At 36.2% G+C, this 72,089-nt stretch overlaps 6 protein-coding genes across 8 annotated transcripts; all 6 read right to left on the minus strand.

Annotated features, from left to right (window-relative positions):
• Nucleotides 1-1,862: 1,862 nt before the first annotated feature.
• Nucleotides 1,863-18,487, minus strand: LOC128236064 (tetraspanin-18-like). 3 transcript variants are annotated; one of them, XM_052950881.1, is made up of 10 exons: nt 18,119-18,487; nt 17,330-17,391; nt 12,812-12,967; nt 12,075-12,185; nt 10,394-10,468; nt 8,177-8,269; nt 5,108-5,302; nt 4,513-4,596; nt 3,637-3,711; nt 1,863-3,169 (listed from the first exon to the last, which is right to left on the minus strand). In XM_052950881.1, the coding sequence occupies exons 2-9, from the start codon at nt 17,387-17,389 to the stop codon at nt 3,649-3,651; spliced, it is 837 nt and encodes a 278-aa protein (XP_052806841.1). In that variant the 5' UTR covers nt 17,390-17,391; nt 18,119-18,487; the 3' UTR covers nt 1,863-3,169; nt 3,637-3,648. The 3 variants fall into 3 exon arrangements, with proteins under 3 accessions (XP_052806841.1, XP_052806842.1, XP_052806844.1); XM_052950882.1 differs by lacking the exon at nt 18,119-18,487 and adding an exon at nt 17,961-18,078; XM_052950884.1 differs by lacking the exon at nt 18,119-18,487 and adding an exon at nt 17,776-17,895.
• Nucleotides 18,488-20,272: 1,785 nt separating this feature from the next.
• On the minus strand, nt 20,273-35,797 carry LOC128234857 (tetraspanin-18-like). The gene is made up of 10 exons (XM_052949405.1): nt 35,461-35,797; nt 28,646-28,708; nt 28,267-28,425; nt 27,177-27,287; nt 26,809-26,883; nt 26,470-26,562; nt 25,755-25,940; nt 24,967-25,050; nt 22,282-22,374; nt 20,273-21,248 (listed from the first exon to the last, which is right to left on the minus strand). The coding sequence occupies exons 2-9, from the start codon at nt 28,706-28,708 to the stop codon at nt 22,312-22,314; spliced, it is 834 nt and encodes a 277-aa protein (XP_052805365.1). The 5' UTR covers nt 35,461-35,797; the 3' UTR covers nt 20,273-21,248; nt 22,282-22,311.
• A 3,299-nt stretch (nt 35,798-39,096) lies between these two features.
• On the minus strand, nt 39,097-45,429 carry LOC128235600 (tetraspanin-9-like). The gene is made up of 8 exons (XM_052950409.1): nt 45,370-45,429; nt 44,479-44,634; nt 43,754-43,864; nt 42,947-43,021; nt 42,367-42,459; nt 41,208-41,390; nt 40,483-40,566; nt 39,097-39,168 (listed from the first exon to the last, which is right to left on the minus strand). The coding sequence occupies exons 1-8, from the start codon at nt 45,427-45,429 to the stop codon at nt 39,097-39,099; spliced, it is 834 nt and encodes a 277-aa protein (XP_052806369.1).
• Nucleotides 45,430-48,204: 2,775 nt separating this feature from the next.
• On the minus strand, nt 48,205-53,017 carry LOC128235139 (GTPase IMAP family member 7-like). Its single transcript, XM_052949882.1, has 3 exons — nt 52,066-53,017; nt 51,102-51,185; nt 48,205-50,172 (listed from the first exon to the last, which is right to left on the minus strand). The coding sequence occupies exons 1-3, from the start codon at nt 52,127-52,129 to the stop codon at nt 49,034-49,036; spliced, it is 1,287 nt and encodes a 428-aa protein (XP_052805842.1). The 5' UTR covers nt 52,130-53,017; the 3' UTR covers nt 48,205-49,033.
• A 7,676-nt stretch (nt 53,018-60,693) lies between these two features.
• On the minus strand, nt 60,694-63,092 carry LOC128236110 (uncharacterized). Its single transcript, XM_052950968.1, has 2 exons — nt 62,744-63,092; nt 60,694-62,280 (listed from the first exon to the last, which is right to left on the minus strand). The coding sequence occupies exons 1-2, from the start codon at nt 63,055-63,057 to the stop codon at nt 60,921-60,923; spliced, it is 1,674 nt and encodes a 557-aa protein (XP_052806928.1). The 5' UTR covers nt 63,058-63,092; the 3' UTR covers nt 60,694-60,920.
• A 4,922-nt stretch (nt 63,093-68,014) lies between these two features.
• On the minus strand, nt 68,015-70,740 carry LOC128235153 (uncharacterized). The gene is made up of 2 exons (XM_052949893.1): nt 69,823-70,740; nt 68,015-69,630 (listed from the first exon to the last, which is right to left on the minus strand). Exons 1-2 carry the CDS (start codon nt 70,134-70,136, stop codon nt 68,277-68,279), a joined length of 1,668 nt encoding a protein of 555 aa, XP_052805853.1. The 5' UTR covers nt 70,137-70,740; the 3' UTR covers nt 68,015-68,276.
• Nucleotides 70,741-72,089: the final 1,349 nt, after the last annotated feature.

The raw sequence follows: 72,089 nt of genomic DNA on the forward strand, positions 1-72,089 counted from the left end.
TTGTTATATCATTTCATGAAATCTAATTGAAAAGAAAACACGACAGGTAGAAATAGGTATTTTAGTAAATCTGGCGGAGGCAAGAAGTATGGTGTTTAAAAATAAAGGTAACAGGAAAACGGTGATATTTTTTTGAGCCTCATCCGCAGTTATACCAATCGTTTTATTGATAATAATTAGACTATTAGATTAAATACATTGATACGCATGGAAACAACGTCCAATTGCCATTATATAGAATAAGTTTTGATCAGATGTTCGCATGCCCAACCCAGCCGAATGCTTTGTTAAAATCAATGCCAGTCTCTCTACTGAAAAAATCAGCGCGGTGCCCGTGGATTTGTGTGAGGTCATGGATACAATGTAACTTAAGATGTTCTCGTTAGAAAAACGTATATGATATTATGAAAAAAAAAGATAATTAAGTAAAATACTAAACGGCCCATTTCTGCTTTTAATCAATTGCCGATCTTAAATGTGAATTTAACAAATACAAATAAGTAGACATTATCATCAGTTATTTAGATCTATTCGCAGGAGAGGGTGGAAATTCGCGTCAACCAAGAAAAATTGTGTCCCGCTAAAACGAATAAAACCGCGTCTAGCCTAGGATCAAAGAAGACCTTACCCCCGATAAAGGCACGGGAAGACACGAAGAGTGCCATCTCTCAGAAACTACAGAAAACTCCCGCAGTTGAAATTCAGAGAAGGGCTGAACGCGCAACCATAGCAAGAACAGCAGGAGAGAGGGACATTCTTAAGTACAAGTATGTACATTTTGTAATATGAACCTATTGTCATTGGTAAATGTTGGGGTAACCGCAATAGTACGGTCAGTGAGAACTGAGTAACATTTCACTAGGGGGTTAAACCGGTTTGCGGCTGTTCAACCAAACACTTACCAGATTTAAAAAAACCCCATAAAACATGAGACACAACTCTGAAGTAATATCATATTGTCATTGGTAAATGTTGGGGTTACCGCATTGGTACGGTCAGCGAGAACGTAGTAAGATTCCCTAATGGGGTAACACCGGTTTGCGGCTGTTCAACCCCATACTCACAATTTTCAGGGAAATTTCACTCAATAGCTCCAATCGGATCACCTAGGGCAAGTTTCTTCGAACACAATCTCGGATGTATACGGATGGTTTACAATGTCAGAATTCTTTAAATTGAACTACACTGCAAGTAGATTGCGTAGCAATTTTAATTTAGGAGTTAAGCCTTTGACTTTTGTTATTATGAATCTTAATGATTTTTGCAAAAAAACACTTTACTGTGAAATCTATTTGTACTAAGTATTTGAAGTAACACATTAAAACACTACAATAATAATAATTATTATATGTACGAACTACTTTTATTTATGCACCGGCTTACATCCGAAGCTCGATGTATGGCGGAGATGGATGAGGAGTTCCGACTGTCAATATCTCCTAAATAAATGCATTAACTATTATCTTGGTATACTTCCAGGCCCCAGCATCCAAAGACAGCTAAACCGGCAAACCAGAGGCAAACAGGACGCCGCCCTTCCATATGCCGGAAGAACAATGAGCTGTTGTGAAATTATTTGTGATCTTGTTTTAAATAAAAACACTTAAAAAGTTAATTTGTTAAATTGTTGGTTCATGGTATTGCCTTCATATTAATGTAGGTCTTCTACGATAGACCAACGTTTAGAAAACCGCACTGACAAGGAACAATGCCCGTAGCAGCTCTTTTGATTGACGAAGTTTGATCTTTATTAACCAATCATTTAATGGTACTTTTGGTCATTGCTATTGAACAAGGATGTGGTCAATGTGGTTACTACTTAACTTTTTAAAAGTCTGGTGAAATACAATAAATCAATGCAATCGTATTTACTCGTTTAATTCCCGTCTCTGCGTTTATGTAAACATCTTAACAAACAAGCAATATCGGTATTTACAGAACACTTCATACAAATTAATAACAGCAACTGATAAAAACAAACATTTCAAAAACAATATATGGCAATGAAAAAAACATGTTTTATTACAAACAATGTTTATGAAACCAGTGTATAATGCTTTCAGGTGGTTTCAATATATTAATCATTGAAATAAAAATGTTACACTGTTTCAAAAAGTGAATATATAAATTTGAACGCTACGTTCCTTACAATTTGTCGGCTTCTCTGAAAAAAAAATGTATCCTATAGGCGACTGTAAATTAATTGCTTGATTTTCATCCCCGCCCGCCCCCTCTTTTTTTCCACCGCCCCTTAAATTGTATTGACTCAAATAAAAATGTTGAACTAGGGTTTGTATTTGCGTATCGGTCCGCTACTGTCCGGGAACGGAGTTAATTCATACCTACGGTATAACATTCAAAAAATCGCATTCAATTTCACATCGTGAACGCTAACAGTATATAGTGAACAAGTGGCTAAGACACTCATGATAAACATGCTTTGGTGTTCACTCGGTGAAAAATATTGCGATCTTTCACTGAAAAACAACAACTATCCTCTATTTCGTAAAGTTGCATTTGAAAACTTTTACCTAAAACATAGTTCTACATTGAAACATTGAAAAATTCCAAGCATGTTTATTGTATCTCTTTAAATGATTGATACATACACTTAAAATCCTTATTACATGGAAAACGAATTGATACATGATACATGTTCGCAAAGAAACTAAGGGACTGTTTATATATGTTGAACTTGAATTAGGTAATTAGGAGAAAAGGGCCTAAAACAAAGCCAAAAGTCGTTCAATTTTCAAAAGCGTTACTAACTAACACTTTTCGGCAAATAAATAAATAATTTTCAATTTAAGAGTTCTAATATATTAAGTCGAAACATTCTAAGTCGAAGTCGTTCGGACCTCGGTAAATACTTCGAAATAACGACACTTCGATTAAACCGACATACAAAACATATCTTACTAAACCCACCATGATCGCTTTTTTTCGACTTAACCAGAACCAGAGTTTCGACTGTATACAAATATATACTTTTGATTATAGTTTATCAATATTACAAGCATTTTGTTTACATAAAATAAAATAAATCGATATCTGACCCGCAAAACGTGAACGAGTCCCTTTAAAATATGAATAACAATTTGTACACTTTTTAACATAAATCCAAGTAGCTGTTGGCACATTTTTCTAAATATTCAATTGCTCAGCAGCACTGAAAATAGATAAAATGTTCATATGTCTGTTATTATGCCGGCTAAATTGAGAGAGGTCGTGCGCGAAACACCAGATGTACGTGTACTTGTATGTGTAGCTACACGTAGATGTAAAAGTTGAAATTTAGATTAAAGTTATTCGAAATTTTACTTTAAATTTGTACTTAATGGCACGTTAATACTCGCATAAATCATTTTCCAAGTGCAATCGAGCATGTCATTTATAACTTGTACAATGTACACACACTTGGATGACGTAGTGCACAAAAAGTAGTACACACATAGGCTTATTAATACTCGCATACATCTCTTTCCTCGTACTTTTGTTTATATGATTCTAAACTCGTACAATAAACACACACTTTTGTGACGTTTTGTTCATAAATAGTGCTCACATACACGTATACGTTAATGATAACATTCGGTCGTACGATCGTTGATAAAATGGCCGCCTTTTGAATAATACCTGATTTCTGGATCATATTGGGGACACCCTGTCTTCCGCCCTGGCGACACTAACAGCAGAGATAATAAAAAGTATCTGAAATAGATTACAGAAATGAATAAAATGATCAATACACATGGCCACAATCTGATTAAAATCGTATCAGTAATACACCTCGTGCAAGAAAAACAGATTGCGCAGGACATATGAGTGTAATGCACCAGTCAATTGTAACCACGGCTCCCCAGGTGCGGGGGTATACCGGGGATAGCCGGGGAAAAGGGCCTTGTTTTTACCTTTCAGGTGGCCCCGCAGTGCCGGGTGAATGTGGTGGTTTTGTATTCGCGCCAAATATAGCGGGGAATGTGCCTTACTTAGGGTCCCTGGGGTGCGGGGGCATTTTACCATCAGTTCGTCCCCGCAGGACGGGGGGACCGAAAGTCAAAGTCCCTGCTATTCCCCGGACCTGGAGGGGCCGTGGTTACAATTGAATGGTGCATTATAACACCTTGATAATAAATTTGAAGATATCTCATTACATCTAAACTATTACTTTGTCAAAGAAATTTCAGTCTCCTAAAGCACGTGAAACGCTGAGATGATGGTATCTCATCTATTTCATATCTGGTGCATTTTGAGCGTACGAGGAAAATACCTCGAGCCTCAGAAAATTCGAGCCAAGCGGGATTGTTTACGTTCAGTTAAAGGGAATCGATCCTTAACATCTAGTTCGAGCCAACGATGAGTTCGAGCCAAGCGAGTTCGAACAAACGGGGTTCGACTGTTTTTGATTACTTCTTCCGATATTAACATAACAAATAGACATGTGGTTATTCATGTATTCAGTTTCAATAATGGTATGAACTCTCATTATCTAAGTATTCAAGCATACTGTACCTGTATCACAGCAAGAACTACTAACACCGGGACGGCTATGGCTGTATTCCCGAGGGACTCCTTCCATATGGAATCAAAACAACCCTGAAAAACCAAACAAAAAACAACAATGCAGATTAGAGAAAAAAGGTCTATTTTGTTTGTTTGTTTGTTTGTTCTATATCGCGAAGTCAACTTAAAAGACGTTTTTATTTTATTTGATGTACATGTACATCAACGTAATACCGACTAATGAATACATCATACTCCTTTAAAGGAAAGAAAGATCTTCAACAAAAATAAGTATTGCGCTTTCACAAACTTAAACATGATATTAAGGTGAAGAAACAGTTCACAGCCTCAAGCGCAAGTGAATTGTAAATCATATATTTTTTGGGTTCTAAGTTGGTAAATCTTTATGATCTTTTGAAAAAGCCGTCAAAAATCGTGCTAATTATAACATTACATTCGAGCATACCTGTTCTTTTTTCTAAGGAAACAAAACATTAGCATTTTGCGCAAACGTACACATAGCAATCATAATAGAATGACTGAAGACGAAAATATGACGTCACGTCACAGTCATGTCATATTTAAGATGAAACAAGGTTAATACCTGATCGCCATTACTTGTAGCACTTGAATACTGTAAGGCACATTGGAATTCTGATTGAGACGTCCCGGACGGTAACGTCTTACAACAGGCCACTGGCGTCTCTAACGTCAGACTGGCGTCATTTGGGACTGGGTTTCTGTTCCAGGACTTTGAAACGTTAAAGTCACGGTAACTGTCAACACCACAACACTGGAACTGTAAGAAAACGTTGAGAATTTTTCAAATGAAATGTTTGTAATATTCTTTTTTTTAAATCCGACTAGATCCAGGTTTTTGATCTAAGACCTTGAAAGGTTAAAGTCAAGAAAGTTGTTAACACCACAACACTGAAACTGTAATAAAAAATATTGAGGGATTTTTCAAAGCTGCACTCTCACAGATTAAACGTTTTGGCGACTTCATTATTTTTGTCTTGGAAGTTGGAACGAACCATTTTTTTGCGAAAATCCATTGAAAGCAATTATATAAGACTGCTGACTAAAAATCCGATCGCAGATTTTTATATAAGTTCAAAATTTGATATTTAATGCATTTTTCTTTAACCGTTTGTAACGGTTTAAGCCATAAAATATTATTTTTTTTAACGGAAATATGAAAATCTACGATCTGATTCTTAGTCAGAAATTTTATATCATTGGTTTGCAGATATTTACGCAATTTTTTTCTCTTTTCAAGACAAAAAAGTTGTAAAAACGGTAAATCTGTGAGAGTGCAGCTTTAAAGGTATGTTTTGGTGTGTTTATTCTTTATTTGTTCTATGACTAGATCTTGTAATTGATAAATTAAATTTGTGATTTCAATTTGCTTTCGAAAATCGACTCATTTATGTGATAAAAGTGACAGCAGTTTTTTTCTAGAATTGATGGAAGTCGTATCTGTGTTTGACAATATTTACTCTCAAAGATTGACCGTTTTGATATATTTTTTTTATTTTTCGCCTTGGAATGAGCCAATTTTTGCATAAAAGGCAGGAATCCAGCGATATAAGAATGCGGACAATAGACAAAATCGCAGTTTTTTTTTCATATTTCTGTCCGAAAATTACTGTTTATGGCTGAAAGCGTTACTAACGCTTTAAGTAAAAGAAAATTTCGGCAGTTTTACAAACAAATAGAATCTGTTCCATTATGAGTTATCTTGTATGACTGAATTGAAGGCACTAAAGCCAAAATCAGCGGAGTCTGAGACAAAAAAATAAAAGTCAATACTCTCAATCTGCGAGATATTAATTATAAAATTAAACTACAAAAGAAGCACGAGTGGAGGACACCAATTTGTGAAACACCTTAAGTTCCTTATAACAATATTAAGCAAAATTCACTAATTTTATTGTTATACACTTAATGTAATATTTAGATTCTTCAGAGATGTTGGACTTTAAAATAAGTTATCAATATTATTACCAAGATAAACCATTTTTATTTAAAAGTAAATTATCTTAACCGAAATCACGATAAACAAATCTGTATTTATCAACATGGCAGATATCGGTCACCATAGTATTGAGATGAAAACGGAAATGCATTAACGTCAACCGACATCCCTTTTGACGGACAACAAACTGTGGTGCGATAAAGGCTGATGAATTTTACTATGAAGTTTATAAGTAAAACAATTCAATAACACATCCGAGGTGATAAAATCGGCCCGTATCCTTGTTTATGGATCACAAACAGGTCGCAATTACCGCGGCTTGGTTTTATTGGACATTAAATTGGTCCGTAAAAGAAGGAAGATACCTTATCATCATTAGATAGTCAATATCTAAATGCATTATATATCGATAACAAATTGGAAACCGTTGAAATGCGTCTGATTTACTTTTAATCAGATACTACGTAACGCCATAAGTGAAAATGCACTTCTCGGGCGGAAGTCACGCTAACGAGAAAAAACGTGATTTATGCATGCCATCGGGTTGAAAAAAAAGGATCACGTTGTGGCAGTATATGGATCGTTGAATAAACGTTATCTTATTCAATGAATCCCCTAGGAGGTTAACTGATCTTGCTTTTGAAGGTACAATTGTTTGAATAAAAAGCATTTGTAGTTCTTCCTCTAAATAAACAATTTTCATAGCCCCCATATGTTTACATTATCTAAAGTTTGACCAGCAGTTACTTTATCATAAAAATGTTCCATGCAGAGTATTTGCCAATCAATTATTGCTGGACTGTACCTGTACCATAATAATATTCCACACCAGAGAGTAGACCTCGTCTGAAGTCAGTCCCTTGTATACGGACAGATGCGCCGCGCGGTTATTTTACAAGTGTTGACCATTCAATACTCGCTGGAACGTACTTGTATCATTACAAACCAGAGCTAAAGCCAGACTCTTGTATATGGACAGAGATGCCTTGCGGTTCTTTGACAAGTATCAACCATTCAATAAACGCCGGACGTGCCTGTACCATGATACTATTCCACGCTCATGAGAAAACTTAGTCTAACGTCAGACCGTTGTATATGGACGGAGATCCCGAGCGGTACTTTAACAAGTATTTACCATTCAATATTAACTGGAACGCAATTGTATCATTATACCATTCCATGCAAAACCGTAGATCTCATCCGACGCCAGAACCTTGTTACTTGAAATAGATTCCGAGATATTTACCATTCCCTAGACCGTACATGTATCATGCTTATATTCCATGCCAAAGAGTAGACCGCGTATGATAACAGACCGTTGTAAGTGGACAGAGATCCCGAGCGGTACATTAACAAGTATTTACCATTTGATATTAACTGGAACGCAATTGTATCATTATGCCATTCCATGCCAAGGAGTAGACCTCGTCTGATGCCAGACCCTTGCATATAGAAAGAGATCCTGAGATATCCAATACTCGCTGGCTCGTACCTGTATCATGACAATATTCCACGCTAAAGAGTAGACCTCGTCTGACGCCAGACCCATATAAAAGAGATACCGAGCTATCCAATACTCGCTGGCTCGTACCTGTATCATGACAATATTCCACGCTAAAGAGTAGACCTCGTCTGACGCAAGACCCTTGTATATGGAAAGAAATACCGAGATATTCAATACTCGCTGGACCGTACCTGTATCATGACAATATTCCACGCCAAGGAGTAGACATCGTCTGACGCCAGACCCTTGTATATGGAAAGAGATGACCGGGCTTCATCCTTCACCTACATGGACAGAGATCAAAGTATAAGTACACGGTCAAGGGAAAAAACACTCACTACACGTCTTTGTATTGTATGTGCCCACTTCATAAACTAATATCGCCATTTTAACGTAATTGCTCATGTTTCTGGACCAAAATGTTATTTTCCCCTGCAATGCATCTGAAAATTTTTAATGAATCACTTTTTTACTCTATGATATCGAAATTTCAGAAAAAAATACAATTAAATTATAAAAAAGTGTTTTGGTTTGAGTGGGATGCCAACCCACGACGCCGGTCAAGTCAAGTTAAAAATAGAAAACCGACGCCTTCACCACTAGGCTACCAGGACTTATACAACATTGATGGATATTTTTACCTTTAAACAATACATTGATAAAATCACGTGATAATGTCAATCAACCAATCACGAGACAACACAGCCGTAATTAAATGACCATTAACGCTAATGACAATTGAGGTCTTCAAAAACAATATTAGAGCAAATTTCAACATTTGCAGAAGGCTTCTAGTTTTTGGTATCTTAGTTCAAACACTCCTTATGATTGCCACACTTCATTTCGTAATACAAAATAGTGCATTTTACAAAACACATGAGCGAGTCCCTTTAAAGGATACCACTGAAGGTCCATGTAGTTTATTAAGCCAACGCTTAATTCCGCAATGTTGGACATTTTCAATGTAATCACTTACTTCCAGCATAAACTGAATATTCACTGCTTTAAGGCTTATCTGCATGCAATGAGTCACAAATATCACAGCGTATATGAGTTATTGAATATTACGCAGCGAGGGCAAAGCGTTGGTTGTGTGTTATTTCAATGACGAGGGTTGGGCGAAGTAATTGTTTTGTTCCAATATTTTTCAAGCTTACCGTGCAATAAGTATCCTGGATATATTAAATATCGTTGTAATTTATCCTCACGCTACTTATTGCATGGTACAGCTGGTTACCGTTTTGATATGCGAAATTATGTTTAATCGAAAACACTCTCCAACATAATACAAAACAATAATTATTGCACCCTGCATTGAACAAACTTATTGACTATATATCAGAATAACTTTATAATGAGATGAAACAGAAGACCATTTGGCGCACAGTTTCTTGTTTTCTGCTTCATATTGATAATCCTTATTTTCTCCCGGGCACTGCGACAATGATATTAATACCAGTAATCAATAATTAAGCAATTAAACACGTCAATTATGCTGCACCTGCATGAATCATTCCGGAGATAAACAAGATATAATTAATATTGATTTCCGTTTGCTTTGCAAAATATTATACCTTGCAACAAACTTCCCCCATTAAAAGTAAAACATGCAAGAACTAAAATAATAAAGTTGTAAAATAACAAATATGTCCCTCGAAAAGGACTTTGAACGAAAAAAGTTCATTGTCGTTTGGGTCCTTGCCTTGTAACTCTAAACAGGGTTTACTTTTGAATTATCGACTACTTCAGTTAAACCCCGTTCGCTCGAACTCCCAGGGAATTCGTGCCAACGTGGTTCGACTGTACATGGGTTTGACCCTGTAGTTTACAATATATTGTTGTAAATTTGAATACAGCTTTGTATCTCGTCCGGAATGAACATTCTGTGGGTTCTCAAATATCTAAAAGAGGTTGTCCGGTTAGCGCACTCGCTTCTCACCAAGGCGACCCGGGTTCGATTCCCGGCCTGGGCACAAGTGCGTTTGGTTGCTGGTCACCAAGTCGGACAAGTAGGTTTTCTCCGGGTACTCCTGTTTCCCCCACAACACAAGACCAAGCTCTCGCGCAACATCGTGCAAGTGAGCGTGACTTAGTATAAGTTATCAAAACTTTCTTCACAATCGTTGTAAAATATACAATGTTTAAACATAAAGAGTGTAAGCAATATCACGCAAACCACAAGTGACAGTATCAGTGAGGGTATATGAACCCTGACCGATACTGTCGCCTATGGTACGAACGAGCGTCAGAAGTCATTGTTTCACTAATGTTTTGAATTAATTATCGTAAATTGTTTGGCTACTGAGCTTGTTCCTGTAGTTTTCACTGTTTTATAAAAACAATTATAACAAGCAAGCTAATTATAAAATTATAAGTAAATGTTATATGCGCTAGGAAGAATACCTTACCAATGATGGTTTTCCGTACAAAAGGCCAACGCCGACACTTTCGCCGATCAAGCAGACACCGATGATGACGGCGTACTGAAAGAGAATGATTTCAACAGTCACAGTTTTCCGCAGTCACCTTGTTGCTATAGATATCCGTTGCTATATTTCACCCCCTACCCCCCCTCTTAAATCGTCAAAGTATATTTCTTATTTCAATGTAGGAGAAATAAGAAAGTAATAAAATACGCCGAGATGCACCTTTTCGGACTAGAGTTGTTAAAATATTTCTGGCGGAATACCCCCCCCACCCCCTAAAAAAATAAATAACAAATAAAATTCGGAATTGAGGCAGGAGTGCAAGTCAATAGGTACGCAACTACGCCCCCTCTAATGTCAAATCCTTGATTCGCCCCTGTGTTTTATTTCATTATCGTTTCTCCCGATATTCTTTCAAGAATGTAACTTGAGCGCTCCATTTTTTTGGAAAATATAATAAAGCGAAGCCTTCATCTATGACAAATAAACAGATTTTGAATTACACGCGGTATGTTGAATAACAAATGTGATGCACGTAAATAATTATAGACTGCAGCTGTTGAATACTTCTATAGGTAATTTCGAATATTTATGACTATTATAATATTTGAGCATTCACATTATGTCGAAAAGTTTTAAAAACGAAAATATAACTACATTAATTATCAATTAAGGTTCCCATTGTTTTAATCTAAGCATAATTGAACCGTATTTGACTATAAGTATCTTTTATGGTCGAGAGTGTAAGAAAGGTTCATCCCCATCCGAGCTTCGGGTTATTTGCGGAAACGAGGTTTACCGGTTTTCACTCTGCGCGGGGGTTGGGATCTTTCACTCTAGGCCATGGAAGATGCCTTTTCTTCTGCCTCGGATTATAGAAAAACTCTTCTTTTTTTGCTGGAAACCTTACATACGGGCACTTTTTTATATTTGCCCGTGGGCCGTTGCCCGTAGAATAAGCCCTTTCAAATGTTTAAAAAAGCCAGGTAAAGAGGTATGATATATATTAGAGCAAAACAATAACATGTATGATAGCACGAGAAAAATGAGCTTACAAGCACCAGTTTGATGTTTAATTTCGCAAACGACTTTAAAGGGACTAGACACCAGATGATACAACTGCATGAAAAAGTGAAAATTGTCAAAAACTAACATAAAATTCATATCGTTGTGTACATTGCATTGGACCATAATTACTGACTATCACATCGCTTACGATACATGTATCAGGCGAATTCATATCGTTGTGTACATTGCATTGGACCATAATTACTGACGTATCACATCGCTTACGATACATGTATCAGGCGAAGTTTTTGCGTATTTCTCCAATTCGAAAATTTACTGGGTTTGTCTATCACGTAAATCCCAATTCATTTTATAATAGCGTCGATATATGTATCTGTACTTATCAAGCGACTTGCACATGCTAAATATACACACCATAAAATGCGAAACTATTATGCGTTTTCTTTTAATCATGAAAAGTGATCTATTCTAGGCCTCATACTAGCTCGTATTAACAAGTTTAGTCTTGTTTTGAGAAAATACTGTATTTGCCGATTTCGAAACCATCTGGTGTCGGGTCTCTTTAAGACGGCTTTAACTGTACACGTACGCGTAGTGTTTTGCAACCGTTTTACTACCAGCAGCCCGTACTTACAACGTAGAGAATGAACTCGAACCTGCAACAGGCCCCACAACAGCCCAAGAAGGAGAGACCAAGCAGCACCAGACCTCCGAGAATCAGCCCGATAGAAATGTTGATCATTACCTGAAAATGTCATTATATTGGTGTCAAGGTTCAAATTAATAGAGTGAGAAAATTTTCTTGCAGTTCTTTCGGGGGCAGGTTCTGGGCCTATATATCTTACCCAAAAGAAATCGCAAAAATAAAATACTATATAGCAAGATATATACATCGCGAAAATAATGTGATTAACACGAAACAATTTGCGAACTTTAGACACCCCGATTTCGTCATCACTAGCTATAGGGTAAAGATGCACTCTCACAGATTTACCGTTTTGACAACTTTTTCTTGTCTTGGAATGAGCCAATCTTTTGTGTAATTATCTGCTAACCAGTGATATAAGACTGAGATTTTCCGTTCAAAAAATTAATGTTTTGTGGCTAAAAGCGTTACAAACGGTTTAAGAAAAATGCATAAAACATCATTTTTTAAACTTAAATATGAAAATCTGCGATCTGATTTTTTGTCAGCAGTCTTATATCACTGGTTTCCATAAATTTTCGCATACAATGGCTCGTTCCAAGACAAGAAAAAAAAGTTGTCAAAACATTTAATCCGTGAGAGTGCTGCTTTAAAAAAAACTGAAGTCGGATGCACTGGTCTACTACTGACAAGCAGTTCTCATGTATCCCACACATTTCTCTTACCTGGCCAATATCAATATCTTGAACTGTAAATGAGCCAAGTTTGGTATCATTTATAACCTCTTGTAGTTCATTCATCCCCACTTTCAGGAACGGTGTATATATCGTCTTCCCATATCGCAGTATTAAGCCTACTATCGTCACGGCTAGCCATACTAACTGGAATACACAGTCGATTGTCTTTGTTAATGTTATAAATGAATATGGGCCCCATTGATATAGTAAAATTAATGACACAATAACTTGTTTACTCTTTTATGGTTTTGTGCTTAACCTGATATCTGTATTTGTGGAAAAGAATATCTGCTTTTGTGCAAGCCTGATAACTGGTTTTGTGCAACCCTGACATCTGGTTTTGTGCAACCCTGACATCTGGTTTTGTGCAACCCTGACATCTGGTTTTGTGCAACCCTGACATCTGGTTTTGTGCAACCCTGATATCTGGTTTTGTGCAACCCTGACATCTGGTTTTGTGCAACCCTGACATCTGGTTCTGTGCAACCCTGACATCTGGTTTTGTGCAACCCTGACATCTGGTTTTGTGCAACCCTGATATCTGGTTCTGTGCAACCCTGACATCTGGTTTTGTGCAACCCTGACATCTGGTTTTGTGCAACCCTGACATCTGGTTTTGTGCAACCCTGATATCTGGTTATGTGCAACCCTGATATCTGGTTTTGTGCAACCCTGACATCTGGTTTTGTGCAACCCTGACATCTGGTTTTGTGCAACCCTGACATCTGGTTTTGTGCAAAGCTGACATCTGGTTTTGTGCAACCCTGACATCTGGTTTTGTGCAACCCTGATATCTGGTTCTGTGCAACCCTGACATCTGGTTTTGTGCAACCCTGACATCTGGTTTTGTGCAACCCCGACATCTGGTTTTGTGCAACCCTGACATCTGGTTTTATGCAACCCTGATATCTGGTTCTGTGCAACCCTGACATCTGGTTTTGTGCAACCCTGACATCTGGTTTTGTGCAACCCTGAAATCTGGTTTTGTGCAACCCTGACATCTGGTTTTGTGCAACCCTGACATCTGGTTTTGTGCAACCCTGACATCTGGTTTTGTGCAACCCTGACATCTGGTTTTGTGCAACCCTGACATCTGGTTTTATGCAACCCTGATATCTGGTTCTGTGCAACCCTGACATCTGGTTTTGTGCAACCCTGACATCTGGTTTTGTGCAACCCTGACATCTGGTTATGTGCAACCCTGACATCTGGTTTTGTGCAACCCTGACATCTGGTTTTGTGCAACCCTGACATCTGGTTTTGTGCAACCCTGACAATTGCTTTTGTGCAACCCTGACATCTGGTTTTGTGCAACCCTGATATCTGGTTTTGTGCAACCCTGACATCTGGTTTTGTGCAACCCTGACATCTGGTTTTGTGCAACCCTGACATCTGGTTTTGTGCAACCCTGACATCTGGTTTTGTGCAACCCTGATATCTGGTTTTGTGCAACCCTGACATCTGGTTTTGTGCAACCCTGACATCTGGTTTTGTGCAACCCTGACATCTGGTTTTGTGCAACCCTGACATCTGGTTTTGTGCAACCCTGATATCTGGTTCTGTGCAACCCTGACATCTGGTTTTGTGGAACCCTGATATCTGCTTTTGTGCAACCCTGACATCTGGTTTTGTGCAACCCTGACATCTGGTTTTGTGCAACCCTGATATCTGGTTTTGTGCAACCCTGATATCTGGTTTTGTGCAACCCTGATATCTGGTTTTGTGCAACCCTGACATCTGGTTTTGTGCAACCCTGATATCTGGTTTTGTGCAACCCTGACATCTGGTTTTGTGCAACCCTGACAATTGCTTTTGTGCAACCCTGATATCTGGTTTTATGCAACCCTGACATCTGGTTTTGTGCAACCCTGACATCTGGTTTTGTGCAACCCTGATATCTGGTTTTGTGCAACCCTGACATCTGGTTTTGTGCAACCCTGATATCTGGTTTTGTGCAACCCTGACATCTGGTTTTGTGCAACCCTGATAATTGGTTTTGTGCAACCCTGACATCTGGTTTTGTGCAACCCTGACATCTGGTTTTGTGCAACCCTGACATCTGGTTTTGTGCAACCCTGACATCTGGTTTTGTGCAACCCTGACATCTGGTTTTGTGCAACCCTGACATCTGGTTTTGTGCAACCCTGATATCTGGTTTTGTGCAACCCTGACATCTGGTTTTGTGCAACCCTGATATCTGGTTTTGTGCAACCCTGACATCTGGTTTTGTGCAACCCTGACATCTGGTTTTGTGCAACCCTGACATCTGGTTTTGTGCAACCCTGACATCTGGTTTTGTGCAACCCTGACATCTGGTTTTATGCAACCCTGATATCTGGTTTTGTGCAACCCTGATATCTGTTTTTGTGCAACCCTGACATCTGGTTTTGTGCAACCCTGACATCTGGTTTTGTGCAACCCTGACATCTGGTTTTGTGCAACCCTGATATCTGGTTCTGTGCAACCCTGACATCTGGTTTTATGCAACCCTGACATCTGGTTCTGTGCAACCCTGACATCTGGTTTTATGCAACCCTGACATCTGGTTTTGTGCAACCCTGACATCTGGTTTTATGCAACCCTGACATCTGGTTTTGTGCAACCCTGACATCTGGTTTTGTGCAACCCTGACATCTGGTTATGTGCAACCCTGATATCTGGTTTTATGCAACCCTGACATCTGGTTTTGTGCAACCCTGACATCTGGTTTTGTGCAACCCTGATATCTGGTTTTGTGCAACCCTGACATCTGGTTTTATGCAACCCTGATATCTGGTTTTATGCAACCCTGATATCTGGTTTTGTGCAACCCTGACAATTGCTTTTGTGCAACCCTGACATCTGGTTATGTGCAACCCTGATATCTGGTTTTATGCAACCCTGATATCTGGTTTTGTGCAACCCTGATATCTGGTTTTGTGCAACCCTGATATCTGGTTTTGTGCAACCCTGATATCTGGTTTTGTGCAACCCTGATATCTGGTTTTGTGCAACCCTGATATCTGGTTTTGTGCAACCCTGATATCTGGTTTTGTGCAACCCTGACAATTGCTTTTGTGCAACCCTGATATCTGGTTTTGTGCAACCCTGACATCTGGTTTTGTGCAACCCTAACATCTGGTTTTGTGCAACCCTGATATCTGGTTTTGTGCAACCCTGACATCTGGTTTTATGCAACCCTGATATCTGGTTTTATGCAACCCTGATATCTGGTTTTGTGCAACCCTGACAATTGCTTTTGTGCAACCCTGACATCTGGTTATGTGCAACCCTGATATCTGGTTTTGTGCAACCCTGATATCTGGTTTTGTGCAACCCTGACATCTGGTTTTGTGCAACCCTGATATCTGCTTTTGTGCAACCCTGATATCTGGTTTTGTGCAACCCTGATATCTGCTTTTGTGCAACCCGGATATCTGGTTTTGTGCAACCCTGATATCTGGTTTTGTGCAACCCTGATATCTGGTTTTGTGCAACCATGATATCTGGTTTTGTGCAACCCTGACATCTGGTTTTGTGCAACCCTGACATCTGGTTTTGTGCAACCCTGACATCTGGTTTTGTGCAACCCTGACATCTGGTTATGTGCAACCCTGATATCTGGTTTTGTGCAACCCTGATATCTGGTTTTATGCAACCCTGATATCTGGTTATGTGCAACCCTGACATCTGGTTTTATGCAACCCTGACATCTGGTTTTGTGCAACCCTGATATCTGGTTTTGTGCAACCCTGACATTTGGTTTTGTGCAACCCTGATATCTGGTTTTGTGCAACCCTGACATCTGGTTTTGTGCAACCCTGACATCTGGTTTTGTGCAACCCTGACATCTGGTTTTGTGCAACCCTGACATCTGGTTTTGTGCAACCCTGACATCTGGTTTTGTGCAACCCTGATATCTGGTTTTGTGCAACCCTGACATCTGGTTTTGTGCAACCCTGACATCTGGTTTTATGCAACCCTGACATCTGGTTTTGTGCAACCCTGATATCTGGTTTTGTGCAACCCTGACATCTGGTTTTGTGCAACCCTGATATCTGGTTTTGTGCAACCATGATATCTGGTTTTGTGCAACCCTGATATCTGGTTCTGTGCATTCTCTGATATATGAATTTGTGCATTCTCTGATATGTGCTTTTGTACATAGATGATATCTGATATTGTGCATAGCTGGTAACTGGTTTTGTGCATTCTCTGATATCTGCTTTTGTACATAGATGATATCTGATATTGTGCATATCTGGTAACTTGTTTTGTGCATTCTCTGATATCTGCTTTTGTACATAGATAATATCTGATTTTGTACATATCTGTTTTGTTTTTGTTTTTTGAATACACCGATATCTGTTATCCCTATGCGTGTACTAGTACTATTATTATAGTGGCAGTTAACAAACATATCTGATGGAAGAAACAAAAAAAAGATTAAACAGGAAGTTTTAAATAAATGATAGCTATCATTCGATTTTTAGTTTATTCGTATAAGTTCTCGGCTCTTTAACTTACCATTAACACAATATTTATCAGGACAAGCAACAACCTCGCCAGACCAGAAAAACACGACATAGCTGAAAAAGATTAAAAGAATGACAATGTATGATGATGATGATGATGATGATGATGATGATGATGATGCTAAGAATTCTGCTGCTGCTGCTGCTGCTGCTGCTGCTGCTGATGATGATGATGAAGGTCACACACAAATTATTGTTGACTTGTGACAAGTAAATGATGCAGCGTTTAAACATGGTAAGGAGAGCCGTAACCATAAAAATGTTAAATGCACAAACACATTTTTGCATCGTAATGATGGATGGTCTGTCTTTTACATAAGACTACAGTTACATATATTATAATTATTAATTGAAACACCAGTACGCATTCTTTATCTCCTCAAATACAATGTCACCAGAATATAAACATATTTCGTGTACATATAAAAATAGACTTACACACGTGTAGTAACGATCACTAAACTTTAAAATGTCATTCATGTTAATTTAAACATTTAAACTCACATATGACATACATTGTACGCATTATAATTAGACGAAACACAAATATGTATCTCTGCTTCTTCATATACAATGTCACCAGAATATAAACAGTTTTCGAGTTAATATAAACATATACTTACGAACTTGTACGATCACAAAAGCGTTCAAATGTATTTCACAATAGTTTAAAATCCCAAATGCACACACATTGTGCGCATTATAATCAGATGAAACACTACGTTTGTCAACTTCCTCATACACGACGTCACTAGAATCAGAACAAAGCAGCTTAGCTTACCTGTAAATTGATTTTTCCTTCACATTTACTGCTCAGCATCTGTTGACATTATATCGACAATTCTTACACCGTTTATCAAATGAATGTTTGTTTTCATGCGTTATTAATAAACAGGTCATCGTTATCTTGCATATTTCTCCAGTCAGTAGTTAAACGTCTATTAAAGAAGATCACATTTTTAAGATAACGTTTTCCCATTATCTTTAATGTCACCGTCACGCTGACGTTAAGTAAAATCCGCGTTTGAATGTATTCTTTATTAAGCATCGACACACGAACACATTTGTATTAATGTCAAACTTTCTGTCGCTGTACCGGGCGTGTATTTACTGTATGTATAATGTTTTGGTGTATTGCACATCACTTGTGAGTCAGTGTGGTAGCTTGTAACTTTAATATAGATTTTAATCAGAGCTCAGGTGTACATTATATTGCCAAGGGTGATTAGATGACCTTCATTTAAATGTTATTTTAAAGGCCCACAATGTAGGTCTGATGCAATATTATTTTATTTTTTATTTTTATGCATTTTAATGTTTTACTGATTTCAATTTTATGATCAAACACAAGCATATGATTTGTATTCAGCTAAAAACAAATAGCTTTTATAGATGTTTTTGTTTTAATTAATAGCTACGTGGCCACAAATTCCACTGTTACAATGCGCAAAAATATGGATAATATTTTTTTTTTAATTTGTACACAAATCATACAGTATTTTGTCTTGTTTTTATAATTTCAGCCAACTAAGTAAAACATAATAAAGCCAACAAATAAATTTTTTCTTATATTGTGCGCCTTTAATATATATTTTAATCAGAACTCAGGTGTGAGTTATATTGGTAAGGGTGATTAGATGTCCTTAATTAAGATGATGTTTTAAAGACACTCGTTCACAGATTATGTGTTAGTTTAAACTTATTTTTTTACAAGGATTGTGAAACAAGTTAATGTAACTTTTTATTAATCACTCCTATTGCCATTTAAGAATTGGCGCGATGCTACGCTAGTGTGAGGTCTTGTGTTGTGAGGGAAACCTGAGTACCCGAAGGAATCCCACGTGTACGGCTTGGTGACCACAAACCAAACTCGCATGCTCCTAGGCTGGGAATAAATCCCTGTTCGACAATATGAGAAGCGAATGCGCTAACCGGACAACTGATTCTGTGTTGGTTAACATTTTTAAACTTTGTTGAAAATTAGACATTTTCCTTGCTTTTACGAAAGAACAAGAAACAGCCATTGGCAGATACTCTCTCAAAAGTATATTGTTAATCTAAGCCCAAAATAATTCCTTTTTCAAGAGCGTTACTAACTCTTTTCTGCAAAATAAAGCGTTTTCTGTCCCATTTTCAAACAATTTTCAACAGTAGAGCTCAAATGTACATGCCTTTAAATGTTTTATCGATGAAACACAAATTTTGCCCCTATATCAACGGACAATAAACAATGGATTGGAAACTGCTCGATATCGGCGAAACGATAAGAAGAATTATTTACCCCTCGGCAAGTTTCGGAAGATTCCGCCAGTTTTTCGAGCGGGGAATATCGGTTTATATGTCCGCTCCTTTAAAACTGACACGAAGAAAGGCAATTGTTAGGATTGCAAGGAGTTGACGTTAGGGGGGGGGGGGGGGGGGGGGGGGGGCGCATTTAAAAGGCACACCATGGGGCGCGCATCACCTTCCCCAGGAAACCTAAAATTAGGCTCTAAACATGGGGAGGAGTGTAGGGGTTCTCCCCCCCCCCCAAGATTGTTTCACAATTTATAGTCCGAAAGTTGCGTGTCTTGGGCGTGTTTTATTACTATTACTATCACTATGTGGCGTTTCTTTCTACTTAATGGCAATAAAAAGTAAACTTAGACGATTTTAGAGGGGGCGCGCATGCCGGAGGCGCCTCCCCCTGGATCCGCTAGTGGATACTTTAGTCTTAATTTAGGCAATTTTTGCATAACATCTCTCGAAAATGTTCATTTGGAAACAAGAGGGGGTGGATGCCCGCTCCCCCAGAAACACACACTCACACACTTCGAATTCGAATCCACTTTTTGGTAAGAATGTGAAAAATGTTGAATTTCGTGAAAGGAAACTCAATTTTAACCAATAAGAACATACCTCCTCAATTTCAGGTTAACTTTTTCCGAAAGTAACAAAAGCGTCTTATATTTTATTTAAAAAACAAACAAACTGTTTATGAACACAAACGACAAAACATTCACATGCATCTATGACATAAACATAATTTTATTTAACAATAACAATAACTTTCATCATGGGATGGTAAACAGGTTAAAAGTCGAACATCAATATTTCAAAATTACATTATTAGTTTTTTTAATGTGAATACCCTTGCTTTAAACATCGGATGAGGTCATATCTTTAAAATCTTAAATTTTGTAACAAGTAACAGTTGATTGATTGTGTTAAAGTAGCTGTCACGATACATTTCTTAATGTGTTTACTAGTTTGTAACTGCTCGAAACTGCATACAACCAAGCTTTCAATTATGAATGCGTATAAAGTAATGTTTTTGGTACACTGGAATACAAAAATAACAGACTCTTAGGCCAATATAAATTATTGCTTGATTTTCATCCATTTTTTTGTAATGGGGGGGGGGGGGAGTGACATTTTCACTTTTATCGTATTTCTTATTTTTCATAGATGACTGTTTCACCGTTGAATATGTGTTCATGGTTTTTCTAATTGCATAAGGGACCATATACATATGTTTCAAGACGAACCACGAACACGATCGTAACAATTATCTATTTTTACATGTAAATGTTATACATCGACACCGTAGGTATGAATAAACGCCGTTCCCGTACCGGACCGATACGCAAATACAGACCCTAGTTCGATAATTGTGTTCAAGTCAATCTATTATAAGACAGTATGATTGATATATTTGCTTCATCAGGAATAGTTCGCATTTCAACGAGTCGAAACAACTGGTACCCCGTTTTTTCATCACTTACGGCAGTTAAATATTTTGTCATGTATGGCACCTATTATATCAAACAGAACAATCACAATAAAACATTAACACAAATAAAAAATAAAGATCTGTCTATTATACACACTATCACAGGCTAAAATTGGACGGCCGTTGATCAGGAATTACACTGAAATAAAAGAAAAGATATTAAAACACTTCAAAAATCCATCTCTAGGTCGTTTTAGATTGTAAAACTGACAAAAATACTATTTTTCCCATAATAATGACTTCACACAGGGACATAAAGTCTGAAATGCTAAAACTGATGATAAACCCCTATTGTTTTGACCCCTTTTTATCAAAGTTCAACGGAAATCCTCATTTACAATCCCTTTTAGGCTCAAGTGACGCAAAGGTGACATTGACAGACAAATTGTGAAACGGAAAAAGCTAAGGTTATCAACTTCTTTTAAGGTCTTATCTGAACAAAATCGCACCAAAACATTCAATATATTGCATACAAAAGGTTTGCGATTTTTATGTCTACCGTGCAAAAAAGTAAGGTTTTATCTCAAAAAATCTATACTTATTTCAGCATGTAGTTTAGCTTTAATAGTTTGACAAACGATGGTTGTTCAATTAACGCAGTGGTTAGCGCACTCGCTCTCTCCTAGGCAACGCGGGTTCGATTCCCGGCCTTGGTGCATTTGAGTTTGGTTTGTGGTCACCAAGCCGGACAAGTGGGTTTCCTGAGGTTTTCCCCACAACACAAGACCACACTCTCGCTTAACATACCAATGAGAGTGATTATTATAATGTTGTAATAACTTGTTTCCCCATCGTTGTAAAATAAATAAGTTTAAACAATCGAATCATCATCATCATCATCATCATCATCATCATCATTATCAGCATCATCTTCAGCAGCAGCAGCAGCAGCAGCAGCAGCAGCAGCAGCAGCAGCAGCAGCAGCAGCAGCAGCAGCAGCAGCAGCAGCATCATCATCATCATCATCATCATCACCACCACCATCATCACCACCACCACCACCACCACCACCACCACCACCATTTCTAATTTCTTTTAATCTATTTAAATGAAAATGCAATTCATTTAAAAAAGTATAAAGTAATTTATAGTATTATATATATTCAATGCATTCAGACAAAGCCCTTTGTTTTATGCCAGATCATCGTTTATAACTACGACTTTATGCATACATGTATATAGATCCGTGGTGATTCCACCTTCTATATCGGCGACACCTTGTCATCGTCTTTGGCTAGTTTGACGGCAAGAATAATGAAAAGCATCTGAAAAAAGATATAAAGTAATATAGATTATTTAAAAAGAATAAGTATCTGTCCGTTATGAGGAAATTTCAAACTCAGTTTCTTTCAGCTATTGATCGTATAGTATATATATATATGCATACATGCGTATATGCATGTACTTCTTCTACATACAAGAAAACCAATTCCCTTTACTTTAACCATATAAGACACTTAAGTATTTTCTGGTCCCCAACAAGTCATGGACAGCTATTATAAATCGATTAGGAAACCAAATACGGGACTTTCTCATTTTAGAAGCTAATGCATGTAGTTAATTGTAATATTTCAACTGAATATGACGCAATTAACTGTTAAATGTTACGTGACGCAATTATTTAAGTCCGAAGTAGGATAACGTTGAAGTCAGAACAATTTTTCATTTTAAAATATTTGAAATAAGACCTCCTATAATGGTTTATACATGGTTAAGCGTCTAATATAATACACGTTGTACTTTAAAGCTGCACTCTCACAACTTTTTTTCTCTATCTTGGAATGAGCCATTTTTTTTAGTAATGTCTGGAAACTAGTGATATAAGACTGCTGACAAAACAATAGATCGCAGTTTTTCATATTAATGTCCGAAAACTGATGTTTAATGGCTAAAAGTGTTACGAACACTTTAACAAAAATAGTTTTTCAGCAGATTTCCAAACAACAGAGACCTGTTCTTAAGTGAGTTATGCTATATGACTGAAATGAATTTATTGGTGCCAATATAAGCTGATTCTGAGACAAAAAATAAAATAAAAGTCAAAATTTGCAATCTGTGAGAGTGCAGCTTTAGTGAATGTTTTTCAGAAATGTATATTACATTACATATATTGTCAATTATATTTCAACAAAATAAAGTAAGCGATCAAACATTCTACGGAATAAAAACAGGCCAAAATTACTTTAATACTCCTTTCTCATTGGTTCACAAATAAATGCATACGCGAATCTTGTATCCAGATAATCTCAGGTAACAAGAAAATTGCCTGATACTATTTCAAGTACAAAATCATTCGGAACCCGTCCGCCATTTTTATCGAAAACAACTTCCGGTTGAATGCCGGTATATCAATAAAAGTAGTTCGTTAACTTTTATATTATATCATTAATTAAATGTAGTGTTTGAGGTTGCATTTGTTGATCTAAGTTTAAATTGATTGCCAGTGAAGTGTTTTATTTCAAACATAAATAAGATTCCCAAACGTTATGTAATTACTTTTAACTGCTAAATTGAAATTACTTCGCGATCTACTTGCAGCGGACTTAAAGATTACCGATTTCTGACATTGTCAACCCTCCATACACATCCGAGGTTGTTTTCGATAAAAATGACCGAGGAGTTCCGAATGGTACAAAATACATCCAAACTCGGGAGATTAAAAAGGACACCCAAAGTTTGGACCGTTTCCGACTTTCCGTTGACATAAGAGGCTCTTTATCAAGATAAGAAACGCAGATACAATTTCAAAATCCACAAAAGGCCTTGTTGGTGCTCGTGCATGCAAACAAATTGTTGATTCAGTTTATCAATAGAACTCAAGAAACCATATAATCTGGCAATGAAATACGCACCAAACACGGTAGTTGCTTTATTGTCGATGTGAATTTGTCAACAGGTATTCAAAACTTGCCCTTCCTTGTTCGCCAATGAAATCGGTGTATTGAGTTTGAAATTTAACAAAATATTTATCACAAAAATCCCCATACGCCTTGTTATAAAGAAGATAAGTCGGTTTATTGTTCCTTTATGTGGTTTACATGATTAAACTCAATTGCGTACAGGACAGAACAGGACGAACTCTAGATCGTTCATACTTTGAATTTTATGGAACATATCATGGCGATCGCTAAGCTCGCTTGTGATATATTCCATACGATTCAAAATATGATTGATAACTAAAACATTTGAAAACATTAAAAATCTTCTTTTGAAACAAGCTCAATACGTTTATGTTGTTCATGCTATCGACGCATTCGGAACTTCTCGGCCATTTTTAACGAAAATAACCTCGGATGTATATGGACGGTATACTTAGCCAGAAAAAACGATACTGTTTAAGTCCGCTGCAAGTAGATCGCGTAGTAATTTTATTTAGCAGTTGATATGAAAACTTTACTGTTAGAAATCTTAATTATGTTTGCAATGATACTCTTCAATGACAATCAATCAAAACTTCAGGCTCAATTAATACAAGCTAAAACAGGATATATATAATGATATAATTAAAATAAAACTGAACTTCTTCTACTGATGTATACACCCGAGGTTGTTTTATGTAAAAATGGCAGTGAATCTCCGAATGGTTATCGCCGTGAACTCCGGTCATTCACAGAATAAAGACCGGTTTCTCACCATCATATACGAACATTTTCAACATCCTAATTTGATAAGAGGAATATCAGACCGACCAGACTGCCAAATGAGAGCGACGCGATTAACATATTTGATCACGGGTTATGTTGGCCTATTCAAAATATGTATTGTGAGATATATTTCTTTGAATAAACATTCTTCTTCTTCTATATTTATCGCAAGACTAATCCGTAGTTAGAATACGAAAGGTGTGCCATTCATACCTGGATTATTCCACAGACAATTAGGACGGGTACCGCTATGGCCGTCTTCCCAAAACTCTCGGACCAGACAGCATCAAAACAACCCTGATATAATAAAATTATGAACATTTTATGAGTATACATTTCCAATCCGATGAATGGATTGAATAACTAATGGTGACGAGTTTAAATCTTGAAACTTCAATTTTGTTGGGGCAATCACTGTATTATTGTTTTCTTTTACTTTACACATACGGTAAGCAAGCATTAGAAGGAAACGTTTAAAAAAGGCAAAACTTGGTTTCAAGGTGAATTTTTAGGCGAAAACATAAACTGTACGTGTTGATTGTGTTGTCTGAAGCATTTTGACTGAAAAACATATTCACGAGCTGAAATATATTGCTATTTTACTCTGGAACAAACAATTTTTCTTTAATATACCATATATTGCAGTTAAAATTCGTTTGATTACACTTTTTAGAACAACGTGTGAATTAGGCGCACATAACGTCATTTCGGATAAGAAATTGTGTCCGAGCCCTGAGTCCGCTTTAAAAGGTTAGATTGCTGGAACTTAGATCGGGCTAAAATTTCAAAACAGTGAAAATATCAATTTGAAATTCCGCTGTTTCAAACAGTGAAATATAAAAAAATCACTCATAAATCTCTATCAATCACCGGGAGGCACATGATAAAAATACTGTTGTATTTTAAAATCTAAAATCTAATAAAATCTGCTGTCATTAAATTCGCTTAACCGCTTATTACACCAAACACTGTTACGAAAACGCATTAATTGTATTCTTCACCTGATTTCCGTTGCTCAGTGTTTCGTCAAACGTTCCGGTGGCACATGCAAAAGCATTGGCCGAACTACCAGATGGTAATGTTTTGCAACAAGCTACTGGCGTTATGAGAGTGACACCAGCAGGGTTTTTTTTCCAGCTTGTAGCCTCCGCAAAGTCTTTATAACTGTCGATCCCACAACATTTGAACTGAAATAGTTAATGTAATAAAATTAATGAATATACATTTTCTAAGCGTCGCTAGAGGTCTCTACAATTTTTCAAAACTGTCTTCACCACATAAAGACACTGATGGTACAAAGAAGGGATATCTTAATGCTTTATATAAAACTGCAAAAGTTTAAGAGTAACATAAGCGTAATGGGTATTTTTTATATGATTGCCTCCTCACTTGTCTTTAAAACTGTCTACATTTTGGGTTTAAGCCAGGTTTTAAGAAAGACAGGGTGCTGCAGGAGGGGGACAATGTGGAAAGGGAGAAAAGGACACATTGATTCGTCTTGTAAAGAATTTCAATTTGCCCAAAAGTGTTAGGAATTTTGTTAAAATAAAGTAAATTTTGGTGTCAACTGCAAAATATTTAAATTTTAAAGAATTTACAATCGTACTTAAAGTTTTAATCGAAACGAAGCAACAAAAGTTCGTGTGTAAGGAAAGAGACATTATTTATGAAAATGTTAATTAAAATATATAAAGTGAGCTGCAATAGAGTAATCACCTGTATCATGATAACGTTCCAGGCCAAGGAGGTCACCTCTGAGGAAGCTAGACCTTCGTATTTGGACAGGGAAGTCTTCGCCTGTCCCTTGACCTGTTTTCAAAAGAAAACATACCCTATCTCATTTTTATGTTGGTTACGGTAAGGTTTAATATCGGATATCAGTAGCATAAACCAGAAACTAGAACGACGTTTGTTGAAAGTTAACCACATTTAGGTTGATGGATACCTACATAGTGTCCCAATGGTTCGCCGTAGGGCTAGACCATGCGATTTCAAATGAACATCCATGCACTAAAAGTATGGACAGACAGTTATGATGAGCTTTGGGTTACTTACTATGTCTGGCTTTCCGTACAGTATTCCAATGGCAACAACTTCGATGAGAACAAACACCAGGATGACTAAAGCATACTGAAAAAAGATATGCTTTTGAGTTTAGAGGTTACTTAAGTATTTCCTTTTACGGTAGTGATGCTTAAATGAATTGTTCTTGTTGTTAAACCTGTAAATTTAATAAGTGAATTGTGTGAAAGGAGAATTGAAGTAGCCAATGAAGATTACGAAACTTAATATGAAAACAAAACAGAATATACAATAACTTATGAAGTGTACCAACATAGTGCATAACGATAAAACAACAAATACATGTTAACATTTAAATGAATTTAACAGCCCGTATGTTAACGAAAATTAAAATCACTTACGATCCAAAGGAAGAGTTTGAATTTACAGCAAGCACCACAACAGCCCATGAAGGATAGTGCCACCAACACGAGACCCCCGATAATCAACCCTAGAGCAAGGCTCAGCATCACCTGTTAAAACACAATATGATATAAAAAAAAAGCTCCGAAGCAACCCATGTAGGACATGGCCAACTCAAAACTCTGAAAATCAACCGTAAGGCAAGGCTCACCATCACTTGTAGACAGATACTTAAATATAAAAACAGCTCAGAAACTCCGTGAAGGACGTAGCCACCAGCACAAGACCTCCGGTAATCAACCCTATAGCAAGGCTCAGCATCACCTGTAGAAAGATAAATTAATATTAAAAACCAGCTCCAGAGCAACCCATGTACGACATGGCCACTAGCACAAGACCTCCGATTATCAACCCTAGAGCAAGGCTGAGCATCACCTGTAGAAAGATAAATTAATATTAAAAACAGCTCCAGAGCAACCAATGAAGGACATGACCACCAAAACAAGACCTCCGATAATCAATCCAAGATAGACTCAGCATTATATGTAGAACGATAGCCTAAGATGTGATAAGATAAAAAAGCAGCATCTCAACAGATCATGAAGGACAGAGCCACACAAGACCTCCGATAATCATTATCCTAAGACAAAGCTCAACATTGCTCGTAGAAAGATCATTTATGTATTTCTTTCTTCGAATTATAGCCAATGTAAATATATGGTATGTTATTTATAATATACATACATTTATAAACATACTGTGCAAGTTATAGTTGAAACTCCAGCCACAAGCCTAGCAGCCAACTATATAACTACATGTATACATTGTTTAGGGGCAAAAGAATCATGACACATTTTTTGAGAATTCAGTCACGTTTTAGACTGTATCATCAATTATATTGGTCACAAAGTGACATTTTCAATATTTTTGTCTTCTATAAATAACAGTTATATAACTCTTAGGTTAACTAGCACTGTAGGTCTCTCTGGTCGAGCCATTGCAGTTTCAGTATGTGTAATACTAGTGACCAAATGCTGCATTTTTGACAAACGCATATACAATATACGTATTGTAAGCGTCTATACAAACCTGTCCAATGTCCACGTTTTCTATGTCCAGTCCTGTGCCGAGGTTTGTATCATCTAAGGTTTTTTGTAGAGCCTTCAGGGAGAAATCCAAGAACGGCTTGTAGACGCTGTAACCATAACGCAGGATGAAACCGACGGCGGTGATCGCTAAGCCCACCAGCTATGTAAGTGAATAAATTTATATATTCCGAGTAGGGAATCATTTTGGAATTTCATTCGTCATTTATCGATAAAATAAACCTGATAATTAGTTTTAAAGAAACAAGGAATGCTTTTGCAACCTTTAAACTTGTTTTTACTTTTAGAAGGGATGATTTTTTAGAATTTTGCCATATTTCTTGCAAATGAAAGCCATTTTGAATGATTCTTGTATTTCTTACCAGAAAGATGAGGTTGATCAGCACAAGCAGGACCCGACCGATTTGTTCAATGCACCCAGACATCTGAAATAGTAAACTTATGAGAATCATATTTTTGCCTACCAGTTATTAATTGAAAGAACATTTCTGATTATAGAAGGATTTTTTTTTCATATTTTGAAGCCATTTCAAACAAGATTTTACATCATCATTGTTCCTAATTTATTGTTCTTGAATGCCACAATAAGTTTTAAAAACATTATCAGTTGTTTGTTTCATTTGCATCGTGTTCAAGTAGGCAGGTATGGTGTTGAGAGATGGAGACAATGGCGACGTTCCCCAATCTCTTTGGTCGCTTGGCAAGACAGGTATGTTCACAATCTTTGAAAATAAATTACTTTTGGGGTTGTTAAATTTATTTATTTTCGCTGTAAAACTATTCATTTTTTTACAAATTAATCATTGTTAAACGACACTTTATATTTGAGTAATGTCTCTGATAGCGAATCATGTACTGGTTACGAGAAATTTATCACAATCCTACACTTATTTTTTTATGATTTATACGCTCGATCAGTGATGATACAAAGTGATTTACAAATTACTCATTGTCTGGCCTTGAGTGCGTCCTTAACAGAAAATTGCACTGCTTATCTGTGCATGGGGAGCTTTATGGAATTTTCGTAAATCCGTTTATTTTTCAAGCGATAATGCCGCTGTATATATCATACAATGAATAATTTAAGATCTTAATATTATATTTGAAATCCCATTTTAAGTGCATTCGTCTTAATTTAAGCTGCACTCTCACAGGTTGAACGTTTTGCTAACTTTTTTTGTCTTCAAACGAGCTAATTTGTGCAAAAATGCATGGAAATCGGTGATATAAGACTGCTTACAAAAACTCAGATCGCATATTTTCATATTTAAGTTCAAAAATTGATATTTTATGCATTTTTCTTAAACCGTTAGTAACGCTTTGAGCCATAAAACACTAATTTTCGAACGGAAATATGAAAATCTTCGATTTGATCTTTTGTCAGCAGTCTTATATCACTGGTTTGCAGATATTTACGCAAAAATTGGCTCATTCCAAGACAAAAAAGTTGTCAAAACGGTAAATCTCTGAGAGTACAGCTTTAAACCTTATTGTTCTACCAGACACTAGAGTGTCACAACTAAGTGCAATCAAACAAGGACGAGCTGCCATGCATTTTTCTCGTTTAATCGCGAACTAATATCTTTCAGTTCTCCTTCCTTTGGCTGATTATTCAGACTTTTTTAAGTTTAAAACGTTGTTAACGCATCATCGATGTTATAATAACTTTAAATTATATTGAACTTTTAAGCTTGATACAGACCACATTAAGTTCATTTCAAGAACAATTGGTGATCATTCAATTCAACAGTATTTCGGACAAACAACTTGCCCAAAGTCGACTTAGTTATTGTTTAAAGATAACTTATGGGAGCGTTCTTATGATTAACATGGTTATGTCATGTTACTGATCTTCAAGGGACTTGCTCATGTTTTTTTAAATGCACATGACGAAATAAAGTGTGGCAACGCATTAAGTGTTAAAACTGGGATACTGACTTTTGGAACCCTTCAGCATGTGTTGATAAATGCTCAAATATTGTATATGAAGTCCGCGATTTTGAATAGCGTTAATATCGCGTTTCACTAAATGGCTTAAAGCTGCACTCTCACAGATATCCCATTTTTTACAACTTTTTTATTTTTTGTCTTGGAAAGAGCAAATTTTTGCGTAAATATCTGCAAACCAATGATAAAAGATTGCTGACAAAAGATTAGATCGTTGATTTTCATATATCCGTTCCGAAAATTATTACTATGGCTTAAACAACGCGTTACTAACGGTTTAAGGAAAATGCATAAAACATCAATTTTTGAACTTAAATATAAAATTCTGCAATTTAATTTTTGTCAGCAGTCTTATTTCACTGGTTTCAATGCATTTTCGTAAAATTTGGCTCGTTCAAAGACCAAAAAAAAAAAAGTTGTCAAAACGTTCAATCTGTGAGAGTGCAGCTTTAATGGTTATTGTTATCCTTATGTCTGTGTACGAGTCTGTGTGGGCGTGTGGTTTTGTTGTCAGTATTTCTAAATTTTTATAATATAAAGTATTTACAGGTGCATTTCCGGAGAACAGAATTGGTGCAAAAACATGAGCGAGTCCCTTTAAAAGCATTATTAAACTGCTCATTGTTTATATATATTCTACTTTGTTTGTTTGTGAAGTTTCATTTCTATTTGAGAAATTAAACGGAATTTAATTTGCTCGTATATCTACATTGATGTATCAACAAAAGAGCAAAAGTACTTTAAAGGGTTTGTTTGTATATGCACTCTGATCTGTAAAACGTTCCTATTTGATGTATTTTCATCTAGTTTGGTTTTATGTTATAGTTCGATGACATGATGTGAATTCTTAATTATGAAGAACGTGCGGAGTTAGCGTAGTTAGCGTAGCGAACGAGTCCTTCTTAATCATTAAGAATTCACCTCATGTCCTCTAAATGACTTAGATTATAACCTCATTGGCTGATACACTGCCAACGCAAAATCTGACGCAGGCAGTGTGTATAAGATAAGTGACAGTAGGCGGACTTCTTAACACGCGCGAAAGTTGAAATTATTAATGATCAAGTCTGCTACATAATGGTTGACTTTCTGCAATTTCATGTAGGTTATTTTCTAAATTGCTTTCACGAACCGTGTATACAGTGTGTGTATACCACGTGATAAATTACGTCATATATGCTACGTCGGAAGGCAACATTTTGCTTAAAATGAAGTCTTAAATCAAAGATAACTTTTGTTTCACAACACCATTTTAAATGAAACAAAGGGCAGCCTATGCCACTTAAAGAGCCCCGCATTTGTTTTATTACCGAAATTTGATAAAGTCATTAGTTTCATCAAACACTTCGACAAACCTGTTTCCAAAATAATGTTTTGACAGTGCTCTGTCAGACGGCCGTATTGTGAATAGGTTTGTCGAAGTGTTTAAAGAAACTAAACTCTCAATCAAAATCTGGTAAAAGATCGAAGGCAGGGCTCCGTAAGCTGCGTAGACTGCGCTATGTTTCATTTAAAAAGGTAAATAAAAAGTGAAGATATCTTTGTTTAAAGTCTTTTTTTCAAATCTAAACATTGCCTTCCGACGTAGCATTTATGACGCAATTTATCACGTGGTATACACATACTGGTATACGTTGTAAAACTATTGAAACCCCTTTTGGAGGCGGTACGCTCCATCCGAAAACTAGCTGAACCAACACATGTGTTGAAACACCATGTAGTTAAAACAGGCAAACGACCATCTGCGGTTTCATTATTTTTAAGAAATAAAGAAATATTAATGGTTACATGCAGAAGCTCCATTGTTGTTAAATTGGCACACAAAACCATGCATATCTTAACAACAGTTTTCCAAACCGCCGAAACCCTTTAAAACTGCACTCTCACAGATTTACCGTTTTTACAACTTTTTTATTTTTTGTCTGGGAAAGAGCAAATTTTTGCGTGAATGTCTGTAAACCAACGATAAAAGACTGCTGACAAAAGATCAGATCGCAGATTTTTTCATATTTCCGTTCGGAAAGTAATGTTTTATGGCTTAATCTGTTACGAACGGTTTAAGAAAAACGCAAAACACATAAATTGTTGAACTTAAATATAAAATTCTGCAATTTAATTTTTGTCAGCAGTCTTATTTCACTGGTTTCAATGCATTTTCGCAAAAATTGGCTCGTTCCAGGCAAAAAATAAGTAAAAAAAAACCGTTCAATCTGTGAGAGTGCAGCTTTAAACAAAATCTGAAACTAGTTTGGTATCAACAAAAACGCCTGATAAATATCTTATCAAACTGAGACAAATCTTTATATCAATTTTTGGCCTACGAATATTTTATAATAGTCTTTGTAAAATAACTGCGTTCAATATTTTGTATTTATATTTACTTATGTCCTCGGTAAGGATAATTTTATAAGCATTGACTGTGGAATATCTATCTATTGTGACATATCTGGGTGTGTCCTTATAATTTATTGCATTATAAAGAGTTTAAGTAATAGTTACGGCACGCAAAACCTTAGTTAAAATGTTATTTAAATTGTGCACCAGTCCGTTAGAGCGAGTGTTTCAATTGCGAGAATTGTAGATGATGTTAATGATGTGTTCATGTGGGCAAGGACAAATTTCAATGAATAGTGTGCGGTATAAGTGAATAGTATTGTAACTCATACCCACGACAGTAATGGAACGGTTACGCCTATTCTATTCGATACTTTTCCGATATGGGATTTAAAGTCTAGACAAAAATAAAGAAACCACTCTAAAACATGGTACAAATCCTGTTATCAATGATGACTTCTCATTCTCTGTCCGTATCTCTTCGTTTTTGTCAGTACCGCTTCGTATTTGTCCGTACCGCTTCGTATTTGTCCGTACCGCTTCGTATTTGTCCGTACCGCTTCGTATTTGTCCGTACCGTTTTGTATTTGTTCGTACCGTTTTGTATTTGTTCGTACCGCTTCGTATTTGTTCGTACCGTTTTGTATTTGTTCGTACCGTTTTGTATTTGTCTGTACCGCTTCGTTTTTGTTCGTACCGCTTCGAATTTGTTCGTACCGCTTTGAATTTATCCGCTTCGTATTTGTCCGTACCGCTTCGTATTTGTCCGTACCGCTTCGTATTTGTCCGTACCGCTTCGTATTTGTTCGTACCGTTTTGTATTTGTCCGTACCGCTTCGTGTTTGTTCGTACCGCTTCGTATTTGTTCGTACCGTTTTGTATTTGTCTGTACCGCCTCGTATTCGTATTTGTCCGTACCGCTTCGTATTTGTCCGTACCGCTTCGTATTTGTCCGTACCGCTTTGTATTTGTCCGTACCGCTTCGTATTTGTCCGTACCGCTTCGTATTTGTCCGTACCGCTTCGTATTTGTCCGTACCGTTTTGTATTTGTCCGTACCGTTTTGTATTTGTTCGTACCGCTTCGTATTTGTTCGTACCGTTTCGTATTTGTCCGTACCGCCTCGTATTTGTCCGTACCGCTTCGTATTTGTCCGTACCGCTTCGTATTTGTCCGTACCGTTTTGTATTTGTCCGTACCGTTTTGTATTTGTCCGTACCGTTTTGTATTTGTTCGTACCGCTTCGTATTTGTTCGTACCGCTTCGTATTTGTCCGTACCGCCTCGTATATGTCCGTACCGCTTCGTATTTGTCCGTACCGCTTCGCATATGTCCGTATCGCTTCGTCTTTGTCCGTAAGGCTTCGTATATATCTGTCCGTACCGCTTCGTATTTGTCTGTCCGTTACGCTATGTATTTGTTTGTCCGTACCGCTTCGTATATGTCCGTGCCGCTTCGTATTTGTCCGTCCGTACCGCTTCGTATTCGTCCGAACCGCTTCGTATATGTTTGTGCCGCTTCGTATTTGTTCGTCCGAACCGCTTCGTATTGTCCTAACCGCTTTGTATTTGTCTGAACCGCTGCGTATTTGTTCGCGCCGCTTCGTATTTGTCCGTGCCGAATTCGTATTTGTCCGTACTGTTTCATATTTGCTGTATACACTACTTGACGTAAATTGTTAACTGTGGTTTGCTCTGCTGAATGATGTATAATAATGTGACATATGGATGTCCGTTGCACCAATATATTGTATATATATGTAAAAAAATACCAAAATACTTATCACAAACAAGCTTTTTCGGATGTGAAAATGGCAAATTAGGGTATTAGCCGTCCGATTTCAGCGGAAATAAGGAACACAATTACAAACTATAATAACTTTAATATCTATAATGTCTTTAATTAGTTTCATTTAATATATTCGTTATGAGCGACCAATGCCTTTTGTACTTTAATACCAGCCAACAGAGCAGAGCTGTTATGTTTAGTTTCCATGCAGATAACATGTTCATGTTTTTAGTAATTTGGGACCCGTTTAAATCAGATAGCCGTAAACCTTGCGCTTCTTAAGACGACACTTAAATGCGCTCAAATATAGGATACAGATTCAATAATAAAAGTGTACTTGAATATTTTATAAAATGTACTTGGCGCATTTTTTTTAGATTTTAATAAATTATTATGTTCAACTCGTTCGACTTTATTTATCAAATAATAATAATTGTATGTTGATAAAAAAGTTAGCGATATTTTGGCGTTTTTTGTAACAGGGGAATGTGAGGCCACATAGCGATTAATTATAAAAAACAACAACATCCATTTATAAAGGCTTATATTTGTGTATCTGTACACATTTTATTTTACCATAATGATCCAAGAAGTTAATTTAAAACAAAAAACGCATTTTTTAATCCGCCTTTATCGTGCGCCTTTAAATACTCGCCAATATTCTGTATAAAGTTATTTGAATTACAAGATAATTATTGTCTTTAAGCACAAATGCAGACAATATCCATGTTTAATTGTTTTTTACTCATTAGCCCTTTTTTCTGCGCTTTTGAAATAACTTGATTACAAACTTTATAATAAAATTCAATAATAGTATATAAGTTATTTTTATTTATATAATAAAAAAGCAGTCAACAGTTTATCGCTTGTTATGTATTATCCTCATGTTTGATACGAAAGATGCTCGCCCTAATTTAAACAATTGATTAATTAAAAAAAATGAAAACAAGCATTTTTATATCATTTTTAAAAGCCTCTTTTTATGAAAATACTAGATTTTATAAAAATACAATAATTGTTGTTGTTTTTTATTAACTATATACTTAATTAATTATATCTTAGATTCGCTGTTCGTAAATATTTTTCTTATGCTACAATTACACATTTACCTCTGACAAGACTCACTATAACATCCAATTTCCACAATATATCTATAACTAATTGTTTAAACCAGCAGCTCCTTTTCAGTAATTTCATTAAAATGAGAACTGTGAAGTATAACTGATAAAGATGTTTTTATGGCCCAGTTCCTTCAAGAAAATCCGCAAACCTCTCCAAGTAGAGATCTACTTGTTTGCAATGTTGCTAAACCTTAAGTAGAACTATTTACTCAAATTAAACCTATAAACTGCATCAATGGTGAATTTGACAAGTCGTAAATCTGCTTCAAGATTATCGTTTCAGTTGTGATATGTTTGTTGTATTTTATTTGCACATTAAAGATTAGAACTCCTTCCCTTAATTTTGTAGCTATGGACTGCAATGATATGGATTTATATTGAAACAATTTTGAATGGAAGAGAGGCATTTATTTCCTAGACAAAAATATTTAAAATGTATTTTGCAACATAACTTCGAGAACTATTAAAGATGAACCACCCTTACCCCAAATAAGATGTACAATCATTAAAACTTTTGTTTTAATTTACCGAAAAGGATAAATAAATATCGAAAACAATGTTTGTTATGAAGGATACCGTGTTTAAATTGAAAGAAAGGTGCAGAAAACACGGTGTTGCTACCTTATGAGACGATAGTTGATCACTGTAAATCTTTAAGGAATTACCAGTCATTCAATATTTGTGCGTTTTCATCTATTACATACACGGTTACAATCTTGTTATCAGTTATTAATATTTTCTATAAATGCATTATGTAGGAAACAGTTAAAGGTTTACCACTAAAAAAATATTTACATTATACATGTGTGTTCTATTGATTTTAAATACGAATGTCACTTTAACAGCAAACCTATCATTTCACTTAACATTTTTGCCAAATTGTTTCTAGAAATAGCTTTTTAAATTTACTCTGAAATCACAAATACACGTACATTATTTTTCTTGATGCAACACCGTCGACACCCCCATGCAGTTTAGAATCAATATATTTGTTCCTAGCGCAAATCCTGAAGCCATACATTCAGAGCGCCTCGGCCATTTTCCCTTCGAAATCCACCTCGGACTTTAAATAGTTCTGAGGAGAGTGAAGCATTATTTCTTGAAAGGTGCGTGAAATCTTTTTTATGTTGACATTAGAAGCGAGAAATAATTAACTAGCATTCTAAATATTGTCACAAGACAAGGTTTCCATGATGCTACAGACGAAAGTGTTCAACAAGGGAGGTAATTACAATGTGGTGACAATTAAAAAGGAGTTCCATATGGTACTTGTTTTTTGTTGGCCCATGGGCAAGATAAGAATTTCTAGCATGATTATTTTTTTGGATATACTTTTCTCACACCTCAGATAAGTAGATCCATTAATTTAACCATGCTTGAAATTGGGATGATCTTATCTTAAACGAGCGTTCATGGAAGATACTAATAAACTTATTCAATATAATTATTCATAGATCCAACGAGAAAAGCATCGTATTTAATAAGATTTTGCACACCATTGCACAATTTAGGAATTCGCCACCCATTGTAAATAAGCCGATTTGTCCGAGTCAAAACATGTTTGTCAAAATTAAAGGGTAATTTAATTGAAAAAAAAAATCTGTTTTGATGTTACTAAAAAAACAACTTGCCTTTTAGACGGTGTCTAATGAGATAAATAAACTTGCAAAACGCTAGTCACAATAAGGCGGATGTATGCCTGTCAATTGCCTTTCAAAAGGTAATTTTAATTTATAATGTTTGCGCAATTTGATAGGTTTTGCTAAATGGTTTCTTCTTTAATCTTGCAAAATCTCACGACAGACATCTAGCGGTCCTTTAAACACAATTTACGATGTAAAAAACGCAAATCAAACGCTAGACATTTGCACTTGATTAATACCCGTAAAATCCTTCGGCATTCAGCATATTTGTTTTTGTATTTGAAACGGATTATAGCAGAGGGAAACAACGAGATAGCTGTAACATATCTGTCGTTTATTTCGAACATTTGAGTAGCAGGTAAATAATGACGAAGCTTCAATCTTTTATTGCCGTCCACATGCCGTGTTTAACGAAATAAAATGGAATCAATTTGAAATAAAAAGAAATCTTGTAAGTTGTATTTTCAAATTTATTTTGTAACAGACCTAAACAAACTTGAAGTATAAAAACACATTATACCATATGAATGTTTACTTAGATTTCGAACGCTCATCAACTCCTACGGAACGATCACATTGTCAAGAAGAAATAGCGGTACCCATTGTTTAACTACCTGATAATAATTTTAATCAAAGCAAAATGTAAACTTGAAAACAAACAAACAAAACAATGAATAAACAAATAAAACATATGTTATGCACCAGTAAATTGTAATCACGCCCCCACCCCCGGTCCGGGGAATAGCGGGGACTTTGACTTACGGTCCAGTCAAGCCCGATATTTTTGGCGCGAAGTCAAAACCACCGCATTCGTCCGGCACTGCGGGACCACCTGGAAGGCCCATTTCCCCGGCCATCTCGGGTTTACCCCCCCCCCCCCGGGGGTGGGGAGGTGGTAGGGGGGGGGGGGGCATCGCTACAATTGACTGGTGCATTACATCAGCGATTTCGCATTCAGAAGCATGCAACCAAGGCAACGTTATGTTTTTTTCTATGGATTTGGAAACTTAATGTGACGTCAAAAAACCACGTGATATGGCCATACTGAATAAGAAAGATTTAAAGCGACTCGCTCATGATTTTGCACCAAAAAAATGTTTTCCCGGTAATGCATCTAAAAACACTTATTTTATCATTATTTTACTCTATGATATCGAATTAGCATAAAAAGGTATTTTGGTATTAGTGGGTTTCGAACCCACGATAGTAAAGTCAAGAAAAACAGAAATGAAAACAGCCGGCTAGTCCACACGACCACCGGGACTTTCCTGCTTTTGGTATCTTTGTTTTAACACCGGTTATAATTTGCCACACTTTATTTCGCAATAAAAAAGTGCATTTTACAAACCATGAGCGAGTCACTTTAAAGTAATAAGTGCTTATAAAAATGATCAATTTAATAATAAAAACTACACCGTATAAACATAGGGTTTTCTAACAATTGTTTTACCCTCTATATTATCTATGGACTTTATAATAATATCAGGTAAAAGAACATGTGAAGTCCATGTGAGTAAAAGATGTATAAAGTGTTGCGTGCTTGCCGAATGCGTTTAACAAGAAAGTGAGGGTACAATAGCTCATCGCCCATCTAGCAAGAACCACTGAATTACTTGTCCTTGTGTCAGTCGTTTAGATGGTAACATTCGGAACTCCTCGGCCATTTTATCGAAAACAACCTCGGATGTATGCCGGTACATCAGTTGAAGTAGTTCGTAAATTTTTGAATTAAATTAAATGTAGTGTTTTAGAGTTGCATTTATTGATCTAAGTTTAAATTGATTGCCAATGAAGTAAATTATTGCAAACATCATTAAGATTCTCAAGAGTGAAGTCATAAAGTTTACATGCTAAATAAAATTACTACGCGATCTACTTGCAGCGGACTTAAACGTACCACTTTTTGAGTATGTAAACCGTCCAAATACATCCGAGGTTGTTTTCGATAAAATGGCCGAGGAGTTCCGAATGAGATGGTAAATTAAAGAGGTCGCACTTTCTCGTTCTGTTCCGATGATTTGCCCACGATGATCGCGAAAATAACAAACATCAGCTGAAACAGGAAGTTTGTATGATAATAAAAGGTACATGTATATTCTAATCATGTCTAATTACGTCATGACAAGACTTAATAGCTGTTATCAAGCATTACCTCGAGCTGAATTAAAACTTTCTAAATTAAAATATCTTTAGCGAAAAAACTGCAAAACAAATAAAGAAATTAATTTATTCATTCAAAAGGAATTATGAACTTTTTTTGTTGCGCACTAAAAGGACCAAATGCAAGATTTTGCGTCAATATTATTAAATTCATGACAATGCATTTGCTAAATCTAATCTTTTAAATTCTGCAGGTGCATGAAATACATTTGTAACAAAAGACAAGTTAAATTAACCTAGACCCATCTGAATGTAACCCAAACAATAATGAACAACTATTAAGGCAGAATGAAGCATTAAAGGGACTAGACACCAGATGGTCCCTAAATCGGCAAATACATAATTTCACTAAGACAAGCCTGTAAATGTATAAACGAGCTAGTATGAGGCCAATAATACATAATTTAACATGGTTAAAATAATATTTTGTCGCTGTCTCAGCTGAGTTAACCCGTTTAAAATTAGTACAAAATGGTTTCCCAGTTTATTGTCACAGTGTATATTTAGCATGTGACAGTCACGTGATTAGTATATACATATTCTATATTTTTAAATTTACTTGGATTTAAGTGGAAGACAACCCAAGTAAGTTTCGAATTGTAAAAATACGCAACCACTGCGAAAGATACATTTGTTAGCGATATGTTACATCAGTAAGTAAGATTCAATGCGTTGGTCACAACGATATTAATTTGATGTAAGTTTTTGACAATATGTTTTTTTTTGCAATTTTATCATCTGGTGTCTAGTCCCTTTAAAATATATTTTATTACGTTGCAGAAACAAACTTATGTTTACGTTGTTATATGTTGCAGAACTGTATATTAGGTATAAAAATATGCTTGTTTCTGGATGCATGACCCGCCACCCCCAAAAAAACAAAAACAAAAACAAACCCGCCGTTCTTTTAATAAATGATAACAATAAAAAAGGTAATTAAATGCTATAGCACATCTATACAATCCTTATTCGCGTCACTGGTATTGTTTTAAGCCAAAAATATTTTTTTTAATTCTAAAGAAAAAATAAAACAAATGATAAAAAAATATTTCTCAATACAGTAATAAGATTTAGGGTCGGAGTAAAAAAAAATAGGTTAGATCGGGAAACCGGAAACAAACATTTTATTTTACGCCTTATGTTAACAGCAGTTATGTATATTTTACAAGTAAAATACAAGAACTCATACAAACATTGCGCATTTTACCTGAATAATTGCACAGCAAACTAGGACCGGAACAGCGTACAATGTCTTTCCAAATGACAAGTCCCATATCGTGTCAAAGCAGCCCTGGAAAAACAGATTAGGTAATCTATTCAGCAAAATTGTTTGTTTTAAAATATAGATCTTCAAAGTCAAGAATCAAAGAATCGAAAAATTGATAATTTACGGTACTCTTGTTGATATAGCGAGTATAGTTGAGTAGCGTATTCTGGGGGGAGTCGCCCCCAGCGCGAGCCCCCTCTAAAATCGTTTACTTTTTATTTCAATATAGGAGAAAAAGAGAGAGAAACACACCCAAAATGCACATTTCGGACAAGAAATTGTAAAACAAATCTTGGGAGAGTATCCCTACCCCCACCCTGCCTACACTTTAAACCAAGTAAATTTCGGTTCCGAGGGAGGGGCGCATGTCAAAAGGTTACGCCCCAAAGTTACACCCACACTGACATTGAATCCTGGATACGCCCCTGGTATCAACGTAATGTGTTTAGATCAAACAAAGAGCAATACATGTATTTGATTTTCCGACGTCCGCTCCTTATTAAACCTAAAGAACGAATGAAGGAAGCACCAAAGAAATAAGGGAGGTAATTCAATCTTAAGTAAAGCTAACAAGAATGCTCTCCCTTGATAATGATTTAATTTTCTCAAAACTTTATAAAAACGAAATTTATGTTTCTAGGGTATAACTTTCGAAGATACCATACCGTCATGCCATTGCTCAGAGTAGCATTGTAGGATGTTGCGCAGTCGAAATCCGACACGGAATTGCCGGTTGGGAGATCCTTACAGCACGCAATCGGCGTCACTAACGTAACGCCAGCCGCCGCCGTCGTCCACGCCCCAGTTGACGTAAAGTCGGTGTAGGCGTCAACACCACAACATTTGTACTGAAAAAGTGGGAAAAGGCTGCTGTAAATACATGTTCGACATGCATTCAATTAATGCCATCTATTGTATGTGGATTTAGGAGTTCTAACGTCAGTCTTTCGCTTGCTGGGTGTTAAGTCTTTCTTCTCCGCTTACCTCTTCATAGAATTTCCCCGAACTTATTCTCACATGAACAGAGAAGGCAGTTCGTCTTTTCATTTTACAAGCGATCGAAATAATTTCAATCTGCACATGCTTTTGTTTCTTCGGTAACTTCGCGTTTGATATAAAGTGTATTAACAACATGTACATTGTGTTGTGTTGATTTGCGGTGTCAAATGTATATCATGGTAATTGATGATCGGGTACCCGAACCCAAAATGTCCATCCAGTCGTTAAGGCATGGGCGGTTTAGTGATAAAAATATCCAAGAGATCCTCGGTTCTCTCAGTTAAGTACTGGGGGATGATTACAAACAGTCTCAAATCGGAGTTTAAGCTCAGACTCAGAAAAGCAAATTTTATGAAGGAACAAAATTAATATAATCGTTATTCCATTTAAAAAATGTAAATAATAATGATATAATTTAGCAAAGTTCACCATCAATGATTTGCTTGAAGGAAAGTTACAATGAAATGAAGATTTACAATTTTTAAGTCTTGAATCTGAACTCAGACTTGAGACTTAATTTATCATAAATGTTCGGGAGCCACTTTGATTAAAATTTACACGGAAGCCAAAGTTAACGTTGTCATTAAGTAATGGTTAAACTGATAGTATGAAAATTAAATGATTGATGCGACTCAGTTTTTTTTTCAGTGGGCTACATTGTATTGTGTATACTTCCCATAGACTTGGCCAACCACTGTTCATATCTGCTGCTCCACCAGATTAAAATCAAAACGGCTTATCAATAACGGCTGACTGCTGATTTACTGAAATAAATGTGTTAGAGACCCCTCCCAATAGACAAAGTATAATGTTGACCACTGTTACCTGGATCATAACGATATTCCAAGCCAGCGTGTACACCTCGGACGAGCTGAGCCCTTTAAAGTCTGACATCTGGGATTTGACTGGATCTTTGACCTGTATAACAATATGAATGTTATGCTTAATGTAGAGATTTTACAAATAAAGCTTGTGACATGTATGCACTCAATAAATAGGAACCATTATGTTAGTCGGTTGATATGTGGAGTTGTAGTACGTTAAGTTGCTTGATTAAAGTACATATTACACGAGGCCGAAGGTCGAGTGCGATGTTTCTTTAAGCAAGCATCGAAACCCGAAGTTTCTTCCCATATAAATTGTTGAGGTCGTGCAGCACTATAAATCGGTGTTACTTCGGGTAAAAATTGGTCATTTGACTATAAAACATGTAGAAAAATATTTAGTGGTCTCTAACCTAATGAAGTAGAATACCGCTAAAGCCAGTGCTGGGGACGTTGACAGTGTTACACATTTCATTAATGTCATTGAACAGTTTTAATACAACCAATTCTGTAATTCTCAATGTAATTATATTGATATGAAACTTAGTTCTAAATCTCACAGTACTGCGAGCAAATCTTACCACGTCTGGTTTTCCGTACAATATCCCAATAGTCAGAGCTTCCGCCAGTACGAAAATGCAGATAACTAACGCATACTGAAAAAACAACATATATTTGATATATTTATTTGGTATTTAAAATATTAAGAAAAAAACAACAACAACACGCTTTTTGTGATAAATAAATGGTCCAATTGAGAAACTTCAAAGACAAAATCGGACATGAACTGAACATTTGTTTCGGAATGGAATACCTTTATACAGGTTTGGAAACTGAAATTGCGAATCATTTTCAAAAGAAACTGTCAAAACCAAGACATACTTAAAGGGACTTGCTCTTGTTGTTGGACCCAAAATTAGTTTTCTGGTATTGCACCCGAAAACACTTATTTAATCTTTAGTTTACTCTATGATAGTCCAATGCTGGAAAAAATCAAGTAAACATTGGATATTTTGACGTTTTAACAATGCATTTATAACATCACGTGATAACGTCAATCAACCAACCACGCAACAACGATTCGCTGAAAGCCGTTACTAACGCTTTTGAAAATCCTGGTCTTGAAAGACAATATTTGAGCATATTTCAACATTTGCTCAATAGTTTGAGCTGTCAGTATCTAAGTTTTAACACTCCTAATGATTTGTCCCACTTAATTTCGTAATAGAATGAGCATTTTACAAACCATGAGCGAGTACCTTTAAGATCTGGTTATCCTTAATGATTTGTCCCACCTAATTTCGTAATAGAATGAGCATTTTACAAACCATGAGCGTGTACCTTTAAGATCTGGTTAACACAAGGTTAATGTGTCATTTTGTACTCACGATGTAGAGGAAGCATTTCATTCTGTAGCAGGCTCCGCACCAGCCAAACATGGCAAGCGCTGCAAGAATTAGTCCACCAATAATCACGCCGGCAGAAAGGCCTACCATTACCTGAAATGGAACAATAGGATCAAGTCAGTCGTAAAAATGTACAGTAAAAAGTTTTTACTAAAAACGCTTAGCTTGATGGAAGACAAAGAGAAATATATGGCGCTTTCTTTGAATTTTGTTTGTAATTTATTTTAGTAAACACTCTTTAATATCATTTACATACACGTTAACGAAAACGCGATACTAAGTCACGATATGACGCTGATGAAAACGCGATTGTCTATTGCATTATCATCGTACTGTCGTACTACTGTATTTGCGTTATCGTACTTTCGCGATTTCATAATCGTACTATCGCGTTTTCGTTATCGTACTGTCTCGTTTTCATAATCGTACTGACGCGTTTTCATTATAACACAGTCTCGTTTTCGTTATCGTACTGTCGCGTTTTCATAATCTTACTGTCGCGTTTTCGTTATCGAAGTTTCAGGATTTTGCGTCACCGTACTATCGAGTATCGCGTTTCATGCCAACACATTAACAGGCGATGGCCCTAACAGAATTCCTTACACGTCAGAACAGTCATGAATAAAGTCACTTAGCGCAGTCTAAAGGCTTGCTCCAGAAAAAATAACTATGGTCGATTTTTTTAACTGAACACTTTAGAGACCTACCTCTCCTAATTGTATACTGCCCACGTCGAAATTGGCCATACTGGTGTCACTTAGCGCCAACTGCAGCTTGGCCATCCCGACCTCAAGCATGGGTCCGTATATGGACTCTCCGAACCGCAAAATAAACCCGACTATGATCAATGTCAGGCCTAGTAACTGGATTTAAAGGAAAAACAAAAGTGATCTTACAAATAAATGCAGGAATGAATGCAATTATAATAAAAATATTAAACGCAAATTAACTAAACTACACTTTTAGACTGGAAAAATGTCAATAAAAACTACTAAAATTGAATTGAACAACTTCAGAAGAAAACACAGAGACAACAAACACAGATATATTCAACAATTGGCCGATTGTTCCGAACTTTTGAGCTAACTACGTTGTTAACAGCATCGTTGTTAACTTTAAAATGTACTTTATTTTGTAACGTGCTCATGAATTTCAATAAAAGACGTTCATCTGAAACAAGTATACGAAATACTGCATATCACATGTGTGCCCATTTTTGTTCCACAGGAGAAAATATTTGACAGTAAACAACGATGACGCAAATATCGTTGTTAACTGTAACACAATTTTGAACAATCAACCCAATAAGTAAAATAATAATCAACATTGCACTATCAAAGTTATAGTTATTAATTATAGATAACAATCAAACTTAATAACTTTATTATTTATAGTGCAATCTAGGAATAAATATTTGTTTTAGATCTAAATTAAATCTACTAATTTTTAAATCGCTTAAATGAAAACAGAAAAGACGATTTTCCGAGATGAAACTGTTAAAACATATAGGAAAATTGAAATGCATGGAATAATTCAAATGAGGCAGTAAATGTTATACTATGGCAAAATTTTAGCAACAAAAGAACGCGTATACTTACAAAGAATATAATGTTTATCACAATAAGTAATAAACGTCCGAGCGACTGAAAACATCCCATTTTTATAATATTTTTTAAAATATTATTTATTTTGTAAAATTCAACTTTGCACAAAAAAATGCGCTTTAATGTCAAACTATTAACATTTACTGGTTCATAAAACTTCTTTTAAGAAATAGCTGCCGAATCATAAATTTGATAAATTTCGGATTTACAATACGCTAGACATTAAAGGATTGGCTTTTACGTACATTTAATATTATTTTCGATTGTTTGGCAAGAACGTGTAATATCTTGCAACAGTTTTTACGGTTGATATATACATTACGAGATAATCCCCTGATTCATCTATTGTCAATACCTTTGTTTATACCTTTGTTTGTAAACAAATAGTTGCGATTCGCTAAATGCGGCGACAAAAGACTTTAGAAGTTAATAATAACATTACAAAGTGTATTAATTAGATTTGGGTATGCTTTCCATTTATAGTAATTGTCATTTTGTAAACTTACTGATTTAAGCAGTTCAAGAAATTAATAGAATCATGGCCGGATCCAGGATTTGACGTTATAGAAGGGGCGTAACTTAGGAGCGTAAACTTTTGACTTGACCCCCTCGCTCAGAACCTATTTTTTCTTGGTTTTAAGTTTCGGCAGGGGTTTTTGGGATACTCTCCCAAGAACACTTTAACAATGTCTTGTCCAAAATGGTGCATTTTGACCGTATTTTATTACTTTATTTCTCTTTTATTGAAATAAAGAGTTAACTGCAACGATCTAAGAGCGGGGGGAGCACCAGGTGCTCTCCACCCCTTCCCTTTGTTTTGCTACTGAGCATGATTAGGGAACAAAGTAAAGAACAAATATAACATACATTTATAATTCATTATTTAGATTTTTATGATATGGGTTTAGTCTGGTTTTAAAATCGACAGGGTGCTGCAGGAGAGGGATAGGTTACTACATTATAATAATGACACATTGTGGAAAACGTGAACATTATAATGTTCAAAATGTATTTAATTCAGGTAAAATTAGGTCTCATCTGCCAAACATGTCGAGTTTATTTGTATTTATTATCTCATTTTACGTTTTTTGAACAAAATAAATGTTTGACAGTCTTAAGCAATTTATTCTATGAAGGCAGAATGGTTAACATCACTGCCACACAAATGGTGAGGGTCAGTGCAGAACCCTTCCATTACTCTTAAGCTAAAACCCCAAATGAGGATGATCGCATGGCATGCATATAGGTATACACAAAATCCATTACAATAATGTACAAGAAGATGTTGAATACATTTATAGAGTATTACAATATACAATAATAGTTGAAAAAGTTTTAGTGTGAAATAGTATTGCATTGTACTTATTAAAGCCTCGATGCCACTTAGGATTAAATAATTAGAGAAAAAAATATGAGTATAGAACTATGATAGAGTCTCATGTAATGTCTGATAAATTACCGAGGCCCACACGATGCCTTAGTAAAAAAAATGTTTGGGAAATACCAACGAAATTCCAAACTGGATCACTGACCTACTATATGCTAATGAGGTAGATAAGTGGGCGGAGCATAGCGCTTTGCTAATGTGAGCAGTTGCCGGATGAGTATTTTCGAATGAAAGATTATCAATGTTGATTAGTGAAAAATTGCAGATTGGTACCCGCTCATGTTTTAGTTAAATGCGCTTTTTTGTATTTGACGAAATGAAGTATGGCGAAACATTACGATTGTTCAAACTAAGATACCAAAAGCTTGAACTTTCAGCAAATACTAATATTTGCTCAAATATCATTTTTAAAGACAACAATTTCCATAAAAGCGTAAACAGGTTTGTTTTTCGTAATTGGTTGATTGACATTATTACCACGTGATGTTATCAATGTATGTTTAACATATCGAAACACGTCATGCTCTAACGAACTTGTGATGGTCTAGTTGTCCTGGTATGGATTCTATTCAGTTGTTTTTCCTGACTATACAGGCGTGGGTTTGCACCCCATTAAAACCTATATACTTTTTATACTATATAACTGTTTTTGTTCCGCAGTTTCGATAGCATAGAGAAATAATGATGAAATAAGTGTTTTCAGGTGCCTTACAGGGAACTCTATGCAAACCCAAAACGTCCTAGTTAAAAAATGCAAATCATTAGGTATTCAGAAAGTCACGTGATATGCAAATTTCGTAATGGCGTTGTGCGCGCCAAATTTTAAAAGTAACTTTCGGTTTTGTTTCATTCTTTAATTACGATTTATTCATTTTTGGTTGGTTAAAATGTAAAAAAAGGTTAAGAGAAGTAATTTAAATACATATACAAATAAATAAGTTTACATCAATAAAACAATACGTGACTTTAAATTATATTACTAGAGGCGACTATAAATTGTTTGCTTGATTGTCATCCCAGCTCACCCCTCTTATTTCTGCCAACCCGTAAATTGTATTGACGTAAATCAAAATGTTATACTAGGGTCTGTATTTGCGTATCGGTCCGGTACTGTCCGGGTACGGCGTTTATTAATTACCTACATGTACAGTTTTGATGTATAACATTCACATGTTAAAAGAAGAATGGTAACGATCATGTTTGTGGTTCGTCTAGAAACACATGTATATGGTTCCTAATGCATAAAGATAGAGCACTAACTCATATTCAACGTTAAAACAGTCATCTAAGAAAAAATATGGCACCCAGTCCCTCAATTTAAAAATAAAATGGATGAAAATCTTATTTAAATTGGCCTCACAGAATAGAACATTTCTTAACCAGAAGGTCATGGACCCATGTAGCCGAATATTATTTTAAAACAGATGTAAAGCAACGTAAAAGAGGATGCGAGGTGTTTATTATTAAAAGAATGACTTCATTACTAATTGGTCATACATTTTAACATTGTCATCGAATGCTTCGTTAGCTATGTAATCAAAAGAAGACAATACTGCATGCGTAGACCCACGTTTTTATCAGATCAACGCATTCATTTTATATCAGCTGTTAAAATCTATATACATCTAGACCTAAATATTTACATCAATCTGGCAGTGATTTTGGGTGAGCATGAGCAGACAATTTTGACTTATGGTGTACATGTAGGTGGTTTTTCAATAACAAAGAATCACAAAGTCAAACTTGGCCGTAAACGTTTTTATCTCGTCCCAAATTTTGCTTTAAATTGTAAGAACGACTACATTATCATGATGACACTTGGATTTATTGGCAACACCACTGAATCCTTTATTCAGTAAACTTGCTAACTCGCGGTAAGCGATTGTATATTTTTTGATGTTCCGCAAGGAAGCCATTCTCAACTTCCAGGAGCGTAGCCAGCCCACTATGCATGTGGATTCATAATTGTACAAGAGGGATTCGCAGAATTTGACCCCGCAGAAAATGTTGAAACCAATGTGCAGCTTGGTGCATTCTGGGCGTTCTGAGATGCTTTTTCAGTAGCGGGATATAGACAGTTTTAGGATCATGTAGTCAAGTACGCATACTGCAACTTTGATTTTTATAAAAAAAAATGTCAAAATCATGTGGATTCAGCCGCGTGCTCGCGTATAGGCAGCTACGCACCTGACTGCATTTACCAAATCAAGCAGTCACACAATCATGTTTTACGGATTCCACCAATACATGTTAAATACAATCTAATCATTATTAGTTGAACTTGGCTACGAGCTTTGGCAACTTCGTCGAGCGATCACTTCTTTCAGAAAGAGGCTCGAGCCTCGCTCTGGGTGTGAAACTCCCCTTGTTTTCTATTTTTGGAAGTCTTGGTATTTTCCCGCGCTTTTTAAACTCTTGCGGCTGCGCAGTTGTCATGTGACGCTTGAACTCTTCTTCGTTATCCTTCGTTGGTTTTGAAATGTCAAGGTCAACACCCTCGTGGAGTGTTTCATGGTGGTGTTCTGTCAAGTACTTGGGTATTCTGAGTATCTTTATACTATTGAAATATTTTATTGTATGCCAAATCGTGTCGATAAGCTTAAGATTATTGTTGATGAGATCTCGCCGGAAGTCTTCGCGAGTTCTGTTCGGGTCTTTCCGTGAGGTGTCGCCGTACCGATGTAGAATTCCAGCATCTAGGTTTACCCTGAGTTTACGCCGTAGAATGTTCAGCTTTGCGTTTTGGTTGATCTTTGCAATGTCCCGTTCAATAATGGTCTTTTCAACCGTCCAGAATATATCGTTGCAGTAATACTGGCCAAGGTTGTGGTTGACGATATTCTCCATGGTTTCTACGAAAGTTCTGACCATCAATTCCTTTTCAATTTGCTGAGCCCGGTTTTGAAACCAAACACATCGGTAGTTGCAGATTTTCATGATAGCCTTCCATTCGGGCGGTGCGGAGAGAATGAAAGCTTGCTTGGTCAGGGAGAAATAGTCCAAATCGTCAACCTTAGAAAACAAAAGAATTGTGTAGTTCACCACATCAGGTCCAAAAACATGGATAAACTTTTGAAATATTTCAAAGTCGCACCTATGCATGTGAGGAGTGGGGAACACGAAGACAAAAACATGAGGTCCTGGTGAGCAGATTCCAATCGTCTTTGCAAATTCTCGTTTAACCTTCGGACCATTGATATCAGCATCAAGCAGGAATCCAGGTGTGTCAACAATGTCCATGCGCCTTCCATAGCGTGAAACAAACACTCGCTGACATTCGGTGGTATGAAAGCGCCCCCATCTTGATTCGAGGAAAACATGGCGTCCTGCAATCGTGTTCACACAGGCGCTTTTTCCAGCGCCCGCTCGACCAAGGAGGATAATTCGTCTTTCAACCTCAGGTTCCGGATCTGTTAAGTAAAACGGTATAATGACATATTCTTTGTCAATGGAATGGACTGTCTCCAGATGAACTATTACTCCAAAATAAGATTTACAACAAATTGTTTTAATAAATCAAAAAGGTTGAATAACTCTCAAAACAATGGTTCTTATGAAGGTTACCGAGTTTAATTTGAAAAAAGGTGCAGAAACACAGTATTTCTACCTTATGAATCGATAGTAAATCACAGTAATCTTTTAGCACTCACCAATCATTTATTTTTGTTTGCGTTTTCAGCTATTAAATACACGGTTACAATCTTGTTTTCAGTATTTTTTTTTAAATGCATTATTAAGTAAGTAGTTAAAGGTTAATCACTCAAAAATTATGTTTGTTATGCATGTGTATGAATTGATTTTGAATAAGAGCGTCACTTTTCATTTTTTGAAGTCATGCTTTACATTTTGTACCTGATTATTCAAATAAAAGGATCACCAGAGTGTTGCTGTTGTTTCTAACCTTTGAGAACCACTTTTTCATTTCAGTTTTTATGCTTTCTGTTCTTTCTTTTTTTATTTCTTACTAAATACGCAAAACAAAGTATCAATTAAAGTCATATATGTAATAAAGATGTTAACTTGGGCCCGTGTCAACACAGGATTTAGGTCACAACTTAAATATTCTTAAATCTGTTCAAACATCACAAATGGCAACACATGGATATTTCTTAGTATTTGGTTAACTCTGTGTCCTATTAGTTCAATTCACTTACATTAGTAGACAAAAAAAATGAAACTATGATACTGAGATAATTTCTGTTTACGACAAAAATAGGCTGAGATCTTTACTGAAACTACCCACTAAAGACAATCTTTCCAAAATATATGATTTTGTTTTCAATAAAAGGCAACGACAAATTGTACAGTTATGTAAGAGCATATTATTATATGTATTTACATGATTTTTTAGCAGGATGGAAGTCTGCCTGGAAGCTTCTTGGGGACACGAACATCTCCTCGCTACCTCTCAAGTCATGATGGCCTGGAAACGATACGAATAAACAATAGAAAACGTATATATATACAGTTTGTGTATTCCACGTGATAAATTACGTCATAAATGCTACATCGGAAGGGAGCAATTTCGCTTCGAATGAAAACTAAAAACAAAGATAACTTTTCTTTTTCTTCACCATTTTAAATTAATTGAATGGCAGTCTATGTCGTTTAAAGAGCCCTGTCTTCCTTTTAATACCGGAGCAAAATATCGCCTTCCGACAAAGCATTTCTGACGCAATTTATCATACGGCATACACACACACTGATATGTGCGGTATTTATGCTCAAATAACCTCTTTCTTGTTCATTGACTCAACGTTTACTTTCATACGCTAACCGCGATATCGTTATTTTGACGTAAAATATAATCAATTGTTAACGCAGGCAATGAGCGCCATGACTACAAACACTTGCATTATGATGAGACTTTGGTTCAATCGAACACACATGTAGAAAACTACACGAGTATGCCAAACACACTCGTGAAACTTCCAAATAATAACAATACGTATGTTTTTCTTGGAGTTTGATATAAGATGATTGGAACAAGCGTGAGATTATTTTCATGCCATAAAAATTAGTTCAAGTTCCAGGGTAGATTCGTGTTTCAGTGAACTCGTATTTCTCTGTCCGTCCAAAGGAGGCAATCATTTATTGGTAACGCCATTTTAATGCGTGTGTGTGTTTTTTGAGGTGTTTGTATTTGTCTATGTGGTATATATATATATAGTGTGTGTCTGTATTTTATTGTTTGCTTTGACCCTTGCCTTGTGCCCTTAAGCATTGTTATTTTTTGAAATGTCGACTTCTCGGCTGGTCCCTGTCGTTTTCATTGTATGTACAATAAATACATATCTACTCACCAATGAGCGCACGATCCGGTGATGTGATGAGTTCTACCGAGCTTCTGCTTGTATATCCAGTCATGGAAAAACGTTTAGGCACGCTCCTTGATTAGACTTAAGTAAGAGTAATAGAAGTATTATTGTTTGTATATTTCCACCCTTTTCATTGGTCGTGAGGCTTTTAGTGTATAGAAAGTGCTGTATCCACTATCAAAAGTTGATATTCACTTACAAAAAGTGATATTCACTGGCAAAAGGTGATATTCACTAGCAAAATGTGATATTCACCGGCAAATGTGATATTCACTGGCAAAAAGTGATATTCACTAGCAAATGTGATATTCACTGGCCAAAAAGTAATATTCACTGGCAAAAAAGTGATATTCACTGGCAAAAAAAATGATATTCACTGGCAAAAGGTGATATTCACCGGCAAAAAGTGATATTCACTCGCAAAATAGATGTATTTGTTATCACTTCACCTTTGCCTCTGAATTAGACTAAACTTATACTGTAAGAAATATTGAGATTATACAGATTTATCATTCTGATTCATTTTTTATCGGACTCTTTTCAATTGTTTTTCACCTAATGACACTGAACATCTAAAACGTTGTCATGAAAAAATATAGTTTGTTGTTTTGCAGTAGGTTTAAATTTCCCATTAAAATGACGCGTTTAAAGTCCGAAAAACTTTCCTATTATATGAATCTGAGTATCTCACTGGTAGCGATCATAAAAAGATACCTTATGTCCAATTACAACACACTTTCTCAGACGAGAATGAGGTAGAATTTGAATAACAACAATTTATTTCCATCTTTTTTCTTGTTTGTTTTTCCTTTGTTTTGCGTATATGTATTTGTAACCATCGTCCATAAATACACAAATTATTCACAAGCGCTCAGTTATGTCCAACGCTGGATGTGAAGAAAAATGTTTTTATATTATTTTAAACAATAACTTTTAAATAAACGCTATAAATGGTTCAGATCGTTTGTAAGTATTCAAATCATCTTTTTCAATTTACACAATGAAATACGACTCGTAGTTCAAACTAACAGCACTTAAGTCATCTCAAAGAATTTCTAAAACAAAACCAATACATTATAACGTATAATTAATAAAGTCAAATGTAGATCGGTCCTTATTCTTTCATTATTGAAGACAGAAGCGCATATAACAATTGAACTGATAAAATCATCAGTATCATTTACAACAAGGAATAAAAGGTCTAGCTTAATCAAGTGATTAGTTCCATTTGCAGACAATTTATCGAACTTGTTCGCGACTTTGTAAGATTTAGTATTGTGTACTACCCATTTCAGCGTATATTTTATTAATTAACGAGACACTACCTATGAATGTATATCACGCCTCCAACATAAATGACGCAGTTGGTCCAGGACTGGTCACGCGGTGACCCTATATTTTTCCATATGGGGTCACGCTATTTATATCGAACAAAAATGGCGTCTTTTTCCCCGATTCAGTTGAAGAAATGAACTACAAATGTATTTAAACAAGTAAACTACGGAATGCCGTTAGGGCCATCGCCTGTGAATGTGTTGATCTGAAACGCGATATTGGAAAGTACGATGATGAAAACTCGAAATCACGAAACTACGATGGTGAAAACGCGACTGTACGATGATGAAAATGCAACATTGCGATAACGAAATCGCGATGATACGACAGTACGATGATGATAATGCGATAGACTATCGTTTTTTAACCATCGTACTGTCGCGTTTAAACCATCGTAGTTTTGTGGTATCGCGTGTTCAACATCGTAGTACCGTACTGTCGTGTTATTATCATCGTACTGTCGCGCTTTCGTCATCGTACTGTCAAGTTTTTATCATCGAACTATCGCGTTTTCATCATCGTACTTTAGCGTTTCCATCATCGTGCTGTCGCGTTTTCATCCTCGTACTGTCGTGTTTTCATCATCGTACTATCGCCTTCCGGCACGCATGCGCAGAGAAGAATTTCCCCTCCATGTGACAACACTTGGAATGCAGGGTTGCGTTTCAGAGCATTTTTACGATCTGCCATTATTATAAAATGTATTATGATCAATAATAGCGACCAACTTAATGACAATTACAACGGCGTTAAAGAAACATCACGTAAACTCTCCAGTCTTTTAGAAAAACAAAACAAACAACTTACGATAGCACATCGTTCAAGCGAGTGACACATCCTGATGTAAAATGACGCCACGTCATATAAACCTGATAAGAGTTCCTGTCTTTTTTATGAATGATAATTCTACTACAACTACTACTGCTTCTGCTTCTGCTACTGCTACTACTACTACTACTACTACTACTACTACTACTACTACTACTACTACTACTACTAGTACTACTATTACTTCCACCGCGACTACCACCACAACTACTGCTTTTCACTACTACTACTACTACTACTACTACTACTACTACTACTACTACTACTACTACTACTACTACTACTACTACTACTACTACTACTACTACTACTACTACTACTACTACTACTACTACTACTACTACAACTACTACTACTACTACTACTACTACTACTACTACTACTACTACTACTACTACTACTACTACTGCTTCTGCTACTGCTACTGCTACTGCTACTGCTACTGCTACTGCTACTGCAACCACCACTACTACTACAACAACTACTACTACTACTCGCGGTCTCTTTTCTGATTGACTATATGTTGCTTGTGCTGCTATTGTATATGTAAGATATCATTCTTTTACGTTGTATTCTTACAAATAGCGTCTAAAATAATCCACAAGCACTTGCATAATAATGAATGCTTGCTAGTGACTAATTAAACACAAATTGAATGATGAATAAGAAGTTTCTGTAATGGTGGTGGTGGTGGTGCTGCTGCTGCTGCTTATGTTGATGATAATGATGATGATGATGATGATGATGATGATGATGATGATGATGATGATGATGATGATGATGATGATGATGATGATGATGATGATGATGATGATGATTGATTGATGTGACCTCAGGGGTATAGCATTTGTCAAACTGTTCGAAGATACTATTTTGACTGGTTGGTTTTATTGTATAAAGACAAAGACAATTCATAATTTAATCTCTATTGTGTCAATCGTTGTTTAAACTTTTAATGAACAGTATTTCAGATCAATTCAAAATGCGTGAAAAAAGCTTCAGTATAACACATGATTCAATGACTTAATACAAACACCCCTGAAACTGACATTTTGCAAAAAGGGTAAATTATTATATGCGTATGCGCACCGGAAGGCGATAGAACGATAATGAAAACACGACAGTACGATGATGAAAACCCGATTGTACGATGATGAAAACACGACAGTACGATGATAAAACACCACAGTACGATGATGAAAACGCGACAGTACAATTTAAAACCGCGAAACTACGATGTTGAAAACGCGACAATACGATGCTGAAAACACGATGGTTTATCGCATTATCATCATCATACTGTCATATCATCGCGTTTTCATCATCGTACTATCGCGTTTTTATCATCGAACTGTCGCGTTTTCACCATCGTAGTTTCGTGATTTCGCGTGTTCACTATCGTACTATCGAGTATCGCGTTTCAGATCAACACATTCACAAGCGATGGTGTTAACGGCATTCCGTAGTAAACAGGTTGTCGACGTTATATATACGTAAAGGGGTTCGCTCGAGCACGAATATGGATTCCTGCTCCCCGTATATAACATATCGGATCACCTACTAATCACGTAACTTATAATATTTGTCAATGTTTTGTAGAGTGTTGTTTATTCACATTTTTGGCATTGCTTCTATACATATTTATTGATGAATCATTGTCATGATATCGTCCTAGTAAGTGAAATCGTCAATCGGAACACCTCGGCCATTTTCCATCGAAAATAGTCTTGGCTGTATGCAAGTCAATCAATAGTTCGTTATTGTTTTAATACTAATTAAATGTATTGGTTAAACATCTTAATTTGTATGACGTAGTTCAAGTTGAGTCTCAGTGAAATATATTATTGCATAAAATATAAAATTTCTAAGAGTCTTAGGTTTAACTGCTTAATCAAAATTACTACATGAACTACTTCCAGGTTAGATTAAAAATTCTGACATTGTAAACTGTCCGTTTTAATGGAAAATGGCTGAGGTGTTTCGACTATGAAATCGCAACATAGCCGACATGATGCTCAATTATTAATGTTGTTAGTCAAACTGTGATTCTCTTATCTATGGTAATAGTGAACGCACACAAATACTAATTTCCAAAATGATAACGAGTAAACGGCCGACCTTCCCGGGTGTGTAAAGTTGGCTGAACATACACTAATCGACATTTGACATTCAAATAAAGGAATAAACGACATTCATGACATTCACTTGTAATGCACGGAGTAACATTCACAACATTCGAAACATTCAGTACAATTCCTACTTTCACTGCATTCATGACATTATCAAATGTCGCGAATGTTGTGAAAGTCACGAATGTTGTGAAAGTCGAGGATGTTGTGGATGATAAGAATGTCATGATCGTTGTGCATATCGCAAATGTTGTTAATGTCGTGAATGCTGTGGATATTTTGAAGATCCCGAATGTTATGAATGTTTCTAATATTGTTAATGTCGGGAATGATGAAAGAGAACTATAACGAATGTAAATATAACACAATATACAAACTCTAAGTAGTTAGCTTAGCCAAATCATGTTACAAAGGACTGTTCAGAGAAATGGTAACCAGAAAACAAAACCTGGCGGATGTGCCTTGTTGATTGTTTGTTGAATAAAACATTTGTGCACAGAACAACTGTTACAACACCAACGCCTTAAGATACATGACCACGTTCCTCCGAAAACATGAATATCAGTCGACGTCCATAAAACTTGGTTCAAAGAATCGTCAATGACCGTTTTTTTTGACGTCATGTATAAATCTTGTTGTAATGAAGCCGTTATTTGTTGAGTGACAGGGGCAACGTTACTCATGAATAAAGACGTCGTTTCATCTATTCATATGACAAACGATAAAAACACTTCCTGTACTCCTTTATCGTTTCATCCTATAGTCTACCCTGGGCAAATCGGCTGCAGAAACTTCGTAAATCTTGAATATTCATAACCATTTTCCGACCAATGAAATGGCCGATAGCAAAAAGTAAAAAACTTCCTTTTTGAAGAGCTATCGGCATATTTAACAATATCCTGCCTTAAACGATTTGTAAGCCGTGATCTTATTGGATTATTTCGAACCGAGATTACATCCGTAACTTCTCGGCCATTTCCGCACCGCATAAGGTGTGTCTCATGCGACCAATCAAGCGGCTGGATTTCACCTTATTAATTATTCATAAGTACGAGATTTTTACATCTGATTTGCCCAGGGTATCATATAGGTTATGATACGCTGGGGTGCCGAGGGTGTTATCATTTCGGACGGGATAGATACTTCGCGGTCCTCAAAAACGGAATGAACCATGTATTAACTATTCGTTTTTGCTAATTTCTGCGTGGAATGTATAATCAGATACCGACGGCAATTGACGATCGCACAGGCCCCAACATCACGAAAATACTTCAGTCAATTCTCAATCTCTCAACTCATTTTTTCATATGCATTTGTAACATCAAAATTTATTGAAAAAAAATACATGTTTTTCCACATTTTTAAGCCGCATTCTATCATTGAATATGTTGGTTAAAACCCTTGGTCTAGATTCCAACGGGAAACTATTATACATCCAAAAATATACTTCAGTACAATTCGTTGCCTTGTAACAATTACTCAAGAATATATTTTTTGCTCTAGAATTAGTTTTCTCAGAAATATTGTCAAACTCTTTTATGAAAAAAAAAGTTTTCAAAAAGTGTAAAAAAATGCAAATTTTTTAATCATACTATGTTTTTATGCGGTAAAATGAGTTGAGATTGAGAATGAGATTTAACTCGAGTACTTTTGTGATAGTGGAGCCACGCCGTTAACTTAATAACATGCTCAGCCAGATTGAGTAACTGAGTAATTATCTTTCCGGTCAATTCGGTTAAAAGGGAGCTTTTCGGTAAAAAAGGTAAGAAAGTATCTAGTTCGCGAAAATTTGACAACAGACGACCCGAAATGTCAAAATCTTGCTTAATGGATGCTGGTGGTAGAAGGGCTCCCAATTGGACCAACTGCTACTGCTTGGAGTCGATATCAATGGAGTCTGACATACTTTTGGTACCTTTCGAGGTGGCACACAAGGTGGAAAACTGAAAAAGTTAGCTTGGGATTGCGTTTGCGATAAGCTGAATGCGTAAGACTCAGTCATAATACAATAATCTTTTGTCATACGATTTATAAAACGGTATAAAAACGGGCGTTGTATCTCCTAAATGCAGCGTTACACTTCGCGCCACAAATAATTGATGCAGCGTTATTTAAAAACTTATTTAAAATTGATATATTTTTAAGGTTTCTTTTGCCACGTACATCTTATATCGAGTCACCTACTTAACCCTTAACTTATTATTTTGATCAGTTCTGTATCCTCTTAATGCCATTCGCATCTCTCATTTTTGGGCAAAAATTGACGATCAAAACATAAAGTCATCGATGCGGATAAGTTATATACTTTACCGTCAAATAACTTTGTTCGGTCGTTCACGCTTATTTTTTTGTATTTGTCCATAAAAGTCCAAATATTTTCAAAGATTGTGATTGGAATTAATCTTATATGTGAGAGAAATCAGTTCATTATATGGAAATTTTTGGTAGTAGTGTGATCCGTCTATGTCGCTTGCACATTTTGTGTCTCTCGCTCACTGGTGTATGTAAGGCCTAAGTTTGTGCTTTTGAAAATGTGTTTTGTTAAATGTTTATAACCTTGCTGGTATGCTACAAGCTTGGTTGAGTTCTTTTATTAGTTGCAATTTGTACAAACTAAACTTTCAACATGTTCAATAGGAAGTCTAATGAAGTATAACGTCCCGAAATTGACAAAATAGTAATTATAGTATATGATTACAAATATTGGTATCAAATAAGGCATATATACAAAATAACACAGCACAATAGGTAAAGCAATAAAGTCCTTGGTTCCTGTGGTTCCTTTTACAACTTTATATTATTAATATACTGTTCGTTATAGAGAAATAAGAATTACCAATAAATACTTACATTACATGAGCTGTATTTGACACTCCCGTCTTCCTTGTTAGAAGTGGTCAATAAAGATGTGTTCTTATATGTTCCAAATTATTTAAGTAGATACATTGGAATGAAATCTATCATCCAAGCAAACTGCTGTTTGAAGTAAGTTAAACGGGGAACGGAAGTAGAGTTCAGGATTACACCGCACTATATTTATATCAAGTCAAAAACGGCAAAAGTACCGCATGGTAACATATTGCTACTGGACGTATCCTAACATTAACATTGTATCATTATAGCAATATATCGGTAAAATAAAACTTGATATTTTCACTTTTCGACAGTTTCCAATGAGAACCCAAAGCCATAATGCAAGATTAGCTTCCCTTTAATTATGATGGTGTGTAAGTGGCCAAAACGTCCCTTACAGTGGTTCATTTGTTTTCTTTAACTCACTTGCATTGGTTTGTTCGTTGCAATCGATTTCCTTTGAGGTATGTTTGTGGCCTTAAGTCCTCCTACGCAGTGACGCATCAGTGGCCGTCACTTCCCTCACTGTGGCGCGTTAGTTGTCTTTATTCAATTCCATTTGTGTGTTTATAGACTTCACTTCTCTCACCCAGTGGCGCACTAGTGACCGTCCATTCCCTAACAATCCCGTGTTAGGTTAGAGCCATTCGATTATTCCTACATTGGCATAGTAGTTGCTGTCATTTCCCTTTCAGCGGGGCGTTTTCTGCATTGATCACAAAACAGTTGCGTTTCACATTTCCTTGGTTTCCTTATTGGTGCATGCTCATCTTTCGATCGCCATACAAAGTTGCATATGTGGTCTACGGTTCCCTTATGTAGGCACGCTAGACAGAAAACTACATGTAAACATGTTCGGTTCCAGGGGCGTTGATGTATTAGTGGTCATCGCTATCCGTGAAATGGTGTGTTAGGGGCCTTTGGTTCCCTTATTGAAATGTGTTAATGTAAGTGTGTCTTCAGTTCCCTTTAAGTGTCACGTTAATTATCATTCGAGAACAGTACGTAGAGGCGTAAGGCGCTTTACTAGACCTTAATTACAACGTCGCGTTAGATTTCTTCATCACAGTTGTACATTAGATGCGTTTCGTGACATTTGGAGGATCTATTTATAAGATTAGAATAAGAATGATATTTGTTATCAATAAGTACGGTTTACTTCTCTCAATTTTGTTTGAATAGTATAAGTGCATGAGTGGATGTATTATCATTGAATGCGTCTAGCCCGCATTGGCAGCGTTTAAAGTTTATACAATCAAGTTAAAGCAAGTCATCAATGATATATAATACTTAAACCCGAAACACTTAACACAGTTTGAGGAACAAGAACCCGGTGAATATTTAGAATGTCTTTGGTAAAGATTATGAAGATAAAACAGTTTTCATGCTCTTCAAACCTAACTTAAATATGTTTAAAATGTACTTTAGTTTTTTACTAATTTTGTAGGCTGGTAAGAAGAAAGTCATAGATATTTATTTATGTATTGATCATATAATAATAAAGCATACCATTTCATCATACATTTTTAAACAAATATTGTAAGTATTGTATCGTACTTTGTCATAGACAACATAAACTTGTTTGACATAATCAGCAACAAAATCAACTATAAACATCCTATCGATTGCTGTTTAATCCAAAGAGGGAAACTTTTAAAAATAGTTATACAATAAGAATCAATGTCACATAAATTTTCAACACTTTCGGACACCACTTGTTAGTTGGATACACACACTTATAATACGAGTATTTCCAACAAGGAGACTTGAGGTTTGCTCACTGAAGCACAGTGACTGAGGTTTCGACAAGCCATCGGCCTTCCTGACCAATGTGGCCATCTTCTGTGTGCCCTCCCTATCCACCTGTATCACAGTGTCCGACTTCATCCCCCACACAAACACATGACCACGGGGACTGATACATAATCCACTTGGATTTTCTAATTCAGTATCTTCCAATGAACATAACACTTTTCCAGTTTTATCAAGAGTGATCAATTTATGTCGCAAGTAATTTGTAACATAAATTCTCTCCCCATCGGGACTAAGAACACACCTATTTACGGTCAAGCCAATGGATTTGTCTTCATAAATCTTTGTGATTATATTGCCATCCATGTTGTACTGGTAAAGGGTATTCCCTGAACTCACAAACAGCCGGCCCTGGTGGTAGGCAACGGAGAAGCACCAGTGGACCGTTGTAGAATGTGTCACTTTCTGTAGCTTTCCTCTGGTCACATTGATGAAGTGGACTTCATGCCGTATAGAATCATTAACGGATATAGCTACTTCATTTCCAGATATGAGACACAAATCTTCTGGAGGAAAGGGGAGATCACAACTAGCAGTGACGTCGTACTGTCTATTCAAAAAAATCACTTTGCTGTTTTTTTTGTTGGCAATCACAAGATCCCCGCTGGGCAACTCACATATACCCACGATAGAGAATCTAAAGTTATCGTTTTCTTTGACATAATATGTCTTAAAGTCCAGAGCCTTGTATACATGTAATATTTCAAATTTTTCAATGGACCCAAACACATGTAAGTTATTGAGAAATGGTTGTAAACTGCTGTCAGGTTTAAAACTTATTCTTGGTTCAGGCTTTCTCTGCATTGTTTGCATCTGTTCCTCTGCTTTGTCCAGCTTGTCCTGACATCTTCTGTAGCCAATGTAAGAATTTGTCTCCTTATGTTTGCCTGTCATCTGCTGGACTTTTTTTATCATGGTCTTTAACTGGTCATGCATATGGGTACAAGCGTCTATATCTACTTTTATATTTGTCTCTAAACCCTTGATCATGCTATCCAACTCTTTAACTGTCTTTTTCTCAAGATGATCCAAAATGTTGTTCATCTTTTTACGGAGAGCCTTGATTTCAGCCAAAATGTCCTTGTACATGTCCGTCAGTGAGGCTTGATATTTCAATCTAGCATTCGTGAGCTCACCCAGCCTGCTCCTCATCTTGTCAACTGCTACTGGAAGCTGCTTGAACTCTGCTGTTTTTAGGAAGTCCCTGGACAGGTCAGGCAGGTGACTGATGCTGCTACACTGCCTGATAAATACACACAGATTAAAGAATATAATCCTTATAGTATATTTCATTTTTATCTTGCTAAGATAAATGTGTAAATGCATATAATATTTAAAGGGAAAACATAATAAGGAAAACACAAAACAGAAGGCATATCAGTTGTGTGTTTGTTTAAATTATCACAAATAGAAACAGTCAATTGTAAATTCAAATATAACTTGTAATTTCATTTTACATATAAAAATTATAACATCAGCAGCAAATTGTATTCCATTGGTTATTTTTTTGTTTTGGTTAATATTAGCCAAAATGTTTATTTATTACTGCTGACCAATCAATTTGCTTTTATGTGCACACTTCTAAAATTCAACCTTTGGACAACTTATGTAGTTTTATACAATTGGCTATTGATTTTCTTTTAATTATGATGCATTTCAAGGTTATGACAATAATGTACATTGTCATACTTTATAACTGTTATAACCTGTGGTTGAGTGCTACACAAACGTGGCAGCACAATTCCTGGTGGTCATCACAGTGGACCTCCAGCTTGTTGCCATGTTGGTCACATTTGTCAAGAGCGAACCCTGCCCACTTCTGAATGTCACCACGTCCGTACACGGTATGTTTTTTATGATATCCATTATGAAGCTTCACACAATTGTCACACAGATAGTGTTCACACTCTTGACAGAAGTGCTGCGCTTCAGTGTTACGGTCATGTTCTTCACACTTGGAACATCCGTAGTCATGAATAAGATCAGATCCTTTGTATAGCGATGCTCCTCCAGTGGCCATTGTGTGTAAAACGTAGAGTTTGAATATGTTCAGCTCTTCACATAATGTTAGCCGCGACAATTGTTTCAGGTTAAAACAAGACAGTGATTTCGCAAGACCGAAAAGTTATATTAAGGTACATTCAATCAATTCAATATAAACCAGCTATATTAGCCAATCTATGGTTTGAATAATATAAAGGAAATATGATCCGCATTAGAATAAACATGAAAACATGGTCTTATTAGGCAATTAAACGGGTTTACGTAAAAAAGACTTATCATTTATTATCTTCGTTCTTTAGAATGTTGAGATGATTGATATAACTTTAAGTGTTGTTAATCCTAAGGGGCTGATTGTTTAGAACCTTTTTAATCTTAACAACGTTGTTTACCTTATCGTTGTGAACATTTAAACCTCAAGTAAGTTTTGATGGCTTTATATATTTCATTCAAACAATGACAGCTGAGACAGTTGTCTCAATCATATTTGAAACACAGCTGATCACAAACGTTTCAAAATATAAATATTTTAAAGTTAACAACGATGAGTTTGACACTGTTGTTAACTCAAGAAAAATATCTTAACAATTATGAGCTATACGTGTTGTCAATTCTTGGGCCGTTTGTTTAAAGCTGTGTTTAGTTAAAAACGCTGTTAACTGTATCCTTGTTAACTTTCAAACGTGCAATATGTTATGATGGATTTTTATATTTCATTCAAACAAGTACCATCAAAGATATTCTCATTTTAGCATGTATTTCATACTGAGGATAACAAAGCTATTTAAGAGGTTGACGTTGATCTCCGCATGCTAAACAGATATAAAGCAAAATCCGTTTATAAACTTGTATTTCCACTAATTAAAACACAGTGAAAAAAAGAGATTTGTATAGAAGCAGATCTAGAAATCTTCAATGAATCTCTTTATCATGTTTCACGTAACAACCCCCCCCCCCCGATAATAATCTAAGTAGAAGGACTTTCAGATTGTTTAAAAGATGATTTTACGCTGATAAACCTATGATGTAATAGTTTGTAAACATTCCGATGTCTGGAGTCCATTTGACAGATATCTCTGATAGCCTATTGTGTTATTTAATTAGATCTTATAGCAAATGCTTAAAAATGGATCAGACTATAAAATATTGTATTTATATTTACTAGAAAACATACTAAAGTTAATATATGCAAAGAAGCAATTATAGAACATTTACAATGAAACTATGCTTCATATTTCGCGTATTGATAACCGCAAAATAATCTAGGGATTTTAGATTGTTTGAAGCATGCCTTTGCGTTAATAGAATTGTGATTAAATAGTTTGTTTACATTTTGATGTTTGGAGTTTTTATTGATTCTCTTTTAACTTATTCCCCTTAGAGAGTTTTTGTTTTTTAAGAACCATAATTGATTCTCATCAGTGAAAAATATTATTGCATGAAATATAAGATTTACTAAGATTTAACTACTAAATCAACATAACTACGTGATCTGCTTGTAGCGTACTTAATTGTTAAGAATACTGGCACTGAAAATTGTCCGTTTTTTTTATGGAAAATAGCTGAGGTGGTCCAAATGTGAATTCGCAGCCGTGTCGACATTATGCTTAATTTTTAAGGTTGTAAGTGAAACAGTGCACCTCTTATTTATATAGTGAACGCAGCCAAATACTAATTTCCAAAATGATAACGAGTAAACGGCCAACCTTCCCGGGTGTGTAAAGTTGGCTGAACATTCACCAATCGACATTCGACATTCAAATATAGAAATGTACGACATTCGTGACATTCACTTGGAATGCACCGAGCAACATTCACAACATTCGAATCATTCACGACATTCGCTAAAATTCCTATTTTCACTGCATTCATGACGTTAACAAATGTCGCGAATGTTTTCATTGTTATGGAATATTGCAAATGGTACGAATGTTGGGAATATTGTGCATATCGCGAGTGTCGTGAACGTCGTGATTGCTGTGTAAACTTTGCATATTTCTAATCTTATTAGTGTCGGGAATATTGTGAATGTTTCTAATATTGTTAGTGTCGGGAATGTTGTGGAAACTTTGAATGTCTCGAATGGTGTGAATGTTTCTAATGTCGCGAATGTTGTTGATACTTTGAATGTCTCGAATGTTATGAATGTTTCTAATCTTTTTAATGTCGCGAATGTTGAAAGAGAACTATAACGAATGTAAATATAACACAATTTATATACAATCTTAGTATTGAGCTTAGCCAAATCAAGTTACAGAGGGCTGTTTCGAGAAATTGTAGGTAGAAGACAAAACCTGGCGAATGTGCATTGTTGATTGTTTGTGGATAAAACATTTGTGTACACAAGAACTGTTACAACACCTAAGCCTTCAGAAACATGACCACGTTCCTCCTAAAACATGATTAAAGGTCAAAGTCCATACAACTTGGTACAAAGAATCGTCAATGAAAGTTTTTTGACGTGATGTATAAATCCTGTTTTAATGATGCCGTAATTTGTTGAGTGATAGGGGTGCACTTACTCATAAACAAAGACGGCGTTTCATCTACTCATATGACAAACTATAAGAGCACTTCCAGCACTCGTTTTTGTTTAGGACGAGATAGATACTTCGCGGTCCGCAAAAAAGGGAATGAACCATGTATTAACTTGATGTTTGTACTAATTCTGCAGCGTGAAATGTATATACAGGTACCGGCGGCAATTGACGATCGCGAGCCCAGGCCCCGATATCACGAAAATACTTAAGTCAATTCTCAATCTCAATCTTAACTCATTTTCTCCTATGCATTTGAAAAATAAAAAATTATTGAAAAAATGCATGTTTTGCACATTTTAAACTACATTATATCATTGAATATGTTGGTTAAAACCTTTGGTCTAGATTTCAAGGGGAAACCATTATACATCCAAAAATGTACTTCAGTACAATTCATTGCCTTGTAACAATTAATCAAGTATTTTTTTGCTATAATTAGTTTTCGTTGAAATAAGTTTTCTTAGAAATATTGTCAAAATCTTTCAAAAACACAAAGGCCATTCACTCAATAACATGCTCAGTAAGAATAACGCTCTCAGCTGAGAAGGTTGGCTCAAACCCATTTTTTGAACGTGCTCAATAATTTACTCACCTGAGTTAAAATAACGCGATTATCTTTCCGGTCATTTCGGTTAAAAGGGAGCTCTTCGGTAAAAAGGCTAAGAAAGTACATGTATAAAGCATAAAGAAAAATTGACAACAGACGACCCGAAATGTCAAAATCTTGCTTAATGGATGGTGGTGGTAGAAGGGCTCCCAATTGGACCAACTGCTACTGCTTGGAGTCGATATCAATGGAGTCTGACATACTTTTGGTACCTTTCGAGGTGGTACACAAGATGGAAAACTGAAAAGACAGCTAGGGATGGCGTTTGCGATAAGCTGAATGCGTAATACTCGGCCATTTTTTATCCTTTTTATTAAACATACATAATTACAGTAATTAAATAACTTTACGAAACATTAAACATGATACTCTTTTGAGATATGATTTATAAAACGGTATACTATACGGGCATTATACATCCAAGAGGTACACTTCGCGCAATAAATAATTGGTGCAACGCTATTTAAAAACCTATTAAATATTTCATATTTAAAATTGATATGTTTTTAAGGTTTCTTTTGCCACGTACATCTTATATCGAATCACCTACTTAACCTATAACTTATCATTTTGATCCGTTCTGTAAGAGAAAATATCCTCTAAATGCCATTCGCAACTCTCATTTTCGGGCAAAAAATGACGATCAAAACATACAGTCATTGGTGCGGATATGTTTATATATTTTACCGTCAGCTTTTTTCAGTCGTTCATCCTTTGATCTCTTGAAAATGTGTTTTGTTAAATGTTTATAATCTTGCAGGTATGCTACAAATATACGCAATTGATTTCTTTTGAGGTGCGCTGGTTGCCTTAAGTCCCCTTACCCAGTGACGCATTAGTAGCCGTCCTATCTCTTACAATCCCGTGTTAGGATAGAGCCATTCGATTATTCCTACATTGGCATATTAGTGACTGCAATTTCACTTAGAGTGGTGCGTGATCTGCATTTGATCACTAAAACAGTGTCGTTCTACATGTCCTTGGTTTTCTTATTGGTGAGTGCCCATCCTTCTTCTCCCTTTCATTGTGGCGTAAGTTGTCTACGGTTTCCTTATGTAGGTTCGTTAGACAACTTGGGTTCCAGGCTTGTCAGTGGCCTTTGGTTACATTACTGTAGTGTGTTTAGTGTTCGTGTTCGCGTGTCTTTTCGCGGTTCCTTCTTAGTGCCCCGTTAATGTTATTTGATTACCTCACATAGAGCTGTTAGAGGCCCTTGGTTTCATTAACATTGTTTGATAATAGTAGTCGGTTCCCCAAAATTAATGCGTTTGTGGTCTTCGCCTCCCTTGAAATGTTGTGAGTGGCCTTTGGTTCCTTTTTTGAAGTGTGTTAGTGTGTGTGTCTTTAGTTCCGTTTAAGCGTCATGTTAATTATCATTCGAGAACCGTACATAGAGGCGCAAGGGGCTTTAAAGACCTCTATTACAGCATCGAGTTGGATGCCTTCATCACAGTTGTGGGTTAGAGGTGTCTTGTGACATATGAATGATCAATTTATAAGATTAGCACAGGAACGGTATCAATGCTCAAGGTTTACTACTCTCAATTCTGTTTGAATAATATTTTTTTAATTAAGTGCATGAGTGGATGTGTTATCGATGAATGCGTCTAGCCCGCGTAGGCAGCGTTTTAACTTTATACAATAAAGCTAAAGCAAGTCATCAATGAAATATGATACTTAAACCTGCAACACTTAGTATCAAAGTATGAGAAACAAGAGCCCGGTGAATATTAAGGACGTCTTATAGTAAAGATTATGAAGATAAACATTTTTCATGCTCTTCAAACCTAACTTAAATATGTTTTAAATGTTCCTTACCTTTTTACTAATTTAAAGGGTATTTAGAAGAAAGTCAAATATATATATTTATGTATTTAACATATAATAGTGATGCATATCATTTCATTATTCATTTTAAACAAAACATTGCCTGTCTTGCACCGTACTTTGTCATAGACAACATGAACTTGTTTGACATAATCAACAACAAAATGGTATAATCATCTTATCGATTGCTGTTAAATTCAAAGACGAATACTTTTTAAGATAATTATCCTTAAAGAATCAATGTCACATAAACTTTCAACACTTTCAGACGTCACTTGTTAGTTGGATACAAACACTCGTAATATGATCATTCCCAACAAGGAGACTTGAGGTTTTCTCACTGAAGCACAGTGACTGAGGTTTCGACACTCCATCAGCCTTCCTCACTAATGTGGCCACCTTCTGTGTCCCCTCCCTGTCCATCTGTAACACAGTGTTAGAACCCAGCCCACACACAAAAACATGGCCATGGGGACTGACACATAGTCCACTTGGATATTTTAAATCAGTATCTTCTAAGGAAGATAGCACGTTTCCAGTCTTATCAAGTGTTATCAATTTATGTTCATTGTAACTTGTAACATATATTCTCTCCCCATCAGGGCTAACAACAAACCTTCTAACGGTCAAACCAATAGACTTGTCTTCATAAATATTTCTGATTATCTTGCCATTCATGTTATACTGATACAGGATATTCCATGAGCTCACATACAACTGACCCTGGTCATGGGCAATGCAGACACATCGGTGGTTTGTTGTGAATTTTCTCACTCGCTGTAGCTTTCCTCTGGTTATGTGGATGAAGTGGACTTCATGCCGATTGGAATCACTAACTACTACAGCTACTTCATTTCCAGATATGCGACACAAATGTTCTGGAGGAGCAGGAAAATCACAGCTAGCAGTGACGACATATTCGCTATTCAAATGTTTCACGCTGTAGTTGTTATTGTCAGCAATAAGAAGGCCCCCGCTGGGCAACTCACATATACCTACAATAGAGGGGCTAAAGGTATCTGTTTCTATACCTACATGATAATGCTTTAATGCTAGAACATTGAACGCTTGTATTATTTCAATTTTTTGTATGGTCCCAAACACATGTAAGTTACTGAGAAACGGTTGTAAACTGATGTTAGGCTCAAAACAGATTCTTTGTGCAGGCTTACACTGCATTCTATGCACTTGATCCTCTGCTATTGCCAGCTTGTACTGACATTTTCTGTAGCCAATGTAAGAATTTGTCTCCTTATGTTTGCCTGTCATTTGCTGGCATTTTTCTATCATGGTCTTCAGTTGGTCATGCATATGGGTACAAGCGTCTATATCTACTTTTATATTTGTTTCTAAACAAGTGATCATGCTATCCAACTGTTTAACTGTCTTTTTTTCAAGCTGGTCCAAAATCTTGTTCATCTCTTTGCGAAGAGCCCTGATTTCAGCCAATATGTCCTTGTACGTGTCATTCAGTGAGGCTTGATATTTCATCCTTGTTTTTATGCGCTCATCCAGCCTGTTCCTCATCATGTCAACTGCTGCTGGCAGTTGCTTGAACTCTGCTGTTTTTAGGAAGTTTCTGGCCAGGTCAGGCAGGTGACTGATGCTGCTACATAGCCTGGTAAATACACATATAAGTATAAAACCCTTTTAGTACATCTTATCATTTTCTACCCAATATACATATGAAAATGCTTGATTTATTATCAGTTGTGTGTTTGTTTGTTTTCATTAACCCCGAAAATATGTTCAATTCAGTCCAACTTGTATCAATAAATGATTTATCACACTACTTTTTAACAGAACGCACCTGTGGTTGAGTGCTACACAAACGTGGCAGCACAAATCCTGGTGGTCATCGCAATGGACTTCCAGCTTGTTGCCATGTTGGTCGCACATGGCCATGGCGTACCCCGCCCACTTCTGAATGTCACCACGTCCATACACGGTATGTGTTTTATGATATCCATTATGTAGCTTCACACATTTGTCACACAGATAGTGTTCACACTCTGTACAGAAGTGTTGCGCATAAGTGTTAATGTCATGTTCCTCACACTTGGAACAACCGTAGTCATGAACAAGGTCAGACTCCTTGTATAGCGATGATCCTCCGGTGGCCATGGTGTGAAAACTGTATAACTGTAACAATGTATATTCAGTTCTTTACCTTTTGTAAACCGACACAACTTTGACATGTTAAATAAGCCAGTGATTTCGAAAGCCGGAGATAATTCACCATGGATAATTCAGACCCCTTGTTTAGCGATGCTCCTCCATTGGCCATGGTGTGTAAACTGAAGATTTCAATATTATTATCAGCTCTTTATCTTTCGTAAACCGACACAACTTTGACATGTTAAATAAGCCATTGATCTCGAAAGCCAGCGGAGATAAATTACCATGGATTTAATCAATAAACTTATCTGTCATGATCATAAACTAGCACTTAAAGAGAAGATCAGCATACATGTATATTTAAAAAATATTTCACGAACAAGGTCAGACCCCTTGTATAGCGATGATCCTCCAGTGTCCATGGTGTGTAAACTGTATAATTCATAATGATATGTCTTCACATTTTGTAAGCCACCACACTATGACAGGTTAAAGCAAGTTTAATTACCGTTGATTCAATCAATACACCTTTTTTCAGACTAGCGCTTACAGAGTAGATCAGCAAATAAATGGTTTGAATATATATGAACACACAAAATAGCAAGATGTGTTTTTGTTCATCGCAAGGCAATAAAACAGGCTTAAATAAAAAACTTTTCTATTTATGAGGAATGATCAATATTATCGTTCCATTGATCGTTGAAAAAGTTAAACGATCATAAATTGTTAAACATTATGGGCTTACATGTAAAGTTAGGCTTAAGAAAGTAAAATTAACAGTAAAAATGTGTAGGGAGATTTTTGTCAACTTTTACAGGGCCATATCTTACACAATCACACTTGAGCATTTCCTTTTTCTGACACATTAGGTTGACATTATACTATTAGTGAAAGTAAATAAATAAAGTTTATTATCAAAGTATCTTCTCAACGTCTGCATCTAAAAGTTTGTCAAGTTAGTACAGATGTTTTTCGAGATAGAAGCGTTCTTAGAATATTTCTACAATTTTGAGTCCTTTGTTCTAGCGACGTGCTAGGGTGTCCATGACATACGTGCGTTGAAGGCCTTCATTACAGTTACGCTTTAGAGGTCGCCTTTACAGTTGTGAATTAGAGGCCTTCATTTCAGTGGCAAGGTAGAGCCCTTCATTACAGAGACGCGTTAGATAATTCTATAACACAGGATCGATAGAAGACTTCGTTACAGCGGCGCAATAGAGACCTTGATAACAATGGCACGTTAGGGACCTTCACTGCAGAGACGTATCAGCGGCCTTCATTACTGTGGCGCATTAGTGGCCTTTATTATAGTGGCGCGTAAGATACCTTTGTTACATTGGCGCGTTAGAGGTTCTACTTACAGTGGTGTGTTAGAGGCATTCACTACATTGTCGCATTTGAGGCCGTTATAACAGTGACGCCTTATAGGCACTTTACACAAAGGTGCGTTAGATGCCTAAATTGCGGTGGCGCGTAAGATATCTTCATAACAGTAGTCCTTAAAAGTGGCGCGTTAGGGGCTATTATAACAGTGGCGCGTTAGATGCCATCATATCAGTGTTACGCAAAAGGCCTTCATTACAATGATGCTTTATCGGGACTTAATTACAGTTTCGCGTCAGAATTCTACATTACTTTCGAATCAGATGTCTTCATTACGATAGAGCGTCGAGGTCTTCATAAAAGTGGTGCATTAAAAACCTTCATTACTTTGGCACGTTAGAAGCCTTTATTACAGTGGCGCGGTAGAAGCCTTCATTACAATGGTGCATTAAGTCCTTTGGTTTTATAGTTTTTGTTTGAAAGAGGTTCCCTAACACTGGTTCGTCTGTGGTCATTATTACCCTCGCAAAGTTGCATTGGTAACATTCGGTTCTCTCAGCTAGGTATAGCATGAGTAACTGAACCATGTCCTTATCATGTGGAGGATCAAACACGATTGCAATAAGTTATGTCAAT

Source organism: Mya arenaria, chromosome 5 (assembly GCF_026914265.1).
Source record: "Mya arenaria isolate MELC-2E11 chromosome 5, ASM2691426v1".
NCBI lineage: Eukaryota > Metazoa > Mollusca > Bivalvia > Myida > Myidae > Mya > Mya arenaria.

Excerpts from the sequence above, each read along its gene's own strand:
- LOC128236064 (XM_052950881.1), bottom strand. The coding sequence starts at position 17,389 with ATGTCGTGTTTTTCTGGTCTGGCGAGGTTGTTGCTTGTCCTGATAAAT. Across the intron at positions 8,270-10,393 it reads TGTACGGAAAACCATCATTG|GTGAAGGATGAAGCCCGGTC; the intron begins GTAAGGTATTCT and ends CTGTCCATGTAG. Across the intron at positions 5,303-8,176 it reads GGAATATTGTCATGATACAG|TTCCAGTGTTGTGGTGTTGA; the intron begins GTACGGTCCAGC and ends GTTTTCTTACAG.
- LOC128234857 (XM_052949405.1), bottom strand. The coding sequence starts at position 28,708 with ATGTCTGGGTGCATTGAACAAATCGGTCGGGTCCTGCTTGTGCTGATC. Across the intron at positions 28,426-28,645 it reads TGATCAACCTCATCTTTCTG|CTGGTGGGCTTAGCGATCAC; the intron begins GTAAGAAATACA and ends TCACTTACATAG. Across the intron at positions 25,941-26,469 it reads GGAACGTTATCATGATACAG|TTCAAATGTTGTGGGATCGA; the intron begins GTGATTACTCTA and ends TAACTATTTCAG.
- LOC128235600 (XM_052950409.1), bottom strand. The coding sequence starts at position 45,429 with ATGGGATGTTTTCAGTCGCTCGGACGTTTATTACTTATTGTGATAAAC. Across the intron at positions 43,022-43,753 it reads TGAAATGCTTCCTCTACATC|TATGCGTTAGTTATCTGCAT; the intron begins GTGAGTACAAAA and ends TTGTTTTTTCAG. Across the intron at positions 41,391-42,366 it reads GGAATATCGTTATGATCCAG|TACAAATGTTGTGGTGTTGA; the intron begins GTAACAGTGGTC and ends CCACTTTTTCAG.
- LOC128235139 (XM_052949882.1), bottom strand. The coding sequence starts at position 52,129 with ATGACTGGATATACAAGCAGAAGCTCGGTAGAACTCATCACATCACCG. Across the intron at positions 51,186-52,065 it reads ACCGGATCGTGCGCTCATTG|GCCATCATGACTTGAGAGGT; the intron begins GTGAGTAGATAT and ends TATCGTTTCCAG. Across the intron at positions 50,173-51,101 it reads CCATCCTGCTAAAAAATCAT|ATCCGGAACCTGAGGTTGAA; the intron begins GTAAATACATAT and ends TTTACTTAACAG.
- LOC128236110 (XM_052950968.1), bottom strand. The coding sequence starts at position 63,057 with ATGGCCACTGGAGGAGCATCGCTATACAAAGGATCTGATCTTATTCAT. Across the intron at positions 62,281-62,743 it reads TGTGTAGCACTCAACCACAG|GCAGTGTAGCAGCATCAGTC; the intron begins GTTATAACAGTT and ends TGTATTTATCAG.
- LOC128235153 (XM_052949893.1), bottom strand. The coding sequence starts at position 70,136 with ATGGCCACCGGAGGATCATCGCTATACAAGGAGTCTGACCTTGTTCAT. Across the intron at positions 69,631-69,822 it reads TGTGTAGCACTCAACCACAG|GCTATGTAGCAGCATCAGTC; the intron begins GTGCGTTCTGTT and ends TGTATTTACCAG.